The sequence below is a fragment of the Ranitomeya variabilis genome, chromosome 6 (assembly GCF_051348905.1).
Source record: "Ranitomeya variabilis isolate aRanVar5 chromosome 6, aRanVar5.hap1, whole genome shotgun sequence".
In the NCBI taxonomy this organism is placed as follows: domain Eukaryota; kingdom Metazoa; phylum Chordata; class Amphibia; order Anura; family Dendrobatidae; genus Ranitomeya; species Ranitomeya variabilis.
In genome coordinates, this window is record NC_135237.1 from 276,288,044 (window position 1) to 276,360,132 (window position 72,089).

General features: G+C 46.4%; 1 protein-coding gene across 1 annotated transcript; it reads right to left on the reverse strand.

Annotated features, from left to right (window-relative positions):
- Window positions 1-1,054: 1,054 nt before the first annotated feature.
- On the reverse strand, window positions 1,055-42,304 carry SLC39A6 (solute carrier family 39 member 6). The gene is made up of 9 exons (XM_077269685.1): window positions 41,720-42,304; window positions 39,786-39,951; window positions 26,889-27,058; window positions 21,860-22,045; window positions 18,663-18,762; window positions 14,682-15,065; window positions 13,443-13,523; window positions 7,945-8,135; window positions 1,055-7,372 (listed from the first exon to the last, which is right to left on the reverse strand). The coding sequence occupies exons 1-9, from the start codon at window positions 42,194-42,196 to the stop codon at window positions 7,220-7,222; spliced, it is 1,908 nt and encodes a 635-aa protein (XP_077125800.1). The 5' UTR covers window positions 42,197-42,304; the 3' UTR covers window positions 1,055-7,219.
- Window positions 42,305-72,089: the final 29,785 nt, after the last annotated feature.

The window sequence follows — 72,089 nt, forward strand, 5'->3', positions numbered from 1 at the left end:
GCATGTATTTCTATGTAGCTGAATGCTCTGGTCCCGATGGCAGTGCTGGGTATTGATGAGCCAGTTTCTCGCATTGCACTCGCAGGTGTGACCCCGGCCTTGCCCTTTGTATGCTCTATTTTCTCCTGTTACCCTTATGAAAATGTAAAATTTGGGCTAAAGCAACATTATCGTGGGAGAAAGTAAAACATTTTAATTTGTTCCTTCCACTTTGCTTTAAATTCCTGTGAAGTATTTGAAGGGGTATTTCTCTTCTTGAATAGGGGTGCAGTTTAAAAATGGTATTTTAAATTTTAGGTATTTTTTGTTACATGTGACTTGGGGGGGTGCTTTCAGATGTGATACCTAAAAAAAATAAAAATTGGTTTTGTAAATTTTGTTGGACAAATGAGGTATTGCCGATTAAACTTTAAACTCTTCTAAATTCCCAACAAAAATATATCTTGCAGGAATGATGCTGATATATAGTAGACATGTGGTATTTGTAATTTGTTAACATTTTACCAAACTCTCTGGTTTAAGGGAATAAAAATTAGAAGTTCAAAAATTAGGACATTTTTGCAAAAATGACAATATTTTCAGATAAACGCACAAAATATTGACCTGAATTTACCACTAACAAAGTACAATGTATTACGAAAAAACAATCTTAGAATCACGGAGATCCGTTGAAGTGTTTCGGAGTTAATACCACAAAGGGACACTGGTCAGAATTGTAAAATTTGGCCTGGTAAAGCTGGTGAAAACAGGCTTGGGATGAAGGAGTTAAGGATGGAGGGTCCTGGGATATTGTCCCGTTCCCTTCCCCCTACTGATGTGAGATGCCCATCAGTATAGTGCAGAAAGTGCACTGTGCAGGTCATGAGGGAAATTGGATTCCTGGCTCGGGGGCCCACCGGGGAATCCACCGGCTCTTCGATGGGCCAGTCCGAGCCTGCCCACAGCAAATCTCTGTAATAACTTCTTTAAAACAATAAAAGAGCCGACTGGTCTGTAGATTTATAGTTACTCGCTCCCACAGAAGCAAAGATTAGAAAGGCCAGACACAACTTGCTTTTATGTTGAATTTTTTTTTTATGATCTACAAATTCTAGCATTTTGTATGAAAAATAAAATAGAAAAAATTGCATGTTACACATAAAACATGCACACATACATGACATACGTGACCTCGTACACTAATGAGCAGCAGCTAATGTAAACCATCAAAACTTGGTTAAGTCAAATCCTCAACTGTAACAAGCCAACGACAGACAGACAACACAAGACTAATAATATGCCGGTTGCGTCCAAAGATGACCTTGCTGTAGAAATTAGGCTGAATTCACACTGTAGTCTTCGGTTTGCTTGTGTGCTGAAAGATCCAAAGGCTCCTTGTCATCCAAGAGCAAACAAAGTGTCCTTCCAGCTTCTAATGAGTCATGTATAGCTTTTTTCAGTTGTCTATGGGTAACATTTGTCCATAGGTGAAAATGAATCGGTTGGAGGCATACATGCTTGTTCTGCAAAATAACTCGTGGGGAAATGAGGGCGGAGGAGGGAATTTTGCTTTTTCTTCCAGAAATTCTTGCCATTTCTGCTGATGCTTATACAATGGAACCATGCTGTACTATACCTTCAGAACATGGACCACAATGGAGCCAAGCATCAACACATAGAAGCAACGAAGGGAGGAAAGCTTGCAAACTTTACAGTCAAACATTATAATCAAACAGATTTTGGTTTCTGAATGCAACACTGATGTTAAAGGGAATTTGGCACTAGATTTTTGCTACCACATCTGAGAGCTGCATGATGTAGGAACAGAGACCCTGATCCCAGTGATATATTACTTACTGGTCTGCTTGTTGGTAATCCCTGTTGTATCTACTGCAGATCTACCAGTTCTCTGAACACTGAGCTCTGTATGACTCCACACACCACTGATTGCCAGCTTTCTCTGTACACTGTGGATAGGCAGAAAGCTGCCAATTAATGGTGGGTACAGAGTTATACATGATTCATGAATATGAAATACTACATTGCTGCAAATTTACTTATCCACCAGCCATCAAGTCACTATTTTTCAGCATGAAATTATCAAAATTAAAGCAAGCAGCCAAGTGAGTGACACATTGCAGGAATCAAGTCTCTGCCCCTACCTTCTGCTGTTTCAAATTATTTGCCAAAAACCTGATCACAGATTCCCTGAAATGTTATTCACCTGAATGGGAATGAGCTTTAAACTGCAAAACCAGAAGCGGCCCATGAGAGGCGCAGTGTCTGGGGAAAAATGAGGAACATACAATGGAATATTCAGGAATGTTTACACCAGAAGTGAATTCTACACATCTCTTTAGGCCCGTAACAGATAATTATTTCATGGAACTACAAAAGATATTGACTATACATATTCACGTGTAACAGAGGAACAATAACATCCACATTTATAGAAAAAAAAAAAAAACGCGTGAAAATTTTGTAAAGTTTACATCTTCATTGCCTGGTCCAGAATGCAATTGGTTATCGGCATCAATATTAACAGATACCTGGTGTTAATTGAAAGCCAAAATGTGCCCTCAGTAACTTTAACCCCCTCCTTCCCTGTGATTATCTCTGAAGGCCCAGGAAACAGATGTGTTGGATGCAGGTCACTCATGGTGATGGTCGGAATATTTTTATTTCTAACCCTGCATAGTTCTTGTCTTGTTGGCCCATCAGTCCTATATTTTATACGGTGGTGAATCTCACTTCTAAAGACTTCAGACCACATGGAATGTTCTGGAGAATCAGAACTGTACTATAGCAGAGACACAACCAAGTAATTAAAGGGCTTGTCTATAATCAGGAAAATGGACCCCAAAAGCTGTAAATACCTAAAAACAATAAACACAACAGGTGCTCCCCTTCAGGGTCCAACAACAGCTATCTGCCACTTCTCGGTTACATCCATCAACTGCACGCATCATAGCTATGTAGCCAATCACTGACCGCTATCTGCCACTTCTCCGGTCACATCCCATCCACTGCACGCATCATAGCTAAGTAGCCAATCACTGACCGCTATCCGCCACTTCTCCGGTTACATCCCATCAACTGCATGCATCATAGCTATGTAGCCAATCACTGACCGCTATCTGCCACTTCTCCGGTTACATCCCATCAACTGCATGCATCATAGCTATGTAGCCAATCACTGACCGCTATCTGCCACTTCTCCGGTTACATCCCATCAACTGCATGCATCATAGCTATGTAGCCAATCACTGACCGCTATCCGCCACTTCTCCGGTTACATCCCATCAACTGCATGCATCATAGCTATGTAGCCAATCACTGACCGCTATCCGCCACTTCTCCGGTTACATCCCATCAACTGCATGCATCATAGCTATGTAGCCAATCACTGACCGCTATCCGCCACTTCTCCGGTCACATCCCATCGACTGCATGCATCATAGCTATGTAGCCAATCACTGACCGCTATCCGCCACTTCTCCGGTCACATCCCATCGACTGCATGCATCATAGCTATGTAGCCAATCACTGACCGCTATCCGCCACTTCTCCGGTCACATCCCATCGACTGCACGCATCATAGCTATGTAGCCAATCACTGACCGCTATCCGCCACTTCTCCGGTCACATCCCATCGACTGCACGCATCATAGCTATGTAGCCAATCACTGACCGCTATCCGCCACTTCTCCGGTTACATCCCATCGACTGCACGCATCATAGCTATGTAGCCAATCACTGACCGCTATCCGCCACTTCTCCGGTTACATCCCATCGACTGCACACATCATAGCTATGTAGCCAATCACTGACCGCTATCCGCCACTTCTCCGGTCACATCCCATCGACTGCACGCATCATAGCTATGTAGCCAATCACTGACCGCTATCCGCCACTTCTCCGGTTACATCCCATCGACTGCACGCATCATAGCTATGTAGCCAATCACTGACCACTATCTGCCACTTCTCCGGTCACATCCCATCGACTGCACGCATCATAGCTATGTAGCCAATCACTGACTGATAACCGCCACTTCTCCGGTCACATCCCATCGACTGCACGCATCATAGCTATGTAGCCAATCACTGACTGATAACCGCCACTTCTCCGGTCACATCCCATCGACTGCACGCATCATAGCTATGTAGCCAATCACTGACTGATAACCGCCACTTCTCCTGTCACGTCCCATCAACTGCACGCATCACAGCTGTGTAGCCAATCACTGAGAGCTATCTGCCACTTCTCCGGTCACGACCAACTGCACGCATCCCGCCTGTGTAGCCAATCACTGAGCCAACCATCTTTGACAACACCGCCGCAGAGGTGATGTGAGCGGGCAACACGAGGTCAGCACCAACTCTCTACCGCTGCTTCGGTCTCAGTTTTGGCTGCAGCGGTGAAGAGTTGTAGCTGAACCTAGGGAGGGGCAAGTATCTGCTGTGTTTTACAGCATTTTGGGACCACCTTCCAGAAAGTGGACAACTCCTTTAAGGCAACTGGTGGACTATATACCAAGTAAGATAGGGAAATTCTGTACCACACCAAGGGAAAAAATCAAAAACACATGAAGTAATGAACATTCTCCTCTTTCATATTTGTGTGTTTTTCCAACAAAAACTTCATGTGTGAATTCATATATCCATGTGTCATGGTCCGAGCATGAACCATGAAGCACAGACTGTTAAGGGTCTCCTTACCATAACTTACAGAATATAGGTCAAGATGGCATAAGGAAACCCGCGGCCAGTCCGTGCTCTGACCACGATGCACAGATGATACAGCATTACTGGAAGACTGCCATCTTTCCTTTTTGATAAGGTGTCCATGATGGTGGCATCTATCCTAATCCAACAGCTATTTGACAATTGCATGGTTTTAGATGGATAAGTGCTTTAAAAAGGTTGCCCCCCCCCCCCTTATTTTTACTTAAATGAGTATTTGGGGCTAAAAATAATTTTTTGCAATTGGGTTTAAAAAAAAACAACAACAACAAAAAAAACTTAGCATAGTTTGGCTTTCCCAGGCTCTTCTTTTCCCAGCACATTCAACTTTGGTGAGGTCTATGGTCATAAATCAGCAAAGATAAGAACAGACAAAGACAGACAAGGCAAACTGCACACAAATGCAGACTCAAATAAGGCAAACTGCACACACAAAAAAGAAAGGTCCTTAATAGGTGGACAATCACTTCAGACTACGTTTAGTCCTTTGCTGCTGACCTCATGTGTACTTCATTCCTTTGGTTTGCATAAATGAAAATTCGCAACTGCACATGAAATGTGTATCTGGCAAATGGTTATAGCACCACTCCAGATTTTTTTTTCCTTTTTACTGCAACGCTGGAATGGTGCTTCTAATCTAAGGACCCTGACCCAAGTCTTGTACTTACCCCGCCACAGTCTTTACCTTCCATTGGTCTCCAAGCAGTTTGTGACCTTCCGGATCACTCCAGTGTTTGCTGGGCGAGTCGGAGGTCACTCTTCAATGCAAGTTATGAGAACCTCATTCTCGCTCTCCTAGACTTGCAATGAGAGCTTGTGACGTTACAAGTTGTGGTCACAAGATTTCACTGATTGAGGAGGCTGATAAATATAAGGCCGGGGTCTCACAGGATAGCTTCCGCTGCGATATGCTAATGACACTTGGCTCAAGCTCTGCTGTGAGCGAGAGCAGAGTGTCATTTACTGTGATCCAATCCTCTTGCATGTAAGAATCGGATCACAGGTGAAGAGAAGGGAATAATCTCTCCATTACCTGTCTCAGGGTATATCGGACTGCACTCAGATGTCATCAGAGTGCAGTGTGATGTTTTGCAAGCACCCATAGACTTGAATAGGTGCGCGCCACGTGCGATAAGCTGGCAATCGCAGCATGCTGCGATTTTTTTTCTCATGTCAAATAGGTATGCGGAAAAAAAACTTGCAGATCTGCTCTGCCTCATTCAATAACATTGGTCAGATTTTCTCACATTGCACTCCTCCATATTATATGCCAGGGTGAGCAATCCTTAAGATTGGGGTCGGGGATCTTCTATTAGAAGCACCACTCCAGCGCTGGGGGGGGAAAAGGGAAAAAAAAACAAAAAAAAAACGCCCCAACACTAACAGTACCACATTATCATACTGCATTAACCCATGCACCAACTCAAATGTACTACATTATATGTCCTGCAAAGATTTGAATGGTAATCTGTCACCAGGTTTATGCTTCCCAATCTGAGAGCAGCATAGAATGAGGGGCAGAGGCCCGAGTTTCAGCAATGTGTCACCTACTGGGCTTCTTCCTGTGTCATAATAAAATCACTTAATCTGCTGCAGCTCTGCTAGTTCTCTCAGGGAAGAGTTCTGTCTAACCACACTCACAACAGTGATCGGCAGTTTTTTCTTCCTATGCACAGTGTAGGCAGAAAGTAGTCACTCAGTGGTGGGATGCGAGGATAGCCAGAGAACATGAATTTCAAAGATTACATAGTGAAAGGACTAGCAGGGATACAGCACATAAACCGTATTTTATCAAAACTACAGCAAGAAGCTCAGTGTTACACTGCAGTCACAAACCCGTGTCACGGTCTATGATTCAAGGACTGGCTGAGAATGTCCCTAACCAAAAAACAACAGTCTCATAGGCATATAAGATCGGGTTGGAAGGCCTGTGGCCGGTCAGTAAGTTGTGGCATAGCGGTACAGTGACACAGATGTGTGAACATGGCCTTAGAACAAGGGTCTTTGTCCCTACGTAATGTTGCTCTTAGACAAGCTTTCACTGCCTAATGACAGATGTTCTTTAATACCAGTAGCCGAAATGCTAAGTCTTTAGTGTGTAACAGAAATCGTAGGGGTGCACTATGCAGGACATTATGCAGAAAGCATTGTGGGGGGGTTTGTCATGTCTAAAAAAAAAAAAAAAAAAAATTTGGCTTCAGCACCTGCCTTTTGAAAAGGAAACACAGAAAGAACACTAACATCTATAAATAAGAACTAGTAGAGAAATTATATACATTAAAATATGGAAAAAAAAATAAAGTTTGGCACAAGTGTCCATTGTTTTAAGGCAGCTCGAAGTCTCACTGCACCACTGCTGACATCACTAAGTGCTGATGATTTCGTACTATTAGTATAAAATATACACGCAGGCTGCAGAAAAAGTAACATTAAATAAACCGAAATCCATAAGTTAGTCTACAGCATGGGGACAATAGGACCTTGGGAACCTAATGTTATAGGTTCACTGCGAAGGAATTCTTATGTTCTAGCAAAGAAATGGCCAGCAGGATTAGAAATCCTAAAATGATTCCTGCGTTCTGTAACAGAAAATACCCCCAGCGACTGCAGCCGTGATCACTTGCATCATTGTGCAGCATCTCTGGTACCTAAAAAAGAAAAAAAAAAAAAAAAAATGGGAAACAGCCGATCAGTTTGTCTGTGCAGAAAATGGTGTTCTCTGTGCAGGTAGGTGGGTGGTCATGTGACCGCACATGTGCGATTTGTATACTCGAGGTCACATGAAAATAGTTTCACCTGACTACTCAGAGGAGAAGCCGGATGAGACAATCCACAGCCAGATCCTGTTTGTACATAGCGCACAAGTGATGTCACTGCTTAACTCAGTATACTTTAGGCCGTGGCAGGAAGGATCTCATTTAGAGCCCATGTAAGCTTGGTCTTGTCAGATGCCACCAGGCTCGGACTGGCCAACAGGGAAACAGGAGAATCCTCTGGTAGGCCGCTGTGAAAAGTGCCAATGAGTAAGGCCATTACCCTTTCCAGCAAACTGTGAATCAAGTGTGTCATTTAATCATTCATTGAACAAGCTAAAATAAACATTACATAGAAGCAAAAGTTAATTTGTGCACTAGGTTCAGGTTAATCAATGCTATTGTCGGGCCTTTGCCAAACAAATGCAGACACAGATACAGTCTACTTCATTCTCCTTGCTACTTACCATGTCAACAAAAGCGACATACATGAATAAACCCGCTGTCAGAGCAAAGATCCACACTGAAACATTTCCGGCATAGTGGCATATAAGAACGCCAGCGATCATGCCCAGGTACGCCATGATGGCAGACAGCACGTTGTACATCACTGCCTGCCTCACAGTCATACCAGCATTCAGCAGGATTGCAAAATCACCTAGGAGAAGGCGGAAAAAAAAAATTATTTGAGCGAAAAAAAAGTCAACTCATAACATAAATCTTAAATCTGAATTCCAGACATTTTCCCAACACCAGAAAAACCAGTCGTGAAATTGAAACATAATTATACATCACAGAGGTCAACAGCGGGAGTCTTACTGGGAAGGGTTACATTGGCATTCCTGTCCTGTAAATCTATAGAAGATTAGCCAGGCTGGACACCATGTAACAGTAACTATCTAACCCCATTGTAAGAAGAAAAATTCTGCTTAAAATACACTGCCCTTAGAGAAGCTCTCTCACCGAAAAAGCAAGTCCGATCTGGTGGAGGCAGACATGCTGTAGAGCAGGAGCTGCAGGGTGATCACAGATACTGGTGTGGGAAAAGGTTCAGGAGAACTTACCGTACTTGTATTTTCAGCACTTGAAGCAATGGCTTGTCTTGGGCTTAGGAGTCCAGAAGGAAGGTCAGCCAGTGACTGATGGCCCTCCCCCATACAGAGAGAATGACCAATGACGGAGCTGGATCACTTACTGGATCCCTAAACCCAGACAGTGCAAGGATTTAAGCAAAATAAAATCTAGGAATAGCTTTATCTGCTCAAAAAGCATCTGCTCCCCCTCCTGCTGCTCTCTGACCAGACTACATGTTCAACATGACAGGTTGTGTTTATTTTTGCTTTTCAATTGTTTTCAACATTGTGCCCCCTTGAGGTCAGAAAAAAAACTCTGGGGAAGAGAGGGGGGATTTCAATATTTAAAGTACATTTATCTGATTTTCCTTGTAACTGGGGCTGGTATACTAGCCACAGTTACAGAGGAAATGCAGCCTTCTGTCTAGGTCGTCTGTACCCCAGCAGCTCCTGCTCTCTCCCTATACACAGTGATCACATGACCGCTGCTGCGGAGGGAGGAGGGGCCGTCAGCACTTCCTGTTACTAAATAAACAGGGCTTGTTTAGCGCTATGTATACAGCCATAGAGAAGGCAATGACGGTAAGAGACAGTCCATTTCACTGACCGCCGAACCCCCTCTTCTATAGATACACGATCTGAATGATGCTGGAGAGAAGATTAGGATTAGTGATGAGCGAACGTTCTCAGGTAAGGCGTTCTCAGAGCATGCTCGGGTGGTATCCAACTGTCTTTGGCGTGTTGGAATAATATGTTCGAGACCCCGTGGCTGCATGTCTCGTGGCTGTCCAACAGTTGGAACACACCCAGGAATTGCCTGCTAGGTGATCCCCGCAAGTGTTGAGACCTTCGAACAGCAGCAAGACATGCAGCTGCGGGGAACTTCAACATATTTTTCAGGGTCTGGACACCCCCCTATCTCGGACTGCATGGAATAAGATGGTATCAGGTGGTTGTGTTACTAGCAGCCAGGAGAAGAGCACACCTCCGATCCCCGAAAAGGAGCAAAACCAGTGTCACGGCTGTTGGAAATAGTTTAAACTATAAAGCTATTTGAATACTTTTTTTTTCCCTTATTTCCCTGGAGTTCCCATTTAAAGTTATTAAACATTTCTTTAAATTAGTATGAGTGTCTGTGGTAAGAGGGGAGCACACATTCAACTGCAGCTGGCAAAGTTATGATTCGCCTTCCAGAGACTGTTAAATGACAAATCTACCAAAGTTATGCAAAAAGTCAACATAATTTCACAAATTCAAGAAAAGTTAGACTTAGTGGTCATATTTTTGAGGTGTAAAAAGATGGGGTCAAAAAGGACAGTGCCTCCGCCACGAAAAAAACAACAACTGGGTGTTAATTGCACACATTTAATAGCATCCCGTAGCATTGCTCAGTGTGCTGATTTAAAGGGACAAGACGACTGTCCAAACCAAGTACAGATGCTCAGCCCATCATGGCAGGGCCAAACATTTAACCTTCCCCCAATCTCTACCTCCCTCTGCCTTTATGAAGCCAGAGCTGTCAATTACAGAGAAGGGCAGAGATAGAGGGAAAAAATGACTGGGCCAATGTGAAGCACCGCGCGGCTGGACTTGGTTTGCACAGTCATTATGTGCGGACAGACCCTCTAACGCACAAACTATATATCAATTAATAATTAATCACTGAATACGTCCTTCATCAATTTTGAACGGATTCCTCTAAGAATATATACAACGTATAACCACAATAATTTGAAGGGAAAAAAAAAACCAGTGCATCCTAGCTGAGGACGTACCGACACACGGGTTGTGGTATTTGACTATGCATTAGTACAAATCTGATCATTTGCATACTGCCGCATGGGGCTTTGCACGCCATCTTATCTATGGCATTGCTCCTTTCATAGTGCTGCACACTTGTTTCATATGTTAATTATTCCTCTTGCCAACAAACAGCACTATCACACCATTCATTATCAAATCTCTGGTTGGGACTTAGGGTACTGTCACACAGTGCCATTTTGATCGCTACGACGGTACGATTCGTGACGTTCTAGCGATATCAGTACGATACCGCAGTGTCTGACACGCAGCAGCGATCAGGGACCCTGCTGAGAATCGTACATCGTAGCAGATCGTATGGAACTTTCTTTCGTCGCTTGATCACCCGCTGACATCGCTGGATCGTTGTGTGTGACAGCGATCCAGCGATGTGTTCGCTTGTAACCAGGGTAAACATCGGGTAACTAAGCGCAGGGCCGCGCTTAGTAACCCGATGTTTACCGTGGTTACCAGCGTAAACGTAAAAAAAACAAACAGTACATACTTACATTCCGGTGTCCGTCCTCCGGCGTCTCAGCTTCTCTGCACTGTGAGCGCCTGCCGGCCGGAAAGCGAGCACAGCGGTGACGTCTGACGTCACCGCTCTGCTTTCCGGCCGCTGTGCTTAGGCTACGTTCACATTTGCGGTCAGCGCCGCAGCGTCGGGCGCCGCAGCGGCGCCGCATGCGTCATGCGCCCCTATACTTAACATGGGGGCGCATGGACATGCGTTGTGCTGCGTTTTGCGCCGCATGGCCGCAAGCGTTGGACGCAAGAAACGCTTCAAGTTGCATTTTTTTTGCGTCCAACTTGCGGGCAAAAACGACGCATGCGGCGCAAAACGCAGCGTTTTAGCGTGCGTTTTGCCGCGTTTTTGTTTGCGTTGTGCGCTGCGGCGCCGACGCTGCGGCGCACAACGCAAATGTGAACGTAGCCTTACACAGTGCAGAGAAGCTGAGACGCCGGAGGACAGACACCGGAATGTGAGTATGTACGGTTTGTTTTTTTTACGTTTACGCTGGTAACCAGGGTAAACATCGGGTTACTAAGCGCGGCCCTGCGCTTAGTAACCCGATGTTTACCCTGGTTACCCGGGGACTTCGGCATCGCTCCAGCGCCGTGATTGCAACGTGTGACCGCAGTCTACGACGCTGGAGCGATAATCATATGATCGCTGCGACGTCACGGATCGTGCCGTCGTAGCGATCAAAATGGCACTGTGTGACAGTACCCTTATGCCATTTTCATTAGCTTTAGGGGCATACATGCATCCCCCATACTTCCTTTATGGGTAGTAAGCATGTTATCTACTAATAATCACATATGGGTACATTATACGTACAATGGTTTTCATAGTTTCCATTTCATGTAGATCTGTGATTTGTCACTTGGCTGCATTACTATATACATCTGGATCTTATGCTTTTTAATTGTTTTTGATTGACAATAAAGATATTGATATTAAACTACTTGGAATGTTATTTTTTTTTCTCTCAAATTATTGTGATTATACTTATATATCAATTAATGTAATTTCCTTCTAAACTTTTGTGAAGGAGGACATTGTGGACACAAGAAGGTAGATAAGACTACCACCCGTTTTGCCTCCTACAATTATATTAATTACTATACAGCATACACTTAATGGGGAACCCTTCTAAATGTACATGCAGTCTGATCTGTGGAGACCATGGTACAAAAAAAAAAGGGAAGCTGGGAACAAGGATATACAGAAATATAGGAAAAGTTTCAATATAACAATATAACTTGCATTTTGTGTGTTAAAATCCATGGTGTTCGTAAACTTGACAGTCCAGTGGGTGGTCCTACTCAGTGATTGGATTTAGAGTCTGACTGTATGACTGTGCATGTATAGATAGTTGTCAATCACCAATTAGGACCACCTACCGGACACATGCTTACCAGGGATTTCAGTTAATAAAATTGATGGTCCAGGCTCACAGTACCCGATCAAGCAGCAATGTTAATCTTTGGCTCTCAGATTGGAGCACAGCAAACCACCACCTGCCAGCATCCGTGGCTCTTCCCTTGATTAGCAGTACTGGCACGATGTGACATGTGCGCCAAGCCGCCCCAATGACATTGCACTAGGCCAGCTAATCAGAAGAGGAGCTGGATAGAAGGCGATTCGCTAGGCTTCTGTACAGCACAGATATTCGAAGGACCTGTATATCGAAACAATTTCCACCACCCAACTTATGTATTTAGGGTTTCAACAGTACAATAATCATACAGTAATATGTTGTCATTCATACAATTCTTTTATAAATAATGATGACAAGACATCGATCGCTAAACTTCAAGGTTGGAAAACAGAGCTGTGGAGCCAGTCGTGGAGTTTGTATCCATTTTGGTGGACTCGGAGTCCATATAAAATGGACCTACTCAGATGCCTAAAATATATAATCAATTGGGTTCAGTAGTACAATGCAGCATGTGCTGAATATATTTTTCGTAACAATTTGGGAAAGTAATTACGATAAGTGTCCTATAAATGTCTGTTCAATTCCTGATCTAAGAATCTGGGCTTTTAGATGAATCTGCACTTTATGTACACGCTGAGTAGTAAAGCTCCTCCTCTACAGATCAGATGAAGAAGGCACAGGTAAGGAATGCCTGCACTCATCTCATTAACTGCTAGCATGAACAAGAAACCAGGATTAAGGCAAGCACTTCAATAGCCTTAAAATATTTAGACCAAATTTGAGGTTATCTATGAAGTAATGGATGTTATTCAGTAGATTTTTGTTGAAGACTGTTTCCCGCCCACTTACTGCATAGTCTACTGCATAGTTCCAATTTATTTGTTTGTGTTCTAAAGTTGCATTCCAATAAATAAATTGTATCTTCCATCTAAATAGCTTGATTATTGTTTCATAATAGTAATCAAAAGCCTGATGTTACCTTTTTACTACAGTAAATGTATCACTTAAACTTGAGCCATGTGTGAGGGAGTGTGTCTGGAGTCTGAGTCAGGGAAATTGAGGAGTCGGAGTTGGAGGTTTGGCTTACTGACTCCACAGCCCTGCTTGAAAGTGTAAAATTATATAGAAAATTTATTTTAGTTTTACCTAACTCATGAGGTAATTCATGGCAAAAAACTGCAACAGACGTGCTCAATCCGCTGGACAGCCCTTCAGTGAATGCTGCACCTGCGGTATGAAGACCCTTGTTACAATTGTGCAGTAACGGAACATAAAATGCAAACTTCATCATATGACTTTACGTCTTTAGGTTGTAAAGTGCATTTACTAAGTCATAACACGGAAATATTAAACACCACTAATATTGGTCAGAAGCAAAAACAAATTAAAATCCCTTTTACTTCCAAAAAGGCGTATTTTCACAGCTTGGTTGCTGAAGAAATTGAACTATTCAGTTAATCTCAGCTTAATTGTAACCAAGGATTAGGAAAATAAAAAATGTTAAAATTGCCAGTTATTACATCTGTCACATGTTCTCAGTGTGAACCTACTCTCCTCCATGAAGTGCACAGGGTGCCAGTGTACAATCTGCTAATCTGGGTGTTCTCTGGCAAATGTCAATCACCCTGCACAGTGTTGGACTGTAAGCACAACACCCACTTGTGGATGCCGGGCCCTCATATCACCTTCATAGAGTCTGTTTCTGATAGTTTGAGTAGAGACATGGAAGTCAGTGGCCTATTGGAGATCATTCTGCAGGGCTCTGGCACTGCTCCTCCTTGCCCAGAGGAGGTAGCAGTACTGGTGCTTGGTTGTTGTTCTCCTACGGCCTCCTCCATGTCTCCTGGTATCTACTCCATGCTCTGGACACTGTGCTGGCAGACGCTGCTAACTTTCTTGCCACAGCTCGCATTGATGTGCCATCCTGGATGAGCTGCTCTACTTGAGCAGCTTCTGTGGGTTGTAGACATTGCCTCATGCTACTATACAGTATCTCTAGGGGTGAGAGCAATGACAAAATGCAAACATGACCAAAACAGCCAAAAAGGATGAGAACATAGACATGGTCTGTGGTCACCACCTGCAGAACCACTCCTTTTAAGGGTTCGTCTTGCTAATTGCCTATCATTTCTACCTGTCCTCTGTGCCATTTGCACAACATCCGGAGAAATGGATTCACAATCTGTGTTACTTCATAACTGGGCAGGTTGATTTCACAGAAGTGTGATGGACTAGATACATTGTGTAAGTGTTCCCTTTATTTTTTTTGAGCAGTGTATCATATAGAGGAAAATTAGGCAGTTTTTCAAAGTAAGGCACCTTAGCCCCCAAAATAACCTGAGGAGAAAAAAAAAAAAAACACTAAAGATTTTCTGCTGAACTTACCAATTGCTAGGCCATCACTGAAGTTGTGCAGTCCATCTCCCATGATCACCATCCAAGCCAAAGTGGCAATTCCAGCATCCTTCAGCTCCTCGCGAGAGTACCGCTGTGAATGGCTGTGTGGGTGGTGGTTTTGATGGTGGTGGTGATGTAAGATATGGTGGTAGTCATGGTGGTGATGAATCAAGTCGTCAGACTGGCCTAGTGTGTCATGAAAGTGGGAATGACATTTGTTTTCACATCCCCTGGACACATATTCTTGGTAACTAGTTTCATCATGGGAATGAGCAATCATTACTTCTTCCTCCTCTTCTTCATGTGCATCAGGGTGTCCGGACTGGAAGTGATTCCCATCTTGGGCTTCACCCTCTGCATAGGTTTCATGATCTAGGTTTATGGTCGAAAGGAAAAAAACAAACATTAGTTAGATATATGTAATTAAAAAAGTATTTCCATTTTAAACTAAATCAGCATCCCCACGTCAGTAAGTAATATCCCCATATAATAAGGATGCCATCACTTAATGATCAGTAGAGGTCCGAACTCTAGAACCTACATGGATCCAGATTAGAAAAGGCCGCTGATTAGTCCTTCCAAACTTTCCCTGCCACCAATGTCAGCGTGGCTCGATTGCAAAGCATAGGACCAGCAAATGGTGCAACCCACCTGGCATAAACAGTGATGAGGATACATCAGAATGGTTAGGGGTCTCAGCTTGAAACCCACCCAATCATTGCGTGCTGGCATATGACTACGATATGCTATCACTTACTGACATGGGGAATACCTCTAAATCCAGGATACACTTGTCCTAGACTAAAATCAATTTTTTTCATAGTGACATGAAACCTAGATACATATTTCACATGTTACCTAATCAAACCACACCTTTTTAATCAAACTAGAATAGTATGTTGTATGAACAGGTTCTTAAAAAGGTTCTCCCAGAATATATTACAGGACAAGTGATGCATGTCTGATTGCTGGCCCCCACCAATCCTGACAGTAGGGGCCAATACCCTTTGTTCCTCCTCACTGCAGTCAGAATGGAAAGGGGCTGCCCAAAGCTCAGGTATCTGATGATCAGGTGGGACACTAAATCAAAGCGAGCAGCAGTGGTCAAATGCATTCAATACAGACCACAGTGAGGTGAAACAGGGATCGGACCCCCATTCTTGTGATTGGTAAAGTTCTAGGGCTGCAGTCACCAGCAATTAGGCATTCATCACCCTGTGGAATAATACAAAGAAGAAAAAAAATATATCAAAGAAATACCTAGTTTTCTTTCACAGTGTAACACATGGACACTATAGGAAAATGCATTATGTATGCACACCTACACAAATATACAGATATATGTTCGTGAACTAATACCTTTGAGTCAACACCCTTTTATACACTCAACACTAATTGCAAAACCAAGGAAGTTGAAAAATTATGGAAATCACAGGACAGATATATTAATGATATGCAAATTATTTTAAAAAATGGAAACTAAATTTTCAAATCGTGTATTCAGCATAGAATAAGATCCAAACACAAATACGCACACTTACATGCCTTGGAATGCTATCAATGAGGTTATTTGTGGTTGTCTGAGGAAAGAGACTAACCTTAACGCACTTGGGCAGGCAAATCATCAAAATCCACTCCTGGCAGCTCTCTCTAATTGCTGACCAATGATGCTGCATACCTGCTTGATGGAATACAAGACTGAAGACACTGCAGACTATGGTAGCATATTTAGGCCACACAGGCTACTTTAAGCCATTGTTGTAATGAAAAACAGCTCCTGGGACTACTTGAGAAGTGGCCGTACCACTTGTTCCACCGCCAAATCAATCTAACACTGAGCTGTTGGGGTACCTGGAAAGATGACGAGAGGGGTCTGTCTAGTGTACACTATGCCGTCACACAACAGCAAGAATAGGACTGGTATGACGTTCCTTGTGAAGGCCTCATCAAGGAGTTACTCATGTTGAGTTTTCAAATTTAAAAAAAAAAAAGAAAAAATGGTGTGTTGTGATCTATTTTTTTACTACAAGGGAAATTAGAGGTAACACACCAAGCTTAACATGTCAAAACAAACCATCATGAGGTGTCTACGTACCAGATGTCCAGATACAGGTGGTTCCATTGACCTCACACCACCGCATTTCAAGGATATCATGATGCAGAGCAAAAGGACAATGAAGATTGGAATGGAGGTCTATCATCTTCCGCGATGAGTCCCGCTTTTGTCTGGGACTTAGAGATTGGTCTAGAGACCATGTGGTAACACCATTAAAGAGAACTTCACGAGGGAACGTGAAATTGTCCAAGGAGTTATTTAACACAACTCAAGGCCACATGTTGCTTGTGCTACTGTGAGCAGTGTGTGTGGTCTAAATGTGCTCCCATGGCCTGCAATGTCCAGACTGGACTTCCATAGAGAATGTATGGGACGTCATTGGTTGGCAATTGCAAAGGGAGCTGCCAGCGGAGGATTTTTATGAAATGTGAGCCCAAATGAATTCAGCATACATGTATTTCTGCATGTGGTACTCGTACTTTATACTGAATAATGAGAACAGCATATCATTTTCATACCTCCATGACTTTGCCTTCTTGGTGTTGCAATTTCAATGTTGATTAGAGTATGAAAAACAACAGAGTATGTGTTTTGTGAGAAAGTCCATTTAAAGGAAACTAGAAAACTGCTTATTCCAGGAATTTCAATAACAAAAAAAAGCAAACGTACAGTACAGTGCACATGCTGATACAGATCATGGTCAAATCAGGACACTCAGCTAAGGTTCCGCTTTTTGCTAATGTCAATAGCAAACACCTAAATCACATGAAAATCAGCCATGAAGCTTTACTGATCTTTCTCTGGGGCAGTTTCTCTGTCCACAAACAAGTGGCCCCTTTAGATTAAACGGTCCTGTATACCAATCCTCATTTTCTACATTGATTTGCAGCAAGCTTATTAACCCCTTAATGACCAGGCCAAATTTTTAAAATCTGACCACTGTCACTTTATGTGGTAATAACTCTGGAACACTTCAACGGAAACCATCGATTTGGAGAGTGTTTTTTGTGGCACGTTATAATTTATGTTAATGGTAAATTTAGGTTGACATGTTTTGAGTTTATAAAAAAAAAAAATCAGAAATTTGACAAAAATGAAAAAAATTAGCAATTTTCAAACTTTGATTATCCCGTTAATCCTGATGGTCATACCATAGTAAAACATTAATAAATAACATTTCCCTCATGTCCGCTTTACATCAGCACCATTTGTAAAATGTTATATTTTGTTAGCATTTAGGTTTAAAAAGAAATGTAGCAGTCATTTTTCCTTTTTCCAGTGAAATTTACAAAATTATCTTTTTTAGGGACCTATCCTGGTTTGAAGTAACTTTAGGGGTCCTATATTTAGGAAACCCGCAAAAGTGATATTTTAAAAACAGCACCCCCTGACATACTGAAAATGGCTGCCAAGGTAGTTTATTAACCTTTGAAGTGCTTTTCAGGAATGAATGCAAAGTGACATGATCGGAATGAACAAGTGTATTTTTACCACATAGATGTTGTTAACTTCTGAACAGGCCGCTATATTTGTCAGCCTCTAAGGCCGCTATTAGGCCGTGAATTGCCATGGCAAGCATCAGGACCACACAATCATGTCTTCAGGGTGCCGATGGGGATAAAGAGGGAGAAGCCACACTGTTAACCATTTATATGATGAAGTCATTATTGACAGCAGCATCTAAGGGGTTAAACATATGGAAGGTGCCAACACTGATCGGGCAGCCGACAGCTGCTGGATTGTCACCTGTATGGGGATGCTAGTCTCTTATCTCAGTAAAAAGACAAGACGTATTGGCGGTCATTCAGGGGTTAAAGCAGAAGCCCTTTGAAATTACTGTGTGTGTTTGCAGTTTCTCCATGGTAGCTCATGTGCAGGCTACACGTACAGTAACTAAGACCAGCTACACTTACGGGAACCCGATTCCGATGCCTCTTTTTCTTCGACATGTGAATGGTTTGACAGCTGCTTCTTAATTTCTATTTCCTCCTCATTTTCATTTTTTTTCTGATTCTTGAAGGACAAGAAATAAATTTAAGGTAAATTATGACAAGATAAAGAAAGCAAATTAATGATTTCTCTGTCTTCCCGCCACGGTCCGCCATGATTTATACTAGCAGTGCTGTATTCAGAGACCACTAGATAATCTCAGTGACCAGCCTTCGTCAGCGTAGATCTATATAAATGAGCACGTTAGTGATATTGGCTCCTTGGATTAAGTCTTACCTTAATCTATACACAGTTGTGTGACAACGGTGTTTGCCCCTTTCTGATTTCCTATTCTTTTCCATGTTTGTCATGCTTAAATGTTTCAGATCACAAATCAAACGTAAATATTAGACAAAGATATTTAAGACACAGTGACTGCCTGCCCCCCCCCCCACCTTAAAACATAAACCACATCTAATGTATATCTACTTCTTAAAATTAAACCTGGACAGCTTGTCACCTATCCACCCCTGAAATACCTGTTAACCCTCCACTAACCCTCTCTATACTAGTGGATGTAGCCTTGGGTAGCACTTGGCAAGTGAGATTGTGGATGATAGTTGATCGTGGCCCTAAATTTAGGAGCACTTCCCATGTCTTCTCTCCCCTTTCAAAAATGGAAGTTTGAGTTTACAGATTGCAAGTATTTTACCAAAAAACAATGCGGCAAATTACTTGTACCTCTAGATAGCAGCCTAACTGCTACACAACCCTTCCTTGTCCCATATGCTTCATATGCCCACCTCTCTCGGTCAGCCCCTCACAAGTTCTCCCTCTAGATGTAACCTCCATTTTGCCAATGACTTCAACCTCTTGTAAATCTCATTCCATGTGACATTCTCTAACCCTACATACCCTCACCGAGGACAGAACATACCCTAGTCTACAAACTAGCCACGGCCCCAGGCTACCTTTTGCAAGTTTTACCCAAGTTATTATACAGATTGAAGGAGATATAAAAATAAATCATACATAATTTGTCCAAGATACCAAACACACTTTGGTAGAATTCACACACGGCAGATTGGCTGCAAAAATATCTGCAATTATAAGTTCTATACACATGAACGAGGTTGTTTCCACATCAAGTGCGTCAATCTCTGCAAGTCCGAATCAAATGAATGAGACAAACACACAAATTTCTACAAAGTGCTATATTTCCAGACTAGAAGTCGCACCGGACCATAAGATGCAACTAAGTTTTAGTTGAAGAAATATGGGATCATCTTCTTGAAAGATCAGTCACTGGCTGACACAAGCAGGGCTATGAGTATTATACACTTGTGGGGTTCTCTGTATTCCACATTGAGAACAGTTGATGGAGCGGGAACTAAAATGCAGAGTATGCGTAGTTATTTTGCTCCACAGAGTAAAGTCTCTCACGCTGTGTATGGCTAGTTCTGACAGGTATTACATTTGCGTGTGTGCCACAGACCACACAAGGAGGGCACACAAACCCATTATGGCCAGTGTGCTAGTTCACAAGGCTAAATTTCCACATGAACCAACAATCTGCATGGAGGAGTGAAGTCACAGCATGCACTAGTCTGCTTAGGAGTTGCCTAATTACATTAGTCTTTCTCATAAACCGAACCACAGTGGACAGGCACACTGACCTGGCACATCCGCAATTCACAGACGTGACCGTCTTTGTTTTAGTACAGCCCTCTGATACATATCTAGCCCTTAAAACACGTCAAACGCTGGCTTGGAGAGCAAGTATATTTGGCCCAGCAGGCGGGTCCCCTGAATATATTAAGCCCACGATGCCGGTTTGATACGGATACAGTTGAAAACAATGATGGAGGACGGAGCTCTCCCATCTTTCCCCCTCTGCGTCTGTGGTCTCAGCACAGCGGGCGTGATGATGTCATTACAACGCATCTGCTGTACCAAGATGTGTAGAGGTTTTGAAGACATCGTGAAGAGACCAGGGCAGAGCGAGAACGGGCAGTGGTATTTCTTTTTTTTAATGTCGGACCTATTATACTCTATAGAGCACCATGTGGGATCAACATATACTGAATGGAGCACCATGTGGGATCAACATACCGAATGGAGCACCATGTGGGATCAACATACCGAATGGAGCACCATGTGGGGTCAACATACTGAATGGAGCACCATGTGGGGTCAACATACTGAATGGAGCACCATGTGGGGTCAACATACTGAATGGAGCACCATGTGGGGATTACAGCTGGAGAATCATTCTGTCCTGGGATCACAAGTCTTTGTTGGGAGGATTGAGGAAGGGGGGGTACAGTAGGGTCATACCATATGTGTGGAGGGTACTGTGGAGGTATTATACTGTGTTTGGGGCAGTTGTGTTTGCATCATTCTTTATCTGTATTAGGTTTTTTATCCTGTATTATTACATATATAAACTAGGCCAGTGGGCCATATGCTTTTTACTGACCTTACATAGAATACAATATTGGAATAATATGTTAAGATCTATTAATTAAAATGTACTTTGTGGTACAACACCTTCAAGTTTGTTTCCATATGAAAAAAGGTTCATTGTTCTAGTTGATGAGGAAAAAACCTTCCTCAATTGTAGACTTTTCTTTTACTAAATACTAAGGTTGGCCCGTGACTATTTTGGCCCTCTGTGTATTTGAGTTTGACATCCCTGCCCTGAAAACTCACTGTCCTGAAGCAGACAGGGGAAAGATTGAACTTGCCCCCCAGATTCTGAAGCTGAGAGCAGCATGCAGACCTTCTCAGCCCCTGCTAGATGACCCTCATCCACATTCCTTCCCCGGCAATCACACTACTTGCAGTAATGGAGGGCAGAGAGCAGAACAGTCACAGATACCTCCTAGTCACTGCAAAGCACTGAGCCATCCTTGCTGGCTCCCCTCCCCCAGTCACCGCACACCCAGGGAAATGCAGAAGCATGGCAGCTAACCCCAGCAAGACTTTCATAAGAGGAAATCAATTTTTTTTTTTTTTTAAGATAACTTTACACTATAAAGGCACTAGAATTTTAGCCTCCATTTTCTGGGCTAAAAAGGGTTTTCTAATCAGAAAAATACAATTGTTTTGTGTGAATTCACACCAACTCAAAACTGCATTTATAAAGTCCAGCGACCATTGCTGCGGCAGAGATTTGTACCTTCTGTTTCTTGTCTTTATATTGTTTGATCAATGTGATCAAATGCTCCACAAGGAACATAAAATAGAGACCTCCCAGGGCAGTGAGACCCTTCAGCTTTGCATCCAAGTGAGAATTGGCTTGGGCTTCATCTTCATGAGTTTTATTCACTAATCCACCATTAGTATGGTAATGTCCTGACTGGGACTGGGGGAAGGAATAAAAAAAAGAAAGTTAATATTCCACATATAATATCTGTGCTAGCAGCTTTCTTGGACCATCACAGCTTTACAGCATCGCTTATGTCTTGGAGCCATTACTGGAGCTTTCCCAGAGTTACTGAGAAGAAGTCCTGGCCCAATGGAGAATGTAGAAGTGTAGCCATACAGATGCCACACAAACAAAAATCAGGAATCCAAAAACGTACATTTTCCATGTTCAGGATTTTATTTCATTTTGTCCACAAATATAAAGCAAAAAAAATCATCATGGAGACAGGTCCTTTTTTATCAATGTCATGGATGACAATCACCCACACAAGTCTATGGGTCCATGAAAATATCACAAGTGGCACACGGATGATTGTGTACTGTCCTAGATTAACACTGCAATGGATAGGAGAAACATTGGAATTTATTCATTTTACATATGTGAAAATCACTGATAAAACTAATCATAAAAACTAGTGATGAGCGAGTATACTTGGTACTCGAGGTTTCCCGAGCACGCTTGGGTGTCCTGAGTATTTGTAAGTGCTCAGATTTAGTTTTCTGTGCCGCAGCTGAATGATTTACAGCTATTAGCCAGCTTGATTACATGTGTGGATTCCCTAGCAACCAGGCAACCCCCACATGTACTTATGCTGGCTAACAGCTGTAAATCATTCAGCAGCTGGTGCTGAAAACTAAATCTCCGAGTACAAATACTCGGAGGACACCCGAGCTCGGGAAATCTCGAGTACCGAGTATACTCGCTCATCACTAGTAAAAACGTATACATTGACCGAATATTCAAAAACTCAAATCCAAAGAACACTGATGAGACACGGACTATTTTTTTTAATTTTTTTTGTGTGTTAAAAATCACAGACGACTGAATGAGGCTTAAACCATCATTAAATCGAGGTCAGGTGAGAAGTATTTCTTTTTTTGTGTGTAAGTAAAGAGCAGAAAAATGGGGTACATTATTACAATAAGAGGACCAGAACAAGGGTGGGGGGCCTTACTAGAGGACGGGGGTCATAACAGGATTGGAGCCAAAATGACTGCGAGGCCAATTCTAAAACTACATTACTGTATGGGGAAGACTGGGGGCAAAAAAAAAAAAAATAAAATAAAATAAAAGAATGAAAAAATATTGTAATAATATTTGGCCACTAAAAATTGAAGTAAAAGAGCAGACCTGCACCATGACCGATATGATAAACACCATTAAAAAAATAATTAAAAAAGTCAGTCCTATAGAAAAATAATGGTATTATTGAAAACGTATTCTTCTCCAGCAAAGATCACAGCCCTTCAGATCTAGTTTTTTTTCTATGTGGGGTCCATTTACCTGGCTGAGTTTAAGACCCCTAATTTAGGCAGAGGTGACCAAAACTGTTGTATAAACAAAAACAGTCGCAAAGTTTTTATGCAATAGGTTGTGTGTGTTTTTTTTTTGTTTTGTTTTTATAGTACGGATTAAATGTGATTTGTCTACTACACATGCTTATTAAAGTTAGTTTTATTCACCAAAAACGCAATAAAACGTGTTACTGGTTTTTTTGCAAGCTCAGTGTTTTCTATGGATAAAAATAAAAAAAATAAAAAATCTTAACACCTTTGTAACATTTGATGCAATAATCCACCCATGTGCCCTGGGCCCATTTGACCAAGGACAGATTATCAGATTATTATGTCATTTCGATGGCCCGCGCACACAGGTGGTGCGCGGGCGATCGCCGCCAGGTATCAGCCGATTCTGACAGATGACACCAGACACTATAAACCCCGAAATCCTGCAATCGAACGCGATTGCAGCATACCGGGAGCTGGCAGAGGGCTGACAGCCTCTATGCCTTTGGATCAGAGACCCCCGCGGCGTGATGACGGGTCCCGAGTGTTGCCATGGTGACCCGATGTCAGCCATGATGACATCCAGGTAACCAGACCTAGCAAACTTGCTGATCAAGCGCAGTGCATCATCAGCAACTTTCTCTGTCAGTGCAGAGCTGACAGTTTATACAGTGTGGGGATGCTGCTGTATCCCCATGCTGTACAAGCGATCAGCCTGCAAAAAATGATAGTCTCATAGTGGGACAAATTAAAAAAAAAAAAAAAAAGGATTTAAAAAAAAAAGTTAAAAAAATTCTGAATAATTGTAGTCTAAGGGGTAACGTTTTTCCTTATGGAGAGTGACATACCAGCTGGCTTGTCAAGGTAAGGAGGCTTATTCGCCGTGCAATGCTCCTCTGGGAAATTAAATATGCAAATTGCCTCTTCTGAAAAAAAACAAGACTTAACTCTATAAACGCCACCTGTTGGAAGTAGCGATCCTACAAGTCACAATCAACCCTTTAATGAGTCGTGCAATATGACTATACCGCACAAGGAACAGCATCAAAAATAAATATAATTAATTCTTCACCCACTTTTGATTTTTTCCATTCTGCTTCCCAAAGATCGCAGTAAGGCTGGGGGCACATTTATCCTGCGCTCTGCACTGAGCGCTTGCACCAGGATTTCCATGTAAATCTCTGAAATACATGATTCAGACAGAACCTCTGGCGGACGTTTCCCTATAATGAGGCAGATGGAGGCACTGTGGACGCCGTCTGACCTGTGATGCGGCGGTGTCTGTCTTTTTAGGAATGCATAAAAGTGTCGTCAGCCACAGTTTTGTTTCCTTCTAAAAAGGACACCGTTTTACAGAGGCCAGATGGAGTCCAGAGTAGCTCTCCTGCCTCATTATAGTGAATGGATCCCTCAGGGGTTTCATCTGAATCACGTCACTCAGATTTAGATGGAAACCACAAAGTAAGTGGTCATGGCACCTGCAAACCATAACAGTAAAATGTCGCGCTCCTTCCCTTCTGAGCTTTGCACTTTGCCTGAAAAGTATTTCCCGATTACATGTAGGGTATTGGCGCACTCAGGGAAAAAATGGACCTCAGTTTGTTGTAAAAAAAAAAAAAATTTCTATTAGCCCTAGAAAAATTAAAAACTTGTGGCTAAAACAACATTTTAGTGGTAAAAATGTAATATATTCTTTCACCGCTCAGTGGTGTAAAATTCTGTGAGGCACATGTGGTGTCAATATGATCACTGCACCCCTAGATGAATTCACTGGGGAGTGTAGTTTGCAAAATGATATAAATATATAGGGGATTTCTGTTCTGGCACAGCGACATGGAACCTTCAAACCACAAACCATTCCAGCAAAAAACGAACTCTGATATGGTGCCTCTTACTGTCAGAGCTTTATACTGTGCCTCAAAAGTAGTATTCCCCCACATATTGGGTATTGGCGCACTTAAGAGAAATTGCACAACAAAGTTTATGGTAAAATTTTTCCTGCTACCCTTATGAAAATGCAAAATTTAGGGCCAAAATAACATGTCTGTCAGGAAAGTGTGATTTTATTTATTTTCACGGCTCAACGTTACAAACTTCTGTGAAGCACCAGGGTTTTCAAGGTGCTCACCACGTATCTAAATACATTCCTTGAGGGGTCTAGTTTCCAAAACTGTCACTTGTGGGGGGTTTCCACTGTTTAGGCACATCAGTGCTCTCCAAATGCGACATGGCATCTGCCAATTGTTCCAGCAAATTTTGCATTCAAAAAGTCAAATAGCGCTCCTTCTCTTATGAGCTCTGCCGTGTGCCCAAACAGTGGTTTTCTCCCTCATTTGGGGTATCAGCATGCTCCAGAGAAATTACAACAAATTTTTGGGTCCATTTTTACCTGTTACTTATCAAAATAAAAAAAATTGTATCTGAAGTAAATTTTTTGTGATTAAAGCAAAAAATGGTTAATTTTTTTTGCACATTCCAAAAATTCCTGGGAAGCACCTAAAGGGTTAATAAACTTCTTGAATGTGGTTTTGAGCATCCTGAGGGGTGCAGTTTTTAAAATGGTGTCACTTTTGGGTGTCTTCTATCATATAGACCCCTCAAAGTGACTTCAAAAGTGATGTGGTCCCTAAAAGAAAAAAAAAATGGTTTTGTAAATTTTGCTGGAAAAAAGAAAAATTGCTGGTGAACTTTAAACCTTTATAACTTCCTAAGAAATAATAATTTGGTTACAAAATTGTGCTGATGTAAAGTAGACATGTAGGAAATGTTACCTATTAAGTATGACATATCTCTGTGATTTAAGGGCATGAAAATTCAAAGTTGGAAAATTGCGAAATTTTCAAAATTTGACAAATTTCTTTTCACAAATAAACACAAGTAATATCAAAGAAATGTTACCACTATCATGAAGTACAATATGTCACGAAAAAAAAAAAAACAGTCTCAGAATCAGTGGGATCCGTTGAAGCGTTAGAGTGTTATATCCTCATAAAATGACAGTGGTCAGAATTGTAAAAATTGGCCTGGTCATTAACGTTCAAACCACCTTTGGGGGGGGTAAAGGGGTTAAATAATTGACATGCTGAAGATTTAAAGATCACTACAATTCTCAAATTCTGCAAGAAAGAAAAAAATATAGTGTGAATAGGATTTTTTTAAATGTCAGTTTTTGCAGGTACTGTAACGCGCAGCAAAGCAAACTGCTGTAAAAACACTGCGTATGAACATAGCCCAAGTACTCCAGAAACAACTGATTATTTAACACCATACTTGACAACTTTTTAACATCATTTTAGAGTAGAAATGGAAATGCTACATAGTGTAACTAGTCAGTGGAAATAATCCCGATTTTGACCACATAAATTGAATTTGACACAGGATAATCATATAACACGGAAAATCCATCTAAGGGGAGGAAAAATATAGGGAGGGAAAAAACCCTGTGTCACCATATAAAATCAGAGGCTTCACATATGACTTAAAGAATCACTTACATGTGGAAGGAGGTGCAAGAACGCGTCTCCGCTCAATGTGCCAACTGCCAGTGCCACCAGGAAACTTAACAGAAACTTGAAGAAAACCTTGTTCATAAGAGGAATCAAGATGATCCCCAGTAAAGACAGCACACTAATAATAGTGATAGCTATAAAGCCGCCAAGCCAAGCTGGAAAAAAAAAAAAAAAAAGTAGTGTTATACATTCATAAACCTTAGTAGCAACTAAAATCTCAAAGCAGTTCTGTCAGTCTGTGTAATACGAAAGTGTCAGATGGTGACCATTATGGCCACCATCTATATTGATGTGGAGATGAGATTTGGCAGTATTTAAGGTTTGAGATTTAAAAAAATAAATAAATAAATAAAAAATGGCTGCAGTAGTCTTAACACTTGTTCCAACATGCTGTTCCCAAAGCCATAGCGCCAAATCTACATTTCCAACTTTTTTGGAAGGCCCTATTCTGTGTCAAAAGGACTTAGGCTGAATAGTCTTTTTTTTTTTATTATTATAGAGCCATTTTTTCCATGGCGCTTTACATGTGAGGAGGGGTATACATAATAAAAACAAGTACAATAATCTCAAACAATAGAAGTCACGACTGGTACAGGAGGAGAGGACCCTGCCCGCGAGGGCTCACAATCTACAAGGGATGGGTGAGGATACAGTAGGTGAGGGTAGAGCTGGTCGTGCAGCGGTTTGGTTGATCGGTGGTTACTGCAGGTTGTAGGCTTGTCGGAAGAGGTAGGTCTTCAGGCTCTTTTTGAAGGTTTCGATGGTAGGCGAGAGTCTGATGTGTTGTGGTAGAGGGTTCCAGAGTAGAGGTGATACGCGAGAGAAATCTTGTATACGATTGGGGGAAGAGGAGATAAGAGGGGAGTAGAGGAGGAGATCTTGTGAGGATCGGAAGTTGCGTGCAGGTAAGTACCGGGAGACAAGGTCACAGATGTATGGAGGAGACAGGTTGTGGATGGCTTTGTATGTCATGGTTAGGGTTTTGTACTGGAGTCTCTGGGCAATGGGGAGCCAGTGAAGGGATTGACAGAGGGGAGAGGTAGGGGAATAGCAGGGGGACAGGTGGATTAGTTGGGCAGCAGAGTTTAGAATAGATTGGAGGGGTGCGAGAGAGTGTTCGAGGGGAGGCCACAGAGCAGGAGGTTGCAGTAGTCAAGGCGGGAGATGAAGGCATGAACTAGGGTTTTTGCAGATTCTTGGTTTAGGAATGTACGGATCCGTGAAATATTTTAGATTTGAAGGAGGCAGGAAGTGGAAAGGGTTTGGATATGTGGTTTGAAGGAGTGTCAAGGATTACGAGGCAGCGAGCTTGTGGGACTGGGTCGAGTGGGCAGCAGTTTGCTGTAATGGATAGGTTCGTTGGGGGAGGGGGGGGGGGGTCGCGTGAGATGGGAGAAAGATGATGAATTCTGTTTTGTCCATATTAAGTTTTAGAAATCTAGCGGAGAAGAAGGATGAAATAGCGGACAGACATTGAAGGATTCTGGTTAGTAGACTGGTGATATCTGGTCCAGAGATGTAGATCTGTGTGTCATCAGCATAGAGGTGATACTGAAAGGCGTGAGAGTGTATGAGCTGTCCCAGGCCAAAGGTGTAAATGGAGAAGAGCAGTGGCCCTAGGACTGAACCTTAAGGGACTCCGACAGATAGGGGGGCGAGGTGAGGAGGTGGTATATGAGTGGGAGACACTGAGTGTCCGGTCTGTTAGGTATGACGAGATCCAGGATAGGGCCAAGTCTGCGATGCCAAGAGATGAGAGGGTCTGTAATAATAGGGAATGGTCCATTGTGTCAAGGGTAGAGGACAGGTCCAGGAGGAGGAGGACAGAGTAGTGTCGCTTGCTCTTGGCGGTTAATAGGTCATTGGTGACCTTAGTTAGGGCAGTTTCAGTGGAGTGGTGTGACCGGAAGCCAGAATTTAAGCGGTCGAATAGGGAGCAGGAAGAGAGATGGGAGGACATTTCTGCAAGGGTGTTCAAGTTTGTGGGTTGGGGGTTTGTAGACAAGGAGTGAAGAGGGAAGAGAATGCGAGTAGGTTGTGGTCAGAAAGAGGAAGAGGCGAGTCATTTCCACAGACACTTCAAAATGTTGAGAAAAGTATTCCCAGAAAAATTAATGTACCGTATTTTCTGGTGTATAAGACGACTGGGCGTATAAGACGACCCCCAACTTTTCCATATAAAATATGGAATTTGGGATATGCCCGCCGTATAAGACGGAGGTCATCTTATACGCCCAGTCATCTTATACGGCGTGTGGTTCCCAGGGTCTGGAGGAGAGGAGACTCTCCTTCAGGCCCTGGGATCCATATTCATGTAAAAAATAAAGAATAAAAATAAAAAATATGGATATACTCACCCCTCCGACGAACCCTGGCTGTCACCGCTGCAAGCGTCTGCCTCCGTTCCTAAGAATGCAGAGAGTGAAGGAACTTCAATGACGTCGCGGTCACATGAGCGGTCACGCGACCAATCACAAGACCGCGACGTCATCGCAGGTCCTACACTCACTGCATTCTTAGGAACGGAGGCAGACGCTTGCAGCGGTGACAGCCAGGGGCCGTCCGAGGGTGAGTATATCCATATTTTTTATTTTTATTCTTTATTTTTTACATGAATATGGATCCCAGGGCCTGAAGGAGAGTCTCCTCTCCTTCAGACCCTGGGAACATCCAGGATCGCTCCCTGCACACGCCGTATAAGACGACCCCCGACTTTTGGGACAATTTTTAGGGGTTAAAAAGTCGTCTTATACGCCAGAAAATACGGTAGTTACAGAGGTGAAAGTAACCAGGTGTGGAAAAGAGGTGGCACAATAAGACCACGTTCACACCTTCAGTACTTGGTCAGTATAAGGTACCGTTACACTAAACGACTTACCAACGATCACAACCAGCGATACGACCTGGCCGTGATCGTTGGTAAGTCGTTGTGTGGTCGCTGGGGAGCTGTCACACAGACAGCTCTCTCCAGCGACCAACGATCAGGGGAAGGACTTCGGCATCGTTGAAACTGTCTTCAACGATGCCGAAGTCCCCCTGCAGCACCCGGGTAACCAGGGTAAACATCGGGTTACTAAGTGCAGGGACGCGCTTAGTAACCCGATATTTACCCTGGTTACCATTGTAAAAGTTAAAAAAAACAAACAAAAAAAAAAAAACACTACATACTCACAGTCTGATGTCTGTCACGTCCCCCGCCGGCGTCCACAGGGTTAAAACTGCTTTCGGCAGGAGCGCTTGCTAATGCTGCTCTGCTGCCGAGAGCTTCCCTGCACTGAATGTGTCAGGGGCGCGCCGGCAGTAACAGCGCTGACGTCACCGCTGTGCTCTGCTTTACGGCCGGCGCTGACACAGTCAGTGCAGGAAGCTCTCGGCAGCAGTGCAGCATTAGCAAGCGCTCCTGCCGAAAGCAGTTTTAACCCTGTGGATGCCGGGGGACGTGACAGACATCAGAATGTGAGTATGTAGTGTTTTTTTTTAACTTTTACAATGGTAACCAGGGTAAATATCGGGTTACTAAGCGCGGCCCTGCGCTTAGTAACCCGATGTTTACCCTGGTTACAAGTGAACACACGCCGATCCAGGGATGACAGCGGGTGATCAGAGACGAAATAAAGTTCTGGACTTCTAGCTCCGACCAGCGATATCACAGCGGGATCCTGATCGCTGCTGCGTGTCAAACAACGAGATCGCTATCCAGGACGCTGCAACGTCACGGATCGCTGTCGTTCTCCTTGGAAAGTTGCTGAGTGTGAAGGTACCTTAAGCCAAAAGAGGAACAATCAGAGGAAAAGTCTAATAGAAACACGTCACCACTTCTGTATTTAGCACCCACTCCAGGTTTTGGCTCACAAATACGGAGGTAAAAAAAAAACACCGGATTACGTACCGGTAATGCTCTTTTATAGAGCCACGACAGCACCCACTGAGAGAGGGGATCCGCCCCTAGGAACAGGAAACCCTACGGAGAGATAAAAGGGGCGGTCCCCCTCGCTCCCACAGTTTGGGTTACAGAGATTGCGAGGAACCGCCCACCAGTATTAGTAGGCAATTCTATATTATCATTTAATCTTATACTACTAATATTTACAAGAACCAATCACCCTTATTTGTGCTCATATGCAAACTAATATATATAAGGGAGGGAAGTGAAGGGGTGCTGTCGTGGCTCTATAAAAGAGCATTACCGGTACGTAATCCGGTGTTTTCTCTTCGCCACGACAGCACCCACTGAGAGACTTTCAGAGATAGTTATTTGGGGGGGATTATCGTGTTAAGAACCGATCTACCGAAACACAGGTCAGTGGAGGCAGATAAATCTAATCTGTAGTGACTATAGAAGGTAGTAGGAGACGACCAGGTTGCGGCCTTACATATGAGTTCTATTGGAACTTCTGCTCGCTCTGCCCAGGATGATGCTATCGCCCGGGTGGAATGTGCCTTTATAGTCTCAGGTGGATCTTCCCCTTTAGACGAATAGGCCAGGTATATCGCCTCCCGAATCCATCGGGATAATGTGCCTTTCGTAACACCAGCTCCTTTCCTCTGACCCTGGAAGGAAACAAAGAGAGCCCTGCTCTTCCTCCAGGCGCTAGTTCTGTCTAGATAGGTTATTACAGCCCTCCTCACATCTAAAGTATGGTATTTTTCTTCTTCCTGATTTGTAGGATTATTATAGAAGGTAGGAAGAAGAATTTCCTGAGACCTATGGAATTTGGTACTCATTTTAGGTAAGTAGGAAGGGTCTGTCTTTAGGACAATCCTATCTGGCAATATTGACATAAATGGAGGATCTACTGATAGCGCCTGTATGTCACTTACCCTTCTTGCCGATACTAAGGCAACAAGAAGAGCTGTTTTGAGGGAGACATGTTTAATGTGAGCAGAATGCAGAGGCTCGAACGGGTGATTTGTTAAGGCTTCAAGGACCAGATTAACATCCCAAGGGGGTGAGTTGGGAATATGGACTGGTTCTGCTCTCTGGCAGGCTGAGATGAATCTGGATATCCATCTATCTCCTGCAACATTGTGACTATACAAAGCCCCTAGCGCTGAAACTTGCACTTTCAAGGTGTTAACTGAAAGGCCTAAATCACGTCCTTTTTGGAGAAATTCAAGAATAATAGGGACTGGAATTTCATTTGACAGGGCTGAGGGATAGAGGCTTAAAAATTTTTTCCATACTTTTACATAGATCGATGTAGTGGATCTTTTTCTACTCAGCAATAGGGTATCAATTACTTTATCAGAGAAGCCCCTTAGTTTTAACAGCTGCCTCTCAAATCCCAGGCTGTCAACCGTAGACCCTTCACATGAGGGTGGTTGAAGGGTCCCTGGAAAAGCAGATCTTGATTCTCTGGGAGAATCCATGGATCCGAGATGGACATGGCTCTGAGCAGGGAAAACCATGGTCTCTTTGGCCAGAATGGAGCGATCAATATCACATTCGCTCTGTCCTCTCTTATCTTCCTGATGACTGTTGGAAGAAGAATCATTGGGGGAAAGGCATATGCTTTCTGAAATGTCCATGGAATCTGGAGGGCGTCGAGAACATCGGGGTTGTCTGCTCGGAACATTGAGGCGAATGTTTTTACTTGCCTGTTGTCTCTTGTGGCAAAGAGATCTATGTCGGGTATACCCCATTTTATAGTTATCATACTGAATATCCGACGATTTAACACCCACTCCCCCTGATGGAGGGTATGACGACTGAGAAAGTCTGCTTTTGCGTTGTCTATCCCCCGGATATGTAGTGCTGATAAGGACAGAAGATGATTTTCGGCTATAGTCAAGATGTTTTCGGCTATAGACATGAGAGTGCCTGATCTCGTTCCGCCTTGATGGTTGACGTAAGCCACCGATGTCATGTTGTCTGAGAGCACCCTGGTATGTGTTCCGTGCAGCTGTGGGAGGAATTCACATAGGGCATGATAGATGGCTTTTAGTTCTTTTTTATTGGAGGAGTCGTCTAATTCCGTAACCGACCACAGCCCCTGGACAACCTGGTTCCCCAAGTGTGCCCCCCAACCATGAGGGCTGGCATCCGTAAAAATTATGTTTGAGGGTTTGACCTCCCAGGGAACCCCACTAACTAGATGATCTGGCTGTAGCCACCAGGTTAGGGATTGGACTACATCATTAGAAAGGGAAATCTTACCGTCTAATCGCCCTTGTAATTTTATCTCCTCATGTAAAATTGTATACTGTAAGCACCTCGAGTGGAACTGGGCCCACGGAACCGCTGGGATACATGACGTGAAGGAGCCAAGCAAGGACATGCCTTCCCGGAGGGAAATTATAGGTTTATCTAGTATGGACTGAACTTTATCCCTAATTGTTATCTGTTTAGATTCTGGGAGGAAACACTTTTGACTTACAGAATCTAATATAATTCCCAAAAATACCTGCCGGGTTGTCGGGATCAGTCTAGATTTTTCCCAATTTATTATCCATCCTAAGTTCTGTAAGGATGAGATCATATGACATAGTCTTTGCTGACATTGCGAGGTGGATTTTCCCACTACTAGCAGGTCGTCTAAGTACGGGATTATGAGTGTGTCTTTTAATCTTAGATAAGACATAACCTCTGACATTAGTTTAGTAAATACCCTTGGAGCAATTGATAGTCCAAAGGGCATTGCTGTGTACTGAAAGTGCCGTATACATCCATTTAATATAACCGCTACGCGGAGAAATTGTTGATGCTCTTTAAAGATTGGTAGATGGTAATACGCATCTTTTAAGTCCAGAACCGCCATAAAGCAATAGGGAAACAGGAGTTTTACGGTGGATCGAATGGATTCCATTTTAAAAGTTTGATTTTCTAGGAAGGTGTTCAGTTTTTTAAGATTTATGATGGTTCTGAATGATCCATCAGGTTTTGTGATTAGAAACAGCGGGGAATAGAACCCTTTCCCTTCCTGAAGAAATGGAACCTCCACCAAAACTCCTTTGGATAGCAGATTCATTACTTCTTGCTGTAATGCCTCCTGTTGAGACTGTGACTTTAAGGAAGTCAATAGAAATGAGTCCGAAGGGACTCGGGCAAATTTTAATTTTAAGCCAGAGGTGACGAGATTATTTGCCCAATTGTTCGAAGTTATTTTCCTCCATTGGTCTGAAAAAGAGGATAATCTACCTCCCACAGGTAGATCTGCTCTAACGGGGCTTGTCTTCAGATTTAAAAGGGCGCTTCCCAAAGAATGCACCTCTTTGTTTTGCGTCTCTAGGGGTCCAGCGATCTTGGTTTTTAAAATCTTTTCTTTTATTAAATATGGGCTTCCGGAACGCTTTCCTATAGAATGGAAGGTAATTATTATTAGGGAAGCCCTTCTTTCTTTCCCCCGCTTTAGTTAGAATCTCGTCCAGTTTGGTACCAAACAGGTACTCACCCTGACATGGGAGGCCACATAACTTAGACTTTGTCTGTGGATCGCCTTTCCAGCCCTTAAGCCATAGGGCTCTGCGTGCCGCGTTTGTGAGACCTGCTGATTTGGCTGCCAAACGTATAGAATCGGCCGATGAATCCGCCAAAAAAGCTGTAGCCCCTCTAATTAAGGGTATAGAAGACAGCAGTTTGTCTCTGGAAAGACCACTTTTAAGGCCTTCCTCTAAGTCACTCAGCCAGACCAACATGGACCTAGCGGTGCATGTAGCAGAGATAGATGGTCTGAAGGCTCCCGTACACGACTCCCAGGCTCTTTTTAGTAGTGAGTCGGCTTTACGGTCTAACGGGTCCTGTAATGAGCCTGAATCCTCCACAGGTAGCAAAGATTTTTTACATGTAGATGCTACCGCAGCGTCCACTTTTGGCGCTTTTGACCATGTCGAGAACTCTTCATCATTGAAGGGATACCGTCTCTTTGAGGATGGAGGTAACCCCCTTTGGCCCTGGCTTTCCCATTCTTTTTTAACTAAAGATTTTATTGCTGCTATCACCGGAAAAGAAGGCCTTTTCTTTTCCGATAAGCCAGCGAACATAATGTCCTGCTGTGTTCTGGGAATTTTAGAATCTTCGATACCCATCGTATTACACACGGACCTGACAAGGTTGTCAATACTATCCGTGGGAAAGCATGTATCCTGTTCCTCGTCCGAGGAAACATATTCGCAGGAGATGTCAGAGTCCGCTTTCTCCCTATCCGAAGATGGGTCAGATATAGGGGATTCATATCCTTTTTTACTTCTAGTATGTGGCTCTTTATCAGAACCTCGCAAGGCTTGTAACTCTTGCCTTATCATGAGCCTGATGTCCTCAGATTTAACTGAGGCTTCCTCCCGCAAGGTAGATGCAATACATGATTTGCACAATCTCTTTTTATAACTATCCGGGAGAGGCTGGAGACATAATGCACACTGTTTGTGCTTCGTTTTCTCTGTTTTCTTTCCCTAAGTGTATAAAGGGAAAGGGAACACCAGTCAGCTTATGAGGGTAGAAGCACACTTACCCCAGTGAAGCTTTTACGGTACCGATTGACGAGGAGATTTAGGTGGAGAACCGGATTTCTTCCTGGAGGATCCGCTCTGTTTGGAGCGACTGCTGCTGCCCCGTGTACGTGGGGTAGCCGCGGTGTCTTCTATGGAGAGCATCGCAGGGGTCTGTGACGAATCCATTGTGGACACCGGGCGCTTGTGCCGGCGTCCTTTTACATGGGGGCCGCCATCTTCTTCCGGTTGAACCCGGAAGTGCTAACCACTTCCGGGTCGCGGCCATACTGTGTGCACTCGCGCTGTCACCGGCATCAGCGCGGGTGCCGTCCACCTCCTCCTCCGCCCGGAGTTTCAATTCAGGACTCCCGGGTAAATTGTGGAGCTCCACGCCGCCTGAGCGCTCGCCAAAGCGCAGCGCTTACCTCTCCTCGGCGCTAGGTCCCGCAGACTGCCCGGATGGATTCCCATGAGCCAGGAACCCCTGCAGTTGTGGCCTCATGGCGTCTGCCAGCAGAGGGGGGAACTGAGAAGAGGACCCCCGACGCTGCATCCAGCCCTGGAGCCCTTGCCGTCCTCACAGGTAAACTGCGCAAGCGGCATCCAGGCTAGGCATCCTCTTCTCCGTGGATTCCCGTAGGAACAGGAAACCAAACTGTGGGAGCGAGGGGGACCGCCCCTTTTATCTCTCCGTAGGGTTTCCTGTTCCTAGGGGCGGATCCCCTCTCTCAGTGGGTGCTGTCGTGGCGAAGAGAAAATGACCAAATACTGAACTTGTCAAGAGGTCATAAGAATGCTTTAAAAATAGAAGAGCTAATAATTTAGTTTTTATCAATTAACAAAATGCAAACTGAATGAACAAAAGGGAACTCTAAATTGCATCAATATTTGGTGTGACCATTTGTCTTCAAAACTGCATCAATTCTTCTAGGTACACATTCACCATCAGGGATTTTGTTAGCTTTGAATCAGGTGTATGAGTAACTAAATATACCAAATAGGTGATAATGATCATCAGTTACATAGATAGGATGAAAACGATCATTAACTGAAAGGGAAACAGCTGTGTAGGAGGGATAAAACTGGGTAAGAAACAACCAAACTCAGCTACACGGAGAGGTTGCGGAAGACCGTTACATGATGCTGAACATACAAGACTCAGCACAGCAACAAGACACTAAGGTCATTCCCATGAAAAGGTTTCCGAGCAGACAAGAATTTTAAAGTTGTGCTGTTCAGGATTTTGTGAAGAAGCACCAAGAAATAGGCAACTGTGAGGACTGTAGTAGGCAGCCAAGGAAGCATAGGACCTGATTGAAGCAATTATGCCAGTACTATGGTGTAAACAGTCATAAAAGTCGCTACATTTTCGCAAATCGGAGTAGCATGAATGCGTTGCGACTTCTAGTTTTGACAACAGTTTCTACCAGCTCCGCCAAAATAGGCGGAGCTGGGGATGGATGGGGGCATGACGTCACAGCTCGTCCAATTCATGATGATGTGGTGTCCTTACTCCAAGCATCCTACACCAGTCCCTAAAACAAGAGTAAGAGTTCTGGCACGGTGTACACCACTATTCAGATACTACTGGTCCATTTCATTAAAAGTCACGCACCTAGTAATAAATTAGGAGTGTAACTGTTGATCACACCGATCTTGATGAATTGGTGCCTAAATACACATCATGCTTATTTTCCTTAGAAATCAGAAGATGTCCAGCAGTGCCATCAGCGCAAAATGGCAGCAATCAGTGGGAGCCAGCTAAACCCATCTGCTGCTCAGAGAAGTCACACAAAAAGTGGTCTTCATGGAAGAATTGCAGCCAAAACCCATATATGGAAACACGGTCAAGCAACTCGGCTGTTTATGAAAACCTAGGAACTGAGGTCTAGAAACATGGCAGCAGGCGCTCTAGAGCAGGGGTGTCAAACTGCATTCCTCAAGGGCTGCAAACAGGTCATGTTTTCAGGATTTCCTTGTATTGCACAGGTGATCATTTCATCACCTGCACAGAATGATTCCAGCACCTTGTGCAATGAGAAGGAAATCTTGAAAACACGCATGGTTTGAGGCCCTCGAGGAATGCAGTTTGACACTCCTGCTCTAGAGTGACAGACAAATATTTAACACATTGACCAATACCAGAGGGCAGTTTATTCTGCAAAGCGTGATACATTGCGTTTCTGGAGAAAACTATGAAGCATGGTGGATTCTTTGCAAGTCTGAGGCTCCAATTCAGCAAATGGATTTGGAGATTTCATCAAGACTAATGGCGTCATCAATGGTGATAAATACAGGCAGACACTAATCCATCATGCAATACTATCAGGGAGGCGTCTGATTGGCTTCACATTTACACTGTAGCAGAAAAAGTACAGCAAGTGTAATTCAGAACTATCCTCAGCATAAAAGGATAAAAAGTCCTGGAAATGATGAAGAGCCCTAGTCTCAACATCAAGTGTGTGTGTAATTACACGAAAACACAGATTGGTGCAAACCCACATCCACAGATCTGTGGTTAGATCTCCAAGATGTTTGGAACAACCTGTGTGCAGAGTTCCGTCAAACACTGAGTGCAAATGTACCTAGAAGAATGTATGTGGTTTTGGGCAAAGGGAGGTGGTCACACCAAATATTGATTTGATTTACGGTAGGCTTCTCTTTTGGTCACTGATTAAAATGGTGCGAGCGTGTGGGATAATGCCACGCTTTTATGCATCAGGACATAAATATCTGGTCCATTAGAAGGTCTTGCCACTAGGTAAAAACATGACAAATTACATAGTATTATTTAAAGGAATACTTCTCACTTTTAGATTCATAAGGACCGGATCATGGCAACAGGAATCAGAGCTTGGCTACGTGATTGCAGTCAGGTTTTTTGTTTTTTTGTTTTTTTTTAAACTCTGGGCCGCTCCAGACTAGCAAAAATGTCTGCCTTTATAGAGGTGGTTGCAATTATTGATGGGCATTTGATTAGCAGCACTTAGCTGGTACCCTCTTAATTCCTAAAGAAGCAGTAAGTAAGGCTTCATTCAGACATGTTCTAGCCTTGTTTTTCAACAATAGAACACGAAGCCATTAGCAATGAGCGAACGTGCTCCGATAACGTGCTCCCTGAGCATGATCGGGGGGTTATCAGTATCTTGGGCGTGCTCGTATATTATGGTAGAGTCTCTGTGGCTGTCCGGGAACCCTCACATGTGTTGTGTCTGTCTAACAGCTGCAAATCATGCGGCCGCAGGGACTGGAACATAATATTCGCGCACTCCAGAGATACTCTGATAACCCACGAGCATGCTCTCATAACAAGTCATCCATGCACATTCACTCATTGCTAATATTTTGGATCAGCTTTGCTAAAATGGGCAGAGCTGGGGAAAGAGCAGGAGCGAAACGATGCCCTCCATCAAATGGGAGTCTTCTATGCCAGAAATGCTACTCCAGTCCACGACAGTATACGGAGTCACCGAATTCATTACAGAATTATGGAAATCGCTGACTGGACGCTGTCAAGACCTAAGATATGCCAGAGTTCATGAATCGGCATCTTACGTCTCTGAAAACACACACAGTCATGAGAAATACTAAGGCTCAATGTGGTGTGCCCTTGTGCCCGTTTTTAGAAATGTTTTTAAGTAGTGGAAGACCTCTTTAGATAAAGTACAGAGTTTTGGAATTGGATGGCCGACAAGCCCCTCTGGGTATGACCAGTTGTCCTCGTACCACTGACCATACATTGTTGTTGTTTTTTTTTCATTATTTGGTAAACTTTATACCTTGCCAACAGCATTGTAGTCACATAGTACAACCATAGAAAAGAACCACAGTAAAAATGCATCTCGGTAGTCAAAACATCTAGACCTGTATTAGAGGTGGCCCCATCTAGAGGTGGGAACACCTAGATGAGGCCCCTGGTTTCTTACTTGTGATGGGAGCAACTCACTTATGAAATATTCGGATTTTGTAAAGCAATTCCCTTATACTCTATTGAAGGGGTTATTCCCATCTTCATAGACGGACACTGTCAAATTAGGAAAGTTAACAAGCCGTTTAGCAACATATTTGCTTATTAACATTTGCAGGTGTCCCTCAGATACTGACATTTCTTTTGTTTACAGCTCATTGCCTAGGAGACCGGCCACTGCTGCTGTCTAGCTTGTAAGCACTGTGCTGAAGCTGGGATTAAGAGGGTAACAGCGCACTCCAACCATGCTGGCTAGTTTCTAAACAGCGCTTACAAGGTGACTAGAAAAGAACTTGTAGGCACAGCTTGTTCCGCTGTCTAGCTTTGGTGGTCGGTCTCCAAGACAACGAGCTGTAAACAAGTGAAAGTTTAAATAAGCAGCCAAGTAGAAAAAAAAAAGCTTGTATTTCCAAACACTATCTGACAAAACCAATCTGGGAATAACTTTAAAAATGGCAGTGCCCTTCAGATGAAATGTACCCACTTACCTTTTTTCTTGGAGTATACAGCGTGGCTACTCTCTGCAGCGGGCAGGCAGGACACCCTGTCAATCTGATTGATAATAGCTGGGCATATGAAGCGGAACTCATGTGCACCAAGGAGGGTATGTGTGTCCATTCCGTGCACGGTCAGCAGTCTGGAGGCATTCAGGCACTGGAATCACAGGAGACAGGTCACATCTACAGCAAAACCAACAGGGTCGCCTCCCCTACTGCACACACCAGTCACTGTCCTACACACGAGGGTTCCACCATTAGCCCCAGGGCAGGACAGAGGGCATCGATATGTGTGCCCAAAATACAAGATGGCACTCTAGCACGCAGCAGCGCGCCCCTTACTGCCTTCACGTCCACATTCCCAGATGGGAATAGGCTAGCCCCCATTATATGGAGTAATAAGAGGGATTCTGATTATTGCAGATCTGGTGACTGCCCCATTACCAGCCAGTGTGGTGGTGACATCTGGGGACAAAAGTCAGTGTGACATCACCTCTGTAGGGTGGTCTCACTTCTACTCTTATTGCAGGGCCCGCTGGTCCAGGGACGCCGGCGGACCTCTGATGACTGCCCCATTACCAGCCAGTGTGGAGGGGACATATGGGGGCATGGACAGTGACAGTGCTTTGTGTCTGCCATATAGTGACACCCTGGGCACCCTCCTGTAGGGGGGTCTCACCTCTGCCCCTCCAGCAGTGCCAGGGATGCTGGCAGACCTCTGATGACTGCCCCATTACCAGCCAGTGTGGAGGGGACATATGGGGGCATGGACAGTGACAGTGCTTTGTGTCTGCCATATAGTGACACCCTGGGCACCCTCCTGTAGGGGGGTCTCACCTCTGCCCCTCCAGCAGTGCCAGGGATGCTGGCAGACCTCTGATGACTGCCCCATTACCAGCCAGTGTGGAGGGGACATATGGGGGCATGGACAGTGACAGTGCTTTGTGTCTGCCATATAGTGACACCCTGGGCACCCTCCTGTAGGGGGGTCTCACCTCTGCCCCTCCAGCAGTGCCAGGGATGCTGGCAGACCTCTGATGACTGCCCCATTACCAGCCAGTGTGGAGGGGACATATGGGGGCATGGACAGTGACAGTGCTTTGTGTCTGCCATATAGTGACACCCTGGGCACCCTCCTGTAGGGGGGTCTCACCTCTGCCCCTCCAGCAGTGCCAGGGATGCTGGCAGACCTCTGATGACTGCCCCATTACCAGCCAGTGTGGAGGGGACATATGGGGGCATGGACAGTGACATTGCTTTGTGTCTGCCATATAGTGACACCCCAGGCACCCTCCTGTAGGGGGGTCTCACCTCTGCCCCTCCAGCAGTGCCAGGGATGCCGGCAGACCTCTGATGACTGCCCCATTACCAGCCAGTGTGGCGGTGACCTCTGGGGGCATGGACAGTGACATTGCTTTGTGTCTGCCATATAGTGACACCCTGGGCACCCTCCTGTAGGGGGGTCTCACCTCTGCCCCTCCAGCAGTGCCAGGGATGCCAGCAGACCTCTGACGACTGCCCCATTACCAGCCAGTGTGGCGGTGACCTCTGGGGGCATGGACAGTGACATTGCTTTGTGTCTGCCATATAGTGACACCCCAGGCACCCTCCTGTAGGGGGGTCTCACCTCTGCCCCTCCAGCAGTGCCAGGGATGCCAGCAGACCTCTGACGACTGCCCCATTACCAGCCAGTGTGGCGGTGACCTCTGGGGGCATGGACAGTGACATTGCTTTGTGTCTGCCATATAGTGACACCCCAGGCACCCTCCTGTAGGGGGGTCTCACCTCTGCCCCTCCAGCAGTGGCCGCTGTGTCAGAGACAAGGGCAGATCTCTGATGCATACCCCATTACCAGCCAGTGTTGTGGGGACATGGACAGTGACATTGCTTTGTCTCCCCTGCACCCTCCTGTAGGGGGGTCTCACCTCTGCCCCTCCAGCAGTGCCAGGGACGCCGGCAGACCTCTGTGGAGGGGTGACATGCCGCCTCTTCCTGGTCTCCTCACAGGCCGTGTGTCCGTGCTCCACTGGGGCGGCGACAGAGTGATGATCGTGATGATGATGCGGATGGTGATGATGATGCGGATGGTGATGATGATGATGATGATGACCCGGATGCTGGTGGTCGTGCTGGCGCGTAGCGTGATTGCCCTTCAGTATGTCGCCGAGGCTGTGGACCAGTTTCCGGAAGCCGGCCAGTGTCATGCTCTGGTTACTCTCTCCATAGCGATCGAATAGAAGAAACAGGTTGTGGCGCTGAGTGTTGAGCGCCTGCGCGGAGTCCAGTCCGGACGGGGCCGTGCTGCTCGCCTGAGGCGGGAGAGTAACGGTGATGGTGGCCTCGCTCCCGGCGCTCGGCCGGTGGAGAATGGCGGCCACAAGTAACGCGTAGAGCGGCCCCATCTTCTCCCGCGTGCAGCCCTTTCTCTGCCGCACTAGACAGGGAGCCCTTGCCCCTCCCACACGTAGTGCACGTCACATGAGAGGGGCGTGGTTTCCTCTGATCATGGTCACACCCCTCCGTGCGGCTCATACAGCAGCTGTTTTGTGACTAGTCAGTGCCTGAGGCGGTGCTGAGGAGGGGCGTGTGTCTGTGGCTCACCGTCACCGGTATGTGGGGGTCACAGGATGTGTCCCCTATGTGGCTACACTGCAACATGTCACAGTGCAGCTGCTGATCACCGGGGGGGGGGGCACACAGCAGACCACTAACACTGTGAACGTGATATTCCGTCGCATTCGTAAGATGCCAGCTCTGTCTAATTTTTAGTTGCACGCAGTGTGACATAATTGCTACTTTGATGTAATGCGCCAACATTACAAACATACAGCACCAGAACCACCATTAGCACATGAACACAGCACCAAGCTATGGCTACGTTCACATTAGCGGCGGGCGCCACAGCGGCGCCGCATGCGTCATGCGCCCCTATATTTAACATGGGGGCGCATGGACATGCGTCGCACTTGCGTTTTGCGCCGCATGCTTCGCTGCGGCGCCCGCGTCCGGGCGCAGAGGACGCAGCAAGTTGCATTTTTGCTGCGTCCAAATTCAATTAAAAAAAGGACGCATGCGGCGCAAAACGCAGCGTTGTGCATGCGTTTTGCTGCGTTTTTGTTTGCGTTGTGCGCTGCGGCGCCGACGCTGCGGCGCACAACGCAAATGTGAACGTAGCCTTAGTGCAGCAATCAATTCCAATGGGAGGTCACTCTCATATTCAATTGTACTTCATGACCCTACAACTGCCATCGTGTCCTCAGAGGGATTCTCTGAGAAATGTAATCAAATAAATAATACTCATTTAAATATTAATCATTTTTCTAAATACTTTTATTTAGCAAAAAAGCATGCTTTGTGTAATGCACTCTGTCAGGATTTCAAAGATGGCACCTGCAATACAGCACTGTGCAGCCCGTTCTAGATTTCAGAAGACACGCAGAAGGACGGGCTGCATGACCACGAGACAGATGCAGTAAAACTATCAGGCAGACTGAGGTGGATTCATCCTTAGCTAAAAAATAGTGATGAGCGAGTATACTCGTTACTCGAGATTTCCCGCGCATGTTGGGGTGGTCTCCAAGTATTTCAGCGGGTTCAGAGATTTAGGTTTCCTCACCTCAGCTGCATGATTTGCAGCTGCTAGCCAGCCGGAGTACATGTGGGGGGTGCCTGTTTGTTAGGGAATCCCCACATGTACTCAGGCTGTCTAGCAGCCGTAAATCATGCAGCTGCGGCTACACAAACTAAATCTCCGAGCACGCCGAAATACTCAGAGAACACCAGAGCATGCTCGCTCATCACTACTAAAGAAACGTGTTTATTTTCTCCATTAGTCCGACTCCACTCAGTGTCCTGTCAGGTTGAATGAAGAGAAATGTGGATTCACGATGCCTGACAGGACGCTGCTCCAATCTGACCTTAGTTTCAAGCATATGCTCAAACAGCCTGTCTGTCACGATCCATGTTTGGATCTGTGGCAGATTTGGCCTCTCAGATGAAAACTTTTTTCCTTTCAGGCTATTGGGGGTCAATGCAGTTCCCCCCCCCCCCTTTTGGATACCAACCGTTCTGAAGACTGGAGGTTGCTGGTGCTTCAGCTGAATGCTGTAATTTAGTGCCTTAAGGCTACTTCCACACTTGCGTTTTTTTTAATCCGTCACAATCCATCATTTTTTGTGAATGCAGGATCCTGCAAAAAAATTAGCAGGATCCTGCATTTTTCCCTTCCCCATGACAGCACCGGTACATGAGAGATGGTCCCGCCCCCAAGAACAGGAAACCTGCATAGGAGATAAAAGATGGGGGCGGCACCTCTCTCCTCAGTTTGGTTTCCTGTTCTTGCGGGGAACCTGCGGTGCTGCATGGGGAGAGGTCTCCCTCGCTAAGCCGGTCTCTGAACCGAGGTCCGCGGTGGGAGCAGCGGCGGCGGCGTACGCGCGTCGCCTCCATACCTGGAGCTGCAGGTGCGTCCTTCCCACTGCGGACTCCCCGGCGTCCGCTCCTGGCCGGAGGCTGGGCCGGGGGAGAAAAATGAGCGTGCCCATCACGACGCTGGCGCCGACTGAATGGGGAACTTCCGGGTGTAACCGGAAGTGACGCTACACGCTGAAGAAGCGGTGTGCTGACACTCCCCGGGGGGGAGGAAGTTCAGGGGCGCACACACCGCTTCCTGCCCGCCTATATTTAAATCTACAAGGCGGCAAGCTGGCGCTGGGAACAGTCTCCTGCAAGATGGCAGATCTGAAGGAATCAGCGATCCCAGCAGACATCCCACAGCCTGTCGTGGTACTGAGGGTCCGGTGGGTGAGTGCCTTTGTAAGGCAAAGACATGTCAGTGACATTGTGTTTTTTGTATATATGCAGGGAAAGAAAGTTGCCTCTAAACAAAAGCATAAAGTATGTGCACTCTGTGATAGAAGCCTTCCCAAAACGTATGAAAAGCGTATGTGCCGCTCATGCGTAGAGAAAACTGTGTCTGAAGAATCATCATCATTGCTTCAGAATATAAAAGATATTGTTAGAAGCGAAGTACAATGTACGGTAAAGGAGCAGTTAAAACAACATGGGTTGCAGAGCTCCGTAAACCCGCCCTCTATGTCTGCCCGGGCATCTGATGTAGAATCCGAGGGTGAACTGGGTGAGCTTCCGCCCGAGGAGGTTTCGGACCTGGACTCTTCAGATGAAGAGTGTGGCCGGCCTTATGTCTTATCAGAAGATGTGGGGAAGTTGCTAAAACTGGTCAGGTCCACCCTGGGGGTTGAGACGCCAAAGGAGAAGCAAACAGTTCAGGACTCTATGTTCAGTAATTTGGAGGATAGGAAACGGAAAGTTTTCCCATTTCATGATAACATACTAAATCTCATTAAAAAAGAATGGAAAAAACCGAATAAAAGGATTTCAGTTCCCCAGGCCTTGAAACGTAAATATCCCTTTAGTGAGGAAATTTGCGAGAAATGGGAAAAGGCGCCTAAGTTGGACGCGGCTATCGCAAGTACCTCCAGGGGCATAGCACTTCCCTTTGAGGACATGGGGGCCCTAAAAGACCCCCTAGATAAAAAGGCGGATGCCTTTCTAAAATCAGCCTGGGAAGCCTCAACTTGGGCGTTTAAACCTGGAGTAGCGGCTACTTGTACTGCCCGTGCCATGGTTAAATGGCTGGAGGAACTAAGCGACCAAATAAAAAACAAATGTCCAAGAGACAGACTTCTAGAAGTCATCCCTCCACTTCAAAATGCAGCAGGATTCCTGGCGGACGCTGCCATTGATTCTGTTCGGTTTTCTGCCCGGGCGGGTGCCCTTTCTAATTCAGGTAGAAGGGCGTTGTGGTTAAAGAATTGGAACGCTGATTTCCAATCTAAAGTGAAGCTCTGTGCGGTCCCCTGTGAGGGCCAATATTTATTCGGCAGCGCTTTAGATGAGATCTTAGAAAAAGCGGCGGACAAGAAAAAGCACTTCCCTCCACCTCCCTTCTTTAAACGATGTTGGTATGACAATCGTCGGTCCTTTCGAGGATCAGGTAGGGGCCGAGGCCGCCCAACGGATAGAACCACACGGGGAAAACCCTGGGGGGAGAAAAGAGAAAGAGGGTTTCTTTTCAATAAACCCCCAAAACCGGATCCCAAACAATGACGCCATATTTCAGGTGGGAGGAAGGTTACGTTTTTTTGTCCATCAGTGGGTAACCTTACAGCCGTCCCAATGGATAATCAACTTGTTATCAGATGGCCTACGACTAAATTTCATCTCCCTGCCTCCCCACCGAATAAAAGTTACTCGTGTGGCCAAAAAGAACCAGTTAGTTCTCGAAAAAGAAGTTCGTCTTCTTTTAGACAAAAAAGTCCTGGTAAGGGTACCTCCACAGGAAATAGGAAGGGGATTTTACAGCACCCTTTTCCTCACTCCAAAACCGGATGGATCTTTAAGAACTATTTTCAACCTAAAAGAATTAAACAAATTCATCCGGGTAGAAAAATTCAAAATGGAGACTCTGAGAACGGCGGTAAAACTGTTGTATCCAGGATGTTATATGGCAGTGATAGACCTTACCGATGCCTATTATCATGTGCCGATCAGCAGAGAACATCAACAATTCCTGAGGTTGGTTGTGCAGCTGGGGCAGGTCTACACCCATCTACAATACCAATGTCTCCCCTTTGGGGTATCGGTAGCTCCTCGTATTTTTACCAAAATAATTTCGGAAGTAGCATCCTTCATAAGGAGAGAGAACATTCTGTTAGTGCCCTATTTAGACGATTTCCTCCTGATAGCAGACAATCAAGAAGATTGCATAAAAGCAGTTACAACAGTACGAGAGCTACTAACCAAACTAGGGTGGATAATAAACTTAAAAAAATCAAGATTGATTCCAGCCCAGATACAGGAGTTCCTGGGGATCCAATTAAATTCAATCAAACAGGTCTGTATCCTTCCAGACAGGAAAGTCGAGGCCATAAAACAACGTATAACACAAATACAGGTGGCCCAATACGTCTCGGTAAGGGAAGCCATGTCCCTCCTAGGCATGCTTACTGCAACAATTCCGGCAGTCCAATGGGCACAACTTCATTCAAGGGACCTACAGTGGGAGATCCTGTCAGAACAAACAAGAATACCCTACAATCTAAACCGGAAAATCGTATTGTCACAACATGTTCGGGACTCTCTAAGCTGGTGGCTAGATTCCGGAAATCTAAAAAAAGGGGTCCCATGGTCAATCCACAATCCGGTGATACTGACCACAGATGCGAGCCCGTTAGGTTGGGGAGCACACCTATCAGATCGGATCCTACAGGGTCTATGGGATCCACAGATGCAATTAGCCTCCTCAAACCTGAAGGAATTGACAGCAGTAAGGCAAGCAATTCTTCAAACAGAAGATCTCAAAGGAAAACATTTAGTAGTGTTGTCCGACAACAGCACAACGGTGTCGTATATAAATCGACAGGGAGGAACCAGATCAAGTTCCCTAATGGAAGAAGCAGGAAGACTATTTCTTTGGGCCGAAAACCACCTTTTATCCCTCACGAGTACACACTTAAAGGGGTCGGACAACTTTGTCGCAGATTTTCTGAGTCGTCACGTCCTGCACCAGGGCAAGTGGTCACTAAATCAAAGAATATTTGGAGAAATCTGTGCAATCTGGGGACTTCCTCAAGTGGATCTTTTCTCCACAAGGCAGAATCGAAAAGTAGAAAGGTTCTACTCTCTAAACCCGAAGGAGAACCCGGAAGGAGTAGATGCGTTACTACACCAATGGAGATTCCATCTAGCCTATGCGTTTCCCCCGATCCCATTAATCCCTACAGTCCTGAAGAAGATCCGAGAAGAGAAATCACGCATAATCTTAATCGCACCCTTCTGGCCAAAGAGAGCTTGGTTCACTTGGCTCAGACGTATGTCCATCTCGGACCCGTGGATACTTCCAGAGGTTCCAAACCTTCTGCACCAGGGTCCGGTGACACATCCTCAGGTTCACAGCCTACACCTCACTGCTTGGAACTTGAGAGGGGACTGCTGCTAGCAAAGGGGTTCTCGGATCCGTTAATTACTACTCTACTGTCCAGTAGGAAAAAAGTCACAACTGATAAATACCAAAGGGTATGGGGAAAATTTTTAGAATTCTCGGGCCGAGGGATAACTGATACCGTTCAGAGAGTCCCTATATCTGAAATCCTAGAGTTTCTCCAAAAGGGTCTGGAGAGGGGATTATCTACCAGCACTCTAAAAGTGCAAGTCTCGGCGCTTAGCGCCTTGTTTGACCAAAAATTGGCTGATCACCCTTGGGTGTGTAGGTTTATTCGGGCCTCTTTTACAGCCAGACCATTCAAACCTCGTCCAAAGGTCGCTCCCTGGGATTTAAATTTAGTTTTAAACGCCTTGACCTCCTCTCCCTTCGAGCCTCTTTCCTCCATATCGGAAAAAGCGCTAACTTTAAAAACAGTTCTCCTGATTGCCCTTACCTCAGCCAGACGCATTAGTGAGCTTCAGGCTATATCTATAGACCCTCCTTATACTACATTTCTGGAGGATAGGGTAATTATAAAATCTGATCCGGCCTTCTTACCAAAGGTAAACTCGAAATTTCACAGGGACCAGGAGATAGTCTTGCCTTCATTTTGTGCCAATCCAAAATCCCAGGGAGAAGAAACCTTCCATTGCTTGGACGTCAGACGTTGCCTACTTCAATATATAGAAGTGACGAAACCATGGCGACAGTCTTCAGCCCTTTTTGTCTCCTTTCAGGGGGCAAACAGGGGAAAAAAGGCCACAAAATCAACCATTGCACGATGGCTCCATATGGCTATATCACTTTCCTATTCCTCTTCGGGGCAGGTCCCTCCACCTGGTGTTACGGCCCACTCTACTAGGGCTATTTCCACATCTTGGGCAGAGAGGGCAAATGCGTCTATAGAGCAAATCTGTAATGCAGCAGTATGGTCTTCACCCTCTACTTTCTTCCGCCATTATAGATTAAATCTAGGGCTGTCAGATCTTGCCTTTGGTAGAAAAGTACTATCTGCCGTTGTCCCACCCTAGAGGTTCTTTCTATTTCTTCCTCTCATGTACCGGTGCTGTCATGGGGAAGGGAAAAAATGATAATTACTTACGGGTAATTTGATTTTCCAGATCCATGACAGCACCGCTCTAGTTCCCGCCCTATCTTGGTGATGGTGTGTGATTCACAAAAAAAAAAAAAAAATCTTAAAAAAAAAACAAAAAAAAAACCCCACAAGCGAAAGATGGGGTAATAACCACTTAACATAACAATAGATAAATAGTCTTAGAGTTAAGTATAATTTATATATGCCTAAAACTAACATGGCGGTTACCTTACATTCTCTGTAAACAAACTGAGGAGAGAGGTGCCGCCCCCATCTTTTATCTCCTATGCAGGTTTCCTGTTCTTGGGGGCGGGACCATCTCTCATGTACCGGTGCTGTCATGGATCTGGAAAATCAAATTACCCGTAAGTAATTATCATTTTTCCCATAGACTTGTATTAGCGATGGATTGTGATGGATGGCCATCCGTTTCATCCGTCGTGCACTGGATCCGTCGTAAAATAGTGGTCCGTCGTGCAGAGAAAACGTTCATAGGAACGTTTTTTGTGCACGTCGGAAAATCAGCGACGGGTCCTGTGCTGCCCGTCGTTGGCTACAATGGAAGCCTATGGACGCAGGATTCCTCGCTGCCCGTCACACGCAGGAATCCAGCGACGTATCACGTTTTTCCCCTCTGAGCATGCCCGGAAGGCAGAGGCGTAGCTAGGGTTTTGGTTCAGGGGGGCGAAGCTTCTGAGTGGGCCCCTAACCAGGTAACCTTGATTACAACTCGATGACGCCCCCTAATAGTGGAAGAGAACCTCAGCAGATGACCGCGATGGTACTGAAGATAATCTCTATAAAACGACCAACATGGATATTACCGCCATATGGTCAGTGGTAGATACCAGCCCTACAGAACACATAACAGATCACAGCACAGTTATAGATAATGACTTACCGCTGACGTTCTTTCTGATGGAATCGTTCACTTTTCCCGTCTTTTCCATCTGGCCCAGACCGACATGACAACTTCTTCTAGCTACAACTCGTCTGCAGAGAAAACAACAAAGACACGTTTCACTTCTCACATTCCAGCCATCACCATCTATTCCCAACCTGCACAAACCCCTCATCCTGCTGATACCCCAATACTGAGCCCCTGCTGCCGTATGTGTCCCTATTACTACACCTGATACCCCAATACTGAGCCGCTGCTGGCGTATGTGTCCCTATTATTGCACCTGATACCCCGACACTGAGCCGCTGCTGCCATATGTGTCCCTATTACTGCACCTGATACCCCAATACTGAGCCGCTGCTGCCGTATGTGTCCCTATTACTGCACCTGATACCCCGATACTGAGCCGCTGCTGCTGTATGTGTCCCTATTACCAGTGGCGTAACTACAAAGCTATGGGCCCCGGTGCGAACTTCCAAATGGGCCCCCCCCCCCCCCCCACATTCCCCTAGATACGCCTCGGACTGTTGCAGGAATCTCCTGCACTGCAACATGGTGTTGGGTGCCAGCACAGCCCGCACAGTGGTATATCCAGCACAGCCCGCACAGTGGTATATCCAGCACAGCCCGCACAGTGGTATATAGAGCACAGCCCGCACAGTGGTATATCCAGGACAGCCCGCACAGTGGTATATCCAGCACAGCCCACACAGTGGTATATCCAGCACAGCCCGCACAGTGGTATATCCAGCACAGCCCGCACAGTGGTATATCCAGCACAGCCCGCACAGTGGTATATAGAGCACAGCCCGCACAGTGGTATATAGAGCACAGCCCGCACAGTGGTATATCCAGCACAGCCCGCACAGTGGTATATCCAGCACAGCCCGCACAGTGGTATATCCAGCACAGCCCGCACAGTGGTATATAGAGCACAGCCCGCACAGTGGTATATAGAGCACAGCCCGCACAGTGGTATATAGAGCACAGCCCGCACAGTGGTATATAGAGCACAGCCCGCACAGTGGTATATCCAGCACAGCCCGCACAGTGGTATATACAGCACAGCCCACACAGTGGTATATACAGCACAGCCCGCACAGTGGTATATCCAGCACAGCCCGCACAGTGGTATATCCAGCACAGCCCACACAGTAGTATATCCAGCACAGCCCGCACAGGGGTATATAGAGCACAGCCCGCACAGGGATATATACAGCACAGCCCGCACTGGGGTATATAGAGCACAGCCCGCACAGGGGTATATACAGCACAGCCCGCACAGGGGTATATACAGCACAGCCCGCACAGGGATATATACAGCACAGCCCGCACAGGGATATATACAGCACAGCCCGCACAGGGATATATACAGCACAGCCCGCACAGGGATATATACAGCACAGCCCGCACTGGGATATATACAGCACAGCCCGCACTGGGGTATATAGAGCACAGCCAGCACGGGTATATACAGCACAGCCCGCACAGGGATGTATACAGCACAGCCCGCACAGGGGTATATACAGCACAGCCCGCACAGGGGTATATACAGCACAGCCCACATCTCATCCCACCACCCCCGATAACGGCCCCACAGTCCGGTTAAAAAGAAAAAAAAAAAAAATCCACTCTCCTCACGTTTCCTTTTGCCCGCGCTGCTCGTCCCTGCTCCTGTCTTGGTGGCTGCAGTCTGCGCAGGACACAGCAGGTGCGCGATGATATGACGTCATCGCGCACCCGCAGTGTACTGTCAGAGGCAGAGCGGGGAATGATGGGAGAGGGAGCGTCAGGAGACGCTCTCTCCGACATCATTGCATTGAACTATACCGGCGTCATAGACGCCGGTATAGTTAAATGCGGCGGCGGCACTGGCGGGGGGGAACAGTACAGCGGGCGGCCCACTACTGGCACCGGCTCTTCTGGCATTTGCCAGAAGTGCCCGATGGCCAGTCTGGCCCCGCAGGTCAGGGGCCGGCCCTGGGCCCCTGACCTGCGGGGCCCGGTCGCAATGGCGACCGCTGCGACCGCGGTAGTTACGCCCCTGCCTATTACTCCACCTGATACACCGATACTGAGCCTCTGCTGCCGTATGTGACCCTATTACTGCACCTACTCTGTGGTTCTCTGTACCCTCTAAATTCTAAAGCACCCCTCTATAATATAGTAATGCCGGGTGCAAGTGCCCTAGAAAACAGAGCCCACATTTTGCCCCCTAGAAAGTAATAATGCCCTCTGTGTGCCCCTTTGATAGTCACAGTAACCTGAGTTCCCCTATTACAATAAGTGCCCACTTTACATTTAATAATGTCCCGAGTCTCCCCCCCTGTACAGCTCCCCAGTTGGAGCGCCCCCAGACGCAGGGCCGCGGTGCACTCGGTACCGGGCCTCTCAGTCTCGGTCTTAGGGTTGTCACGGTGGCCTGACCCGGTCCGTGACCCTGCTAAGGGGCGTCCAATTAAAGGTGGTGGTGCGTGGTGCGAGGAAATAACGAGGACACAGTGTTGCAGTCTCTTTACCTCTTTACTGTTGGCTTCAGGATCCGCAATCCGGAGCACTGCTAACAGGGCTGGCTGAGACCAGCTGGTCCGAAGGCACCTCCAGAGTTCCCTTCACAGGTGGAAATCAGTGCCTCCCTACTAGCGCCTGTGTGTTGTAGCACTTCCCTGCTGAGCACCACGGGATAGTCCTCACAACTGTTGTGTCTTATTCTGATGTTCTTTCCCACAACTCGTATCTTTTCTGATGTTTTTCTCCGTCCCCCAGATGATATGGCTAGGACGCACCCGTATGACGGGTAGGCCTGGAGTTCTTCCGGGACCCTAGTGACGCCCCTCTCCCACAGTTGCCCCCTATGTCTGCTTAGGTGATTTAGGTGAGACAGCCAACCTATAATTAACTGTCCTGCCGCTGTTTGAAGTAATGCTTGGAGCCCAATACTTCCTCGGCTTTCCGGCCACCGGCGACGCGCCTCAGTAGGATGTTGCCTCGATCTTACGGCACGACTCCTACTGGTATTATCTCCTTTCTCACTGCTTCACAATAAACCTTGCTTCTTGTCCTTTCTTAAGACACCGCCGCAAATCAGTGCAGGCGCGGTTCCGTAACGTTCTGTCTGTTCGCTAGGCCTCTGTCAGGATCCCACCCCTGACAGGGACCCCCTGAATCTTCTCAAGCAACCCCTTCTCTCACTAGGTGTTGCCTGGGCAAAACCCAGTCAGCTTCTCTCTCACTTTCTATCCAACCCCCAGTTTTACCAGATTGTGAGGAGTGGCCTAATGCATAGTGCCCTTAGCTCCCCCTGGAGGCCAGACGGTGAAGTGTATTGGTGCCTGTGATACCTGGTCAGGTGACCTCCTTCAGTGCCATCAGACGTACCATCACTCCCCTTAGTGGCAGAGCGATGATACTGCAACGACCAGGTCTCTGGGGCTCTGCACTCCCCCCCGGATAAATCCAGTACTCCTGGACTGGGAAGAAAACAACAATACATATCAGAAAATGACATACAAATTTTTAAAATGCTTTGAACAAGTACAATTTTTAACAGTGCTTCCCTTTATGGGAGGTGAGGACTCTTAAATGTTACAAAACAGGAACATGGTTAAATATTTTAAATAACACACTATAAATAACTCCTATACCCAGCCGGGTATTCTACTAAGTGCAAATTCTGAACAATAATTTAACTTTGCCTTTAAGGACGTATAAGCTGGATCCACTAAAGGCTTACTATAAAACTCTATAATGTAAATTAACTTTTGTCACTTCTCTTTTCTAAGTGCAACACTTTCCTATTGACTCTCTGATTCGTCTAATGCAGGACCGCCTGTCTATCTGCCCAGGCCTACTGCCTCTCTGTTATGGTGACCTGGTGGTTAGGAGCACTAGGAATGACCTGATGAGCAAACTAGTAATACAGAACCAGCTCTGGGAAGTGGGAGCTCTGCTGACCGCAACCCCTAATCCTATCACTAGAAATAGCCGTGGAGCGTACCTGACCTTGCCTAGATGCCTCTTCACAGCCTAAGAGCTAACTACCCCTAAAGATAGAAAATAAAGCCTACCTTGCCTCAGAGAAATTCCCCAAAGAAAACAGGCAGCCCCCCACAAATATTAACTGTGAGTTAAGATGGAAGTCACAAACACAGGAATGAAATAGGTTTCAGCAAAGGAGGCCAGACTTAACTAAACAGACTGAGGATAGAAAAGGCAACTTTGCGGTCAGCACAAAAAACTATAAAAACCACGCAGAGTGTGCAAAAGAGACCCCTGCACCGACTCACGGTGCGGAGGTGCCACTCTGCATCCCAGAGCTTCCAGCTAGCTTGGCAAAATCATGATAGCAAGCCGGACAGAAAACAAAGATAAACAATTTAACTAGCAGGGACTTAGCTTTTGCTGGAGTAGACAGGTCATCTGCAAGATCCAAGAGAGAACTGAACCAGTACTAGAACATTGACAGCTGGCATCAAGTAACGATCTGAGTGGAGTTAAATAGCGCAGCCAGCCTAGAACTAAATGAGGTCAGCTGGAGAAGGAACCTCAGAACCAGCAGCTCCACTCACAGCCACCAGAGGGAGTCCATGGACAGAACTCGCCGAAGTACCATTCATGACCACAGGAGGGAGCTCGAGAACAGAATTCACAACAGTTCCCCCCCTTGAGGAGGGGTCACCGAACCCTCACCAGAGCCCCCAGGCCGATCGGGACGAGCCAAATGAAAGGCACGAACCAGATCGGCAGCATGAACATCAGAGGCAACAACCCAGGAATTATCCTCCTGACCATAACCTTTCCACTTGACCAGGTACTGAAGTTTCCATCTCAAAATACGAGAATCCAAAATCTTCTCCACCACATACTCCAACTCCCCCTCAACCAACACCGGGGCAGGGGGGTCAACGGAGGGAACCATAGGAGCCACATATCTCCGCAATAATGACCTATGGAACACATTATGGATGGCGAAAGAAGCTGGAAGGTCCAAACGAAATGACACAGGATTAAGAATTTCAGAAATCTTATAAGGACCAATGAACCGAGGCTTAAACTTAGGAGACGAAATCTTCATAGGAACATAACGAGACGACAACCAAACCAAATCCCCAACACGAAGTCGGGGACCAACACAGCGACGGCGGTTAGCGAAACGTTGAGCCTTCTCCTGGGACAATGTCAAATTGTCCACCACGTGAGTCCAAATTTGCTGCAACCTGTCCACCACAGAATCCACACCAGGACAGTCCGAAGGCTCAGCCTGCCCTGAAGAAAAACGAGGATGGAAACCAGAATTACAGAAAAAGGGCGAAACCAAAGTGGCCGAGCTGGCCCGATTATTAAGGGCGAACTCAGCCAAAGGCAAGAAGGACACCCAATCATCCTGATCAGCAGAAACAAAGCTTCTCAGATATGCTTCCAAAGTCTGATTGGTTCGTTCGGTTTGGCCATTTGTCTGAGGATGGAAAGCCGAAGAAAAAGACAAATCAATGCCCATCTTAGCACAAAAGGACCGCCAAAACCTTGAAACAAACTGGGAACCTCTGTCCGACACGATGTTCTCCGGAATACCATGCAAACGAACCACATGCTGGAAAAATAATGATAACCAAATCAGAGGAGGAAGGCAATTTAGGCAAAGGTACCAAATGGACCATCTTAGAGAAGCGATCACAAACTACCCAGATGACCGACATCCTTTGAGAGACAGGGAGATCCGAAATAAAATCCATGGAAATATGCGTTCAGGGCCTTTTCGGGACCGGCAAGGGCAAAAGCAACCCACTGGCACGAGAACAGCAGGGCTTAGCCCGAGCACAAATCCCACAGGACTGCACAAAAGAACGCACATCCCGTGACAAGGAAGGCCACCAAAAGGATCTAGCCACCAAATCTCTGGTACCAAAGATTCCAGGATGACCAGCCAACACCGAACAATGAACCTCAGAGATAACTCTACTAGTCCATCTATCAGGGACAAACAGTTTCTCCGCTGGACAACGGTCAGGTCTATCAGCCTGAAACTCCTGCAGCACCCGCCGCAAATCAGGGGATATGGCAGACAAAATTACCCCCTCTTTGAGAATACCAGCCGGCTCAGGAACTCCCGGAGAATCAGGCACAAAACTCCTTGAAAGGGCATCAGCCTTCACATTCTTAGAACCCGGAAGGTACGAAACCACAAAATCGAAGCGGGAGAAAAACAGCGACCATCGAGCCTGTCTAGGATTCAACCGCTTGGCAGACTCGAGATAAGTCAGATTCTTGTGATCCGTCAAGACCACCACGCGATGCTTGGCTCCTTCAAGCCAATGTCGCCACTCCTCGAACGCCCACTTCATAGCCAACAACTCTCGATTGCCCACATCATAATTGCGCTCAGCAGGCGAAAACTTTCTAGAAAAGAAAGCACATGGTTTCATCACCGAGCCATCAGAACTTCTTTGAGATAAAACAGCCCCTGCTCCAATCTCAGAAGCATCCACATCGACCTGAAACGGGAGCGAAACATCTGGCTGACACAACACAGGGGCAGAAGAAAAATGACGCTTCAACTCCTGAAAAGCCTCAACGGCTGCAGAGGACCAATTGACCACATCAGCACCTTTCTTGGTCAAATCAGTCAATGGTTTAACAACACTAGAAAAATTAGCAAAGCCCAGAAATTTCTGAAGGCTCTTCACAAAAGTAGGCTGAGTCCAATCATAAATGGCCTGAACTTTAACAGGGTCCATCTCGATAGTAGAAGGGGAAAAAATGAAGCCCAAAAATGAAACCTTCTGAACTCCAAAGAGACATTTAGATCCCTTCACAAACAAGGAATTAGCACGAAGGATCTGGAACACCATTCTGACCTGCTTCACATGAGACTCCCAATCGCCCGAAAAGACCAAAATATCATCCAAATACACAATCATGAATCTATCCAGGTACTTTCGGAAGATGTCATGCATAAAGGACTGAAACACAGATGGAGCATTAGAAAGCCCGAATGGCATCACCAGGTACTCAAAATGGCCCTCGGGCGTATTAAATGCTGTTTTCCATTCATCGCCCTGTTTAATACGCACAAGGTTATACGCCCCTCGAAGATCTATCTTAGTGAACCAACTAGCCCCCTTAATCCGAGCAAACAAATCAGACAGCAGAGGCAAAGGGTACTGAAATTTGACGGTGATTTTATTGAGAAGGTGGTAATCTATACAAGGTCTCAGAGAACCATCCTTCTTGGCCACAAAAAAGAACCCTGCTCCCAACGGTGACGACGACGGGCGAATATGCCCTTTCTCCAAGGACTCCTTTATATAACTCCGCATAGCGGCGTGTTCTGGCACAGACAAATTGAACAGTCGGCCCTTCGGAAACTTACTACCAGGAATCAAATTAATTGCACAATCGCAATCCCTATGAGGAGGTAGGGCACTGGATTTGGGCTCATCAAATACATCCCGGTAATCCGACAAGAACTCAGGGACTTCAGAAGGATGGGAAGACGAAATTGACAACAATGGGACATCACCATGTACCCCTTGACAACCCCAACTAGATACAGACATTGATTTCCAATCCAATACTGGATTATGGACCTGTAGCCATGGCAAACCCAAAACGACCACATCATGCAAATTATGCAACACCAAAAAGCGAATATCCTCCTGATGTGCAGGAGCCATGCACATGGTCAATTGAGTCCAGTACTGAGGCTTATTCTTGGCCAAAGGCGTAGCATCAATTCCTCTCAATGGAATAGGATACTGTAAAGGCTCCAAGAAAAAACCACAGCGCCTGGCAAACTCCAAGTCCATCAAATTCAGGGCAGCGCCTGAATCCACAAATGCCATAACAGAATAGGACGACAGAGAGCAAATCAGAGTAACGGACAAAAGAAATTTTGGCTGTACAGTACCAATGGTGGCAGACCTAGCGAACCGCTTAGTGCACTTTGGACAATCAGAGATAGCATGAGTGGAGTCACCACAGTAAAAACACAGCCCATTCTGACGTCTGTATTTTTGCCGTTCAGCTCTGGTCAAGGTCCTATCACACTGCATAGGCTCAGGCCTCTGCTCAGAAGATACCGCCAAATAGTGCACAGTTTTGCGCTCACGTAAGCGTCGATCGATCTGAATGGCCAAGGACATAGACTCATTCAGACCAGCAGGCGTGGGGAATCCCACCATAACATTCTTAAGGGCTTCAGAAAGACCCTTTCTGAAAATTGCCGCCAGGGCACACTCATTCCACTGAGTAAGCACAGACCACTTCCTAAACTTCTGACAATATACCTCCGCTTCATCCTGACCCTGACACAAAGCCAGCAAGATTTTCTCTGCCTGATCCACTGAATCTGGTTCATCATAAAGCAATCCAAGCGCCATAAAAAACGCATCTACATTACGCAATGCAGGATCTCCTGGCGCAAGGGAAAATGCCCAGTCTTGAGGGTCGCCACACAGCAAAGAAATAATGATTTTTACTTGCTGAATGGGGTCACCAGAGGAGCGGGGTCTCAAAGCAAGAAACAGTCTACAATTATTTTTGAAATTCAGAAACTTAGATCTATCCCCAGAAAACAAATCAGGAATTGGAATTCTGGGTTCTAACATCGGATTCTGAACTACATAATCTTGAATGCCTTGTACCCTTGCAGTGAGTTGATGCACACAAGAGGACAGACCTTGAATGTCCATATCTACACCTGTGTCCTGAACCACCCAGAGATTTAGGGGAGAGGAAAAACAAAACACGCTGCAGAGAAAAAAAAAAATGGTCTCAGAACATCTCTTATCCCTCTATTGAGATGCATTAACACTTTACTGGCCAGCTGTACTGTTATGGTGACCTGGTGGTTAGGAGCACTAGGAATGACCTGATGAGCAAACTAGTAATACAGAACCAGCTCTGGGAAGTGGGAGCTCTGCTGACCGCAACCCCTAATCCTATCACAACAACTAGAAATAGCCGTGGAGCGTACCTGACTCTGCCTAGACGCCTCTTCACAGCCTAAGAGCTAACTACCCCTAAAGATAGAAAATAAAGCCTACCTTGCCTCAGAGAAATTCCCCAAAGAAAACAGGCGGCCCCCCACAAATATTAACTGTGAGTAAAGATGGAAGTCACAAACACAGGAATGAAATAGGTTTCAGCAAAGGAGGCCAGACTTAACTAAACAGACTGAGGATAGAAAAGGCAACTTTGCGGTCAGCACAAAAAACTATAAAAACCACGCAGAGTGTGCAAAAGAGACCCCCGCACCGACTCACGGTGCGGAGGTGCCACTCTGCATCTCAGAGCTTCCAGCTAGCTTGGCAAAATCATGATAGCAAGCCGGACAGAAAACAAAGATAAACAATTTAACTAGCAGGGACTTAGCTTTTGCTGGAGTAGACAGGTCATCTGCAAGATCCAAGAGAGAACTGAACCAGTACTAGAACATTGACAGCTGGCATCAAGTAACGATCTGAGTGGAGTTAAATAGCGCAGCCAGCCTAGAACTAAATGAGGTCAGCTGGAGAAGGAACCTCAGAACCAGCAGCTCCACTCACAGCCACCAGAGGGAGTCCATGGACAGAACTCGCCGAAGTACCATTCATGACCACAGGAGGGAGCTCGAGAACAGAATTCACAACACTCTCTCCCCATTCACAGTACAAGAGTGGCTAACCATCTCTCTATGGTTTTCAGGAGGACTCCCTAACCTCTAGAGGTTTGTTTTTCCCTGAAATTCAGCTTTCAGTTCTTTCCTGTCCTCAGTCTTTTAACAACATTATTAAACATTTGCGATAACTAACTAACTAACTACACATTACTTGCCACATACAACATTATTACTGTTCACTTTCTTTTAAGGCAACATTACACATTAGGTGCAACTAGTGAACTTTCCCTTTAAGAGGGAACCAAGTCTCTATGAGGTAGTGCAACTTCTCAAGTTGCAAGTCTGTCTACAGCAGGAACTCCTGTGCTGTTTCCAGAAGCAGTTTCTTCGAAAAGAGTCCCTTTTCTTGTTAAACCAGTAGGGGGCACCCTTAATAGGGTGCAAACTATTTACAAGGCAGTTTGTGAACCATTCACCGTCCATGATTCGGTAGTCTTTGCAACATGGGTGAACAAAAGCAAAAGGGAAAAACAAAAGCAAAAATAAAAAGCAATAGGGATCCCGGGTAAACAAAGGGATCCCTTTAAGAATAACCCTAGTCGGGTTGAAAGCAGCAAAAAGCAGGGAAACATTCAGTTAACTATTTACAATTGCAGAGCATGAGTATCTTACTCTGGTTTTGGCGGTCTCCACCGGGGCTTTACCTTGCAGGTGGCCCTCTGCGGCCCAGGTAGGCTCGACTCCAAGTCTACTCCCGCTGCCAGGTGCACCCCATGGGTCTGGGTCTCCTGCACGACCAGATCGAGCGCCGCAATGAGTGTCTGCGTGGGCCGGTGGATGATGCTGGCGGCGGCAGCGGCTGCGGCAGCTGCTTCAGCGGCAAGCTCTTCCCCTTCTGTTCTGGATACCGCCAGGACGGCTGTACAGTGCTGCATGTCCTGGGCCCACCAGCTGCTCCACTTCAGGCGCCGACGATACGTCACCACGTCACCACGTCTCCAGGGCTCAGGAGGGACTTTGCACCATCTCCGCACAGGCAGGGCTCCACCTCGTCCCGGGTGATGCGTACTCGCAGGGCCCCTCCAATTTCCTGGACGAAGCCTTTCCCCTCCTGGGGCTGATAGACAATTACAATGCCCCATTTCAGCAGGGAACCCTCCAGCAGCTCACCTTGCGCCTCCTGCTCCACTTCCTGCTGGAACTCTGCGATTAGATGGTTCCTATATTCCCCCCAAGTGAAGGGCCCGAGGTCATGCCCCCCTGGTGCTTTGGGGCCAGGCGGCGGGGTCACTGGGGCCCCAGTGGTCGCAGCGGCGGCCGGGTCTGGTGCGGAGGTGAGACGTCCTCCCTGTTGTGAATTCTGTTGTGGGTTCTGCTCTTGGGCTCCCTCCGGTGGTTATAAGTGGTAGTGCTGCTGTTTGTCCTTCACAGCAGTCATCAGGTGCTTCCACTTTGGACGGGGCTATTTAGTCTGGCTTCACCCTTTAGTGAGTGCCAGTTGTCCATTGTTTTTCTGGAGGATTCACATCTCTGCTTAGGTTTCTCCTTCTGGATTGTCCAAATCATCAAGATAAGTCCTGGCTTTGTTTTTTGCTGTCCACATGCGGTGGACTTTATAGTTCAGTGAATTGCTATGTTTTTTCTTGTCCAGCTTTGTCTGTGTAAGGATTTATTCAGCCAAGCTGGAAGCTCTGGAGTCGCAGAGTTACCCTCCATGCATTTAGTTAGGTGTGGAGATTTTGGTATTCTCTGTGGTGGATTTTTGTAGTATTTTAATACTGACCGCACAGTACTCTGTCCTGTGTTTTCTTTCTAGGTAGCGTGGCCTCCTTTGCTAAATTCTGTTTTCAGTCTGCGTTTGTAATTTCCCTCTCCTCTCACAGTCAATATTTGTGGGGGGCTGTCCTTCCTTTGGGGATTTTCTCTGAGGCAAGATAGTTTTCCTGTTTCTTTCTTTAGGGGTAATTAGTCCTCCAGCTGTGACGAGGTGTGGAGGGAGTGACAGGAACATCCCACGGCTACTTATAGTTGCGGTGTTAAGTTCAGGGTCTGCGGTCAGTATAGAGGCCACCTACTCCAGAGCTCGTCCATGCTGCTCCTAGGCCACCAGATCATAACACCTCCCTAGGGGTCGCGGCACTGACTACCCTCGTTTGGGGTAACTGCTCCGGTGCCACTCCACTCTCCTGAGGGAGGCATACGGACTGGGGACCGTTCGGGTACAGGATACCCCATCGATGGCTCCCATGGATCCAAATCCTCCAACGGGGGCATGTTGAGATAATCCTCCGGTGACGGGGGTCGGTGCGGGGCCATTCTTTTCCACAGGCCTTCTCTGGTCTCCAGTCCCACCTCATCAGAGTCATAGTTTCGTTTCTTCGGTCTCCGCCCACCATAGAAGATCAGGAGGCTGGTCTCAACTGCTGACGGACACGTCCTCAGAATACAGAAATATTTAGACTGGGCGGCCATCGTCTTTCGCGCTCTCCAGCTCATGTACGCCCACTCCACGCCCCTCTTCTTCTCCTGCGCTCCTCGCAGGGCTGTAATGCCGGCAATTTTGGCGGGCATTTTTGGTGGTAACAGCAATGCACAGTCCTTGCAATAAATCATGGTTTAGGCACAAGTCAATCACAGTTCCAAGGCACACATGACCTGTTCCTTCAGGCTTAAGTAGATCCTGTTCGTGACGAAAAGTTGGAGCGCCCCCAGACGCAGGGCCGCGGGTCACTCGGTACCGGGCCTCTCAGTCTCGGTCTTAGGGTTGTCACGGTGGCCTGACCCGGTCCGTGACCCTGCTAAGGGGCGTCCAATTAAAGGTGGTGGTGCGTGGTGTGAGGAAATAACGAGGACACAGGGTTGCAGTCTCTTTACCTCTTTACTGTAGGCTTCAGGATCCGCAATCCGGAGCACTGCTAACAGGGCTGGCTGAGACCGGCCGGTCTGAAGGCACCTCCAGAGTTCCCTTCACAGGTGGAAATCAGTGCCTCCCTACTAGCGCCTGTGTGTTGTAGTACTTCCCTGCTGAGCACCACGGGATAGTCCTCACAACTGTTGTGTCTTATTCTGATGTTCTTTCCCACAACTCGTATCTTTTCTGATGTTCTTCTCCGTCCCCCAGATGATATGGCTAGGACGCACCCGTATGACGGGTAGGCCTGGAGTTCTTCCGGGACCCTAGTGACGCCCCTCTCCCACAGTTGCCCCCTATGTCTGCTTAGGTGATTTAGGTGAGACAGCCAACCTATAATTAACTGTCCTGCCGCTGTTTGAAGTAATGCTTGGAGCCCAATACTTCCTCGGCCTTCCGGCCACCGGCGACGCGCCTCAGTAGGATGTTACCTCGATCTTACGGCACAACTCCTACTGGTATTATCTCCTTTTTGCTGCGATCTCGTTTCTCACTGCTTCACAATAAACCTCGCTTCTTGTCCTTTCTTAAGACACCGCCGCAAATCAGTGCAGGCTCTCACTAGGTGTTGCCTGGGCAAAACCCAGTCAGCTTCTCTCTCACTTTCTATCCAACCCCCAGTTTTACCAGATTGTGAGGAGTGGCCTAATGCATAGTGCCCTTAGCTCCCCCTGGAGGCCAGACGGTGAAGTTTATTGGTGCCTGTGATACCTGGTCAGGTGAACTCCTTTGGTGCCATCAGACGTACCATCACTCCCCTTAGTGGCAGAACGATGTTACTGCAACGACCAGGTCTCTGGGGCGCTGCACATACACAATATAATGCCCCCTAACTGGATAGTACCACCCACACAGTATACTGACCCCTTAGTAGCCTTCAAACTGTTTGATGGCTCCAACACTGTAATCCCCACACTGTGGCCACACAATGGCCCCATAGATAACCTCCATATAGTATAATGTGCTAGATAGTCCTCAATACAGCACAAGGCAGCACCCCTATAGGCAGACCCTGTAGTTTAAAGCAGCACCCCCCATAGGCAAACCCTGTAGAATAAGGCAGCACTCCCCCCTATAGGCAGATCCTGTATATAAGGCAGCACTCCCCCCCATAGGCAGATCCTGTAGAATAAGGCAGCACCCCCCCATAGGCAGATCCTGTAGAAAAAGGCAGCACACCCCCCCTATAGGCAGATCCTGTGGAATAAGGCAGCACTCCCCCCTGATAGGCAGATCCTGTATATAAGGCAGCACTCCCCCAATAGGCAGATCCTGTAGAATAAGGCAGCACTCCCCCCTATAGGCAGATCCTGTATATAAGGCAGCACTCCCCTCCTATAAGTAGATCTTGTATATAAGGCAGCACTCCCTCCTATAGGCAGATCCTGTATATAAGGCAGCACTCCCCCCTATAGGCAGATCCTGTATATAAGGCAGCACTCCCCCTATAGGCAGATCCTGTATATACAGTAAGGCAGCACCCCCCATAGGCAGATCCTGTATATAAGGCAGCACTCCCCATATAGGCAGATCCTGTATATAAGGCAGCACTCCCCCCTATAGGCAGATCCTGTATATAAGGCAGCACTCCCCTCCTATAAGTAGATCTTGTATATAAGGCAGCACTCCCCCCTATAGGCAGATCCTGTATATAAGGCAGCACTCCCCTCCTATAAGTAGATCTTGTATATAAGGCAGCACTCCCTCCTATAGGCAGATCCTGTATATAAGGCAGCACTCCCCCCTATAGGCAGATCCTGTATATAAGGCAGCACTCCCCCTATAGGCAGATCCTGTATATACAGTAAGGCAGCACCCCCCATAGGCAGATCCTGTATATAAGGCAGCACTCCCCATATAGGCAGATCCTGTATATAAGGCAGCACTCCCCCCTATAGGCAGATCCTGTATATAAGGCAGCACTCCCCTCCTATAAGTAGATCTTGTATATAAGGCAGCACTCCCCCCTATAGGCAGATCCTGTATATAAGGCAGCACTCCCCCCTATAGGCAGATCCTGTATATAAGGCAGCACTCCCCCCTATAGGCAGATCCTGTATATACAGTAAGGCAGCACCCCCCATAGGCAGATCCTGTATATAAGGCAGCACTCCCCCTATAGGCAGATCCTGTATATAAGGCAGCACTCCCCCCCTATAGGCAGATCCTGTATATAAGGCAGCACTCCCCCCCTATAGGTTGATCCTGTATATAAGGCAGCACTCCCCCCTATAGGCAGATACTGTAGAATAAGGCAGCCCCCATAAAAACACAGTAAATAAATACTCACCTCTCCTTGTTCCAGCGGTGCTTTGTGCTCCTGCTCACACTCATCTGACAGCGGGCGCTGGGCGGTGACGTCATCGCGCCCGCTGTCAGACGGTGTGGGGGATGATGGGGAATGTTATGATCCTTAGTGGCTGAGGATCACAGAACTGACAAGCTAAGTCACTGAACATAGAACGAGCTCTAGGGAGGTGGTAACTGGACTGACCGCAATCCTGATCCTAACCGAACACACTAAAGGTAGCCGGTGGACGTGCCTAAATTCTTAGACGTCTCGACGCAGCCTGAGAAACTAGCTACCCCTTAGAGAGAAAGCAAAGACCTCACTTGCCTCAGAGAAATAACCCCAAAGATATAGAAAGCCCCCAACATATAATAACGGTGAGGTAAGGGGAAAATACAAACATAGAAATGAAACAGATTCAGCAAATGAGGCCCGCTAATACTAGATAGCAGAAGATAGATAGGAAACTGTGCGGTCAGTAGAAAACCCTATACAAAATATCCACGCTGAGAATTCAAGAACCCCCACACCTACTAACGGTGTGAGGGGAGAAACTCAGCCCCCTAGAGCTACCAGCAAGCAAGGAAATCACATAATAGCAAGCTGGACTAAGACTAATAATTAACCAAGAAACATATTGAGCACTGATGAGCAAAAAATGAACAAACAGAAACTTAGCTTCTCTTGGAGAGACTGATAACGAAGGTAGTCAGGAGAGATCAAAATAGCACTGAATACATCGACAGCAGGCAACAACTGAAAGTCCAGGTGAGCTAAATAGGAAACCAACTAGCAGATAACGAGACAGCTGATCCCAGCCACAGACCTGCAGAATGACAAAAAGAGCCACCAGAGGGAGCCCAAAGATAGCACTCACACAGTACCACTTGTGACCACAAGAGGGAGCCCAAAAACAGAGTTCACAACAGGGGAAGGAGCGCAGCGCAGCACTCCTTCCTCATCACTGCGATGAGCTGTATCAGCTAGATGCCGATACAGCTCACCATGCGATGACGGGCGGGGGGCCCACTGCTGGCATCGGGCCCCCCCGCCTGCTCAGGGGCCCCCTATGTCTGCTTAGGTGATTTAGGTGAGACAGCCAACCTATAATTAACTGTCCTGCCGCTGTTTGAAGTAATGCTTGGAGCCCAATACTTCCTCGGCGTTCCGGCCACCAGCGACGCGCCTCAGTAGGATGTTGCCTCAATCTTACGGCACGACTCCTACTGGTATTATCTCCTTTTTGCTGCGATCTCGTTTCTAACTGCTTCACAATAAACCTCGCTTCTTGTCCTTTCTTAAGACACCGCCGCAAATCAGTGCAGGCGCGGTTCCGTAACGTTCTGTCTGTTCGCTAGGCCTCTGTCAGGATCCCACCCCTGACAGGGACTCCCCTGAATCTTCTCAAGCAACCCCTTCTCTCACTAGGTGTTGCCTGGGCAAAACCCAGTCAGCTTCTCTCTCACTTTCTATCCAACCCCCAGTTTTACCAGATTGTGAGGAGTGGCCTAATGCATAGTGCCCTTTGCTCCCCCTGGAGGCCAGACGGTGAAGTGTATTGGTGCCTGTGATACCTGGTCAGGTGAACTCCTTTGGTGCCATCAGGCGTACCATCATTCCCCTTAGTGGCAGAGCGATGTTACTGCAAAGACCAGGTCTCTGGGGCGCTGCACATACACAATATAATGCCCCCTAACTGGATAGTACCACCCACACAGTATACTGACCCCTTAGTAGCCTTCAAACTGTTTGATGGCTCCAACACTGTAATCCCCACACTGTGGCCACACAATGGCCCCATAGATAACCTCCATATAGTATAATGTGCCAGATAGTCCTCAATACAGCACAAGGCAGAACCCCTATAGGCAGACCCTGTAGTTTAAAGCAACACTCCCCATAGGCAAACCCTGTAGTATAAGGCAGCACCCCCCATAGGCAGATCCTGTAGAATAAGGCAGCACTTCCCCCCCTATAGGCAGATCCTGTATATAAGGCAGCACTCCCCCCATAGGCAGATCCTGTAGAATAAGGCAGCACCCCCCCCATAGGCAGATCCTGTAGAAAAAGGCAGCACTCCCCCCCTATAGGCAGATCCTGTAGAATAAGGCAGCACTCCCCCCTGATAGGCAGATCCTGTATATAAGGCAGCACTCCCCCAATAGGCAGATCCTGTAGAATAAGGCAGCACTCCCCCCTATAGGCAGATCCTGTATATAAGGCAGCACTCCCCTCCTATAAGCAGATCTTGTATATAAGGCAGCACTCCCCCCTATAGGCAGATCCTGTATATAAGGCAGCACTCCCCCCTATAGGCAGATCCTGTATATAAGGCAGCACTCCCCCCTATAGGCAGATCCTGCATATAAGGCAGCAACCCCATAGGCAGATCCTGTATATAAGGCAGCACTCCCCCAATAGGCAGATCCTGTATATAAGGCAGCACTCCCCCCTATAGGCAGATACTGTAGAATAAGGCAGCACTCCCCCCCTATAGGTTGATCCTGTATATAAGGCAGCACTCCCCCCTATAGGCAGATACTGTAGAATAAGGCAGCCCCCATAAAAACTCAGTAAATAAATACTCACCTCTCCTTGTTCCAGCGGTGCTTCCTGCTCCTGCTCACGCTCATCTGACAGCGGGCGCTGGGCGGTGACGTTATCGCGCCCGCTGTCAGATGGTGTGGGGGATGATGGGAAAGGAGCGCAGCGCAGCACTCCTTCCTCATCACTGCGGTGATACAGCTCACCATGCGATGACGGGCGGGGGGCCCACTGCTGGCACCGGGCACCCCCCCCCCCCGCCTGCTCAGGGACCACATAGCGGCAGAGCAGGGGATCGATTCTCCCTGCTCTGCCGCAGAATGTAAATGCATTGGCGCGCTACGTGCGCTGATGCATTTACAGTAGCGTAGCTCCCGATGGGCCCCCTCAGAGCGCGGGGCCCGGGGTGATGGCCCCCTCTGCCCCCCCCGGTAGCTACGCTACTGCCGGAAGGATTTCAAGTCCGGGGAAAAGTCTCTCTCTCTCTCACGTCCGTCAATACGTCTTTTTGCTGCACAACGACGGACAGCAGAAAACGCAAGTGTGAAAGTAGCCTTACTCTGCTGTGCATTTCAGCAGAGAAAGATAAGTGCTGTTTTGTGTTTCCTTTTCCCTGTTGGGTTTGTCTTACCTAACCTTGTGTTGTTTTAGTGCAGCGGCGGGACCAGTGTCTTCACTTGCCAATTCCCTACTTAGGGATAGGAGCAGGGCAAGTGAGGGTTTAGGCATCCTGCTCGGCGATGGGGTGAAAGAACCTGTATAGGGACGTCAGGGAGATTAGGGTACAGCCGCAGGTGAGTGCAGGAGGTGTCCATTTTCCCGTTCCCTATTTTCAGGGACCACCGTTGTTATTGTGTACCCTTGTGTGTTTTGCCGTTTGTGACCATCCACTCGTCAGGTCGTGGCACGCTAGTGAGTCACCGGCCAGGGCCTAGGGGTACTCGGTATTGGGTCCGGTCGTTGTTAAAGGGGAAGTCAAGATGGCTGAAACCCGGTCCGTGGCCCTGGGCGCCCAAGTAAAAAGGGATAGTTTTTAAAGGGAGTTGAAAAGGAATAAACGTTTATGACGCCACCTGTGGTACTCGGTCAGGGGTGACCGACGCTGCTTAAAGGAGTGATGGTACGGCAGCAAGATGGTATCGCTTCCCACAGGTGAAGCTGGGTCCTGTCATGATTCTCAATGGCGAGAGAACATAGCCCAGCATATATGAGAACTAGCTCTTGGAAGATGGAAACTATACTGACCATGAACTAAACCTGCCGCACAACTAGAAGTGGCCGGGTAGCATGCCTACGTTTTTTATCCCTAGATGCCCAGCGCCAGCCGGAGAACTACCTAATCCTAGCAGAGGAAAAGACAGTCCTGGCTCACCTCTAGAGAAATTTTCCCAAAAGGCAGACAGAGGCCCCCACATATATTGGCGGTGATTTTAGACGAAATGACAAACGTAGTATGAAAATAGGTTTAGCAAAATCGAGGTCCGCTTACTAGATAGCATGAAGACAGAAAGGGCACTTTCATGGTCAGCAGAAAACCCTATCAAAACACCATCCAGAAATTACTTTAAGACTCTAGCATTAACTCATAACACCAGAGTGGCAATTTCCGCTCACAAGAGCTTTCCAGACACAGTAACGAAACAGCAGCTGTGAACAGGAACAAAATGCAAAAACACACAAGGACAAAAGTCCAACTTAGCTAGGAGTTGTCTAGTAGCAGGAACATGCACAGAAGGCTTCTGATTACATTGTTGACCGGCAAGAAACTGACAGAGGAGCAAGGTTATATAGCGACTCCCACATCCTAATAGGAGCAGGTGAACAGAGGGGATGATGCACACAAGTACAATTCCACAAGTGGCCACCGGGGGAGCCCAGAATCCAATTTCACAACAGTACCCCCCCCTCAAGGAGGGGGCACCGAACCCTCACCAGAACCACCAGGGCGATCAGGATGAGCCCTATGAAAGGCACGGACAAGATCGGAGGCATGAACATCAGAGGCAGTGACCCAAGAATTATCCTCCTGACCGTATCCCTTCCATTTGACCAGATACTGGAGTTTCCGTCTGGAAACACGAGAGTCTAAGATCTTTTCCACAACGTACTCCAACTCACCCTCAACCAACACCGGAGCAGGAGGCTCAACGGAAGGCACAGCCGGTACCTCATACCTGCGCAACAATGACCGATGAAAAACATTATGAATAGAAAAGGATGCAGGGAGGTCCAAACGGAAGGACACAGGGTTAAGAATCTCCAATATCTTGTACGGGCCGATGAACCGAGGCTTAAACTTAGGAGAAGAAACCCTCATAGGGACAAAACGAGAAGACAACCACACCAAGTCCCCAACACAAAGCCGAGGACCAACACGACGACGGCGGTTGGCAAAAAGCTGAGTCTTCTCCTGGGACAACTTCAAATTGTCCACCACCTGCCCCCAAATCTGATGCAACCTCTCCACCACAGCATCCACTCCAGGACAATCCGAAGATTCCACTTGACCGGAGGAAAATCGAGGATGAAACCCCGAATTACAGAAAAACGGGGACACCAAGGTGGCAGAGCTGGCCCGATTATTGAGGGCGAACTCCGCCAAAGGCAAAAAAGCAACCCAATCATCCTGATCCGCAGACACAAAACACCTCAAATATGTCTCCAAGGTCTGATTAGTCCGCTCGGTCTGGCCATTAGTCTGAGGATGGAAAGCAGACGAAAAAGACAAATCTATGCCCATCCTAGCACAGAATGCCCGCCAAAATCTAGACACGAATTGGGTCCCTCTGTCAGAAACGATATTCTCCGGAATACCATGCAAACGAACAACATTTTGAAAAAACAGAGGAACCAACTCGGAAGAAGAAGGCAACTTAGGCAAGGGAACCAGATGGACCATCTTAGAGAAACGGTCACACACCACCCAGATGACAGACATCTTCTGAGAAACAGGCAGATCCGAAATAAAATCCATCGAGATGTGCGTCCAAGGCCTCTTCGGGATAGGCAAGGGTAACAACAATCCACTAGCCCGAGAACAACAAGGCTTGGCCCGAGCACAAACGTCACAAGACTGCACAAAGCCTCGCACATCTCGTGACAGGGAAGGCCACCAGAAGGACCTTGCCACCAAATCCCTGGTACCAAAGATTCCAGGATGACCTGCCAACGCAGAAGAATGAACCTCAGAGATGACTCTACTGGTGCAATCATCAGGAACAAACAGTCTACCAGGTGGGCAACGATCAGGTCTATCCGCCTGAAACTCCTGCAAGGCCCGCCGCAGGTCTGGAGAAACGGCAGACAATATCACTCCATCTTTAAGGATACCTGTGGGCTCAGAATTACCAGGGGAGTCAGGCTCAAAACTCCTAGAAAGGGCATCCGCCTTAACATTCTTAGAACCCGGTAGGTACGACACCACAAAATTAAACCGAGAGAAAAACAACGACCAGCGCGCCTGTCTAGGATTCAGGCGCCTGGCAGACTCAAGGTAAATTAAATTTTTGTGGTCAGTCAATACCACCACCTGATGTCTGGCCCCCTCAAGCCAGTGACGCCACTCCTCAAAAGCCCACTTCATGGCCAAAAGCTCCCGATTCCCAATATCATAATTCCGCTCGGCGGGCGAAAATTTACGGGAAAAAAAAGCACAAGGTCTCATCACGGAGCAGTCGGAACTTCTCTGCGACAACACCGCCCCAGCTCCGATTTCAGAAGCGTCGACCTCAACCTGAAAAGGAAGAGCAACATCAGGCTGACGCAACACTGGGGCGGAAGAAAAGCGGCGCTTGAGCTCCCGAAAGGCCTCCACAGCATCAGGGGACCAATCAGCAACATCAGCACCCTTCTTAGTCAAATCAGTCAATGGTTTTACAACATCAGAAAAACCAGCAATAAATCGACGATAAAAGTTAGCAAAGCCCAAAAATTTCTGAAGACTCTTAAGAGAAGAGGGTTGCGTCCAATCACCAATAGCCTGAACCTTGACAGGATCCATCTCGATGGAAGAGGGGGAAAAAATGTATCCCAAGAAGGAAATCTTTTGAACCCCAAAAACACACTTAGAACCCTTCACACACAAGGAATTAGACCGCAAAACCTGAAAAACCCTCCTGACCTGCTGGACATGAGAGTCCCAGTCATCCGAAAAAATCAGAATATCATCCAGATACACAATCATAAATTTATCCAAATAATCGCGGAAAATGTCATGCATAAAGGACTGGAAGACTGAAGGGGCATTTGAAAGACCAAAAGGCATCACCAAATACTCAAAATGGCCCTCGGGCGTATTAAATGCGGTTTTCCACTCATCCCCCTGCTTGATTCGCACCAAATTATACGCCCCACGGAGATCAATCTTAGAGAACCACTTGGCCCCCTTTATACGAGCAAACAAATCAGTAAGCAGTGGTAACGGATATTGATATTTAACCGTGATTTTATTCAAAAGTCGATAATCAATACACGGCCTCAAAGAGCCGTCTTTCTTAGACACAAAGAAAAAACCGGCTCCTAAGGGAGATGACGAAGGACGAATATGTCCCTTTTCCAAGGACTCCTTTATATATTCTCGCATAGCCGCGTGTTCAGGCACAGACAGATTAAATAAACGACCCTTAGGGTATTTACTACCCGGGATCAAGTCTATGGCACAATCGCACTCCCGGTGCGGAGGTAGTGAACCAACCTTGGGTTCTTCAAAAACGTCACGAAAGTCAGACAAGAATTCAGGAATCTCAGAGGGAATAGATGATGAAATGGAAACCAAAGGTACGTCCCCATGAGTTCCTTTACATCCCCAGCTTAACACAGACATAGCTCTCCAGTCGAGGACTGGGTTATGAGATTGCAGCCATGGCAATCCCAGCACCAAAACATCATGTAGATTATACAGCACCAGAAAGCGAATAACCTCCTGGTGATCCGGATTAACACGCATAGTCA

Bases quoted from the DNA above. Each gene is read 5' to 3' on its own strand.
- SLC39A6 (XM_077269685.1), bottom strand. From the start codon at position 42,196: ATGGGGCCGCTCTACGCGTTACTTGTGGCCGCCATTCTCCACCGGCCG. The intron at 18,763-21,859 runs GTACAAATCTCT...TTGTCCTTCAAG, and splicing joins ATAAAGACAAGAAACAGAAG to AATCAGAAAAAAAATGAAAA. The intron at 15,066-18,662 runs GTAAGTGTAGCT...CCATAAACCTAG, and splicing joins GGCATCGGAATCGGGTTCCC to ATCATGAAACCTATGCAGAG.